Source organism: Pogoniulus pusillus, chromosome 25 (genome assembly GCF_015220805.1).
Source record: "Pogoniulus pusillus isolate bPogPus1 chromosome 25, bPogPus1.pri, whole genome shotgun sequence".
Lineage (NCBI taxonomy): Eukaryota > Metazoa > Chordata > Aves > Piciformes > Lybiidae > Pogoniulus > Pogoniulus pusillus.
Genome location: NC_087288.1, coordinates 8656886 through 8726585, shown reverse-complemented (window position 1 = coordinate 8726585; position 69700 = coordinate 8656886). Strand labels below are relative to the sequence as shown.

Sequence of the window (69700 nt, the reverse complement as noted above, 5' to 3'; positions counted from 1 at the left end):
CATGGAATTGCCTGGGCTGGACTGCAAACTCGGGCTGAGGTACCTTTCCATAGCTTGACCTAATAGCAGGTCTTGCTGTAGTGAGAGCTAGTCAACAGACTGGAATGCCTGCTTGGCAGGAGCTGCTTGTCTAAAATATCCCTGGGTATCAGACCGACTTGGCAAAGGGCTTGGTTGGTTGTGAAGGATCAAGCCCCTCGCTCAGCATTCATGGGGGCTTAATGGGAGGTAGGGGGCTTAAAGGAGGGCTTGTGCCACTCGCCAGACTGAGAGGGCTCTTGTATGCTGGGTGGCAGACACTGAAGTGATCTGCCTAGAGGAGGGAGCTCTTTAGATGTCTCTTGGGTTTTTTTATTAACCTATGAGTTGGTTTTCCTGACCGCGGGGCCAGTTTGAGAGGGTTAGCAGCCTTCTGTAAGATAGAGTGAGGCAGAGACAATCTAAACAAGCCTTGAAATGTCACTGGAGATACCTATCTGAAGGCATGGGCTGCATTCATTCTGAAAGTTCTGGAAAATGTGATTGGCTCTTCATCTCTACATGGGCTGGTAAGGGGGTCTTAGAAACTAGCTTGAGTCTTAATCTTTTAGTCTCAGTATCCCTTCAGTTTTCTAGCTTATAGCTAGTCAAAGGGTGAGTTGTGCATCTTAGCCTACTAGATCCATGTTTTCTTACTCTTCCAGGAGACTTGTTGATGAGATTTAACAAGGTGCTGAGTGCATGCAGGTGACTCACATCTGCTTTGTGCATTGACTCTGGGTGGCAGACCCCGATGCAGGGCTCTTCCTGTGCAGATGTTACACAACCTGCACAGAGGCAGTTGTTCTAAGTGTGCATTCAGATGAGGTGTGCTGTTGTATAGTTGTGTGTTTTCATCCAAAAAAAAGTGCTACAAGGCAGTAAATGTGCACTGAATCATGAAATCAGCTGAACTTTGGGGCAAGGTTGAGGCCTCCAGCAGGTCCTAGAGCTGAGTAAAGGAAAAAAGGGATGGATGCACTGCTGCTTTTTGGGTCAGGATTCTGCATCTGGTTAGTGCAAGATGTTTGGTTTATGGCCTGTGTGGAAATAACCGTGCTGTGTTGCAGTGGAAAGCATGTGGCCTCTTTCCCCTCCTGCAGAGATGGTGTAGAGCAATGAGAACAGTGGTTAGACCTGAAGCAGTCCCAGCTAGCCTGCATGAGATGTCTTTATGGGTCACCATATGAAAAGTCTTAACCCAGGCAGGTCTCTTTATATACCCAAATTTTCCAGGGACAAGCAGACTTTAGGTGTCCTGCTGGTGCTAACTGTTGCTTCAGGGAGGGTTTTCCCCCAAGTGTTAATGACCTTGATAAGTGTTCTTGGGCGAAGTGGGGAACAGGCCTGTTTGGTTTTGAGTGTCTCATCTGAACCTGAAGGTGTGAGTCATAAATGCTGACGACTCATATCTATGCAGGGCTTTTGCATCTTGGATATCTTCTCTGTAGTGATCTAGTCATAGATGACTTCTTTCAAGAGCAAGGAACTGCCTGCCCGTGCTTCACCTTGATGTAAGCCAAACTAGTGGCAACAAGGGCTGAGATGCTGAAATGGAAGGTCCTCATGGGGCACTAGTGGTGTGTAGGCTGTGCATGAGGTCTGCCTCTAAATCAGGTTAATGAAAAGAGAATTGAGGTGCAGGGTCCAGCATTCCTCCTCTGGCTACTGGGCAGAGAATGTTGCAGTGTAAGTCAAGATAAGCTGAAATCATCCTTAAAGGTTTTCTAACCAAGTTAGACCAGCAAGGGCAAGTCTGATGCGACTCACACCATGAACTCTTTCTTCTACCTCAGACTACCACTTGGTGCTTCCTCTTACTGATGGTATGTGGGAAATTGCATGCTAGTCTGAGGGCTGTAGTGCAGTAACTTAGAAGCAGACAGGGCTAATAGAGCATGACTGCTCCTACACTGAGGCACACTGTTCTAAGCTTCAGCATCTTCCTCTACTCATCCACAGAGCTGAGCAGTCATGATGTGAGTGTAGCAGTCCTGGCAAAAAGTGGAGCCAGAACTGGGAGAGGCAAGCTTTTAGTTTATCTTGTTCTACTAGCAGAACTCAGTTTTATTTTACTGCAGAGATGACCTAAAGTGAGGTTCAGGCTGATCCCTTCTGGCTGTGTAGAGCTGGGACTGCCTGCTAGTGGGTCTGTGGGATGCTAGCTGTTAGCTTGGGGGCTGTCTCTGCCTCCGTATGTGGACACAAAGCTGTCTGAACAGGTTAAGGTACAGCAGCACTGCTGGAATTGCAAAGCACATCAGTATTTGCTGCAGACAGCTGTCCTATCAACAGTACTGCTTTAAAATACTTTTGGCTTTACTTAGTTTACTTCCAAGGAAGTAAATAAACTCATGCCCTGAGTATAAACTTCAGCAACCCAATTCCTCTGTCCTCTGGAGTTCACTGAACTTCAGGGCTCCCATCTACTGTGCTGGTCTTGGAGGGAACTCGGCTTGTCAGCTTTCTGCTGCTGCTGCCTCTACCTCCTTGCCCCTCTGCTCGTGTTCTGGAGCGTCTGTGTAGCTATCAGCTGAAGGGGTGCACTTCCCCGTTGAAGCTTTCTGGCCTTTGGTGGGCAAGACATCACTGCCCTTTAAGAAATGATGTGAGAGCTCAGACTGCAGAAGTTGTGCTGGTGATGACAGAGTTGCCTGTGTTGGCTGAGTAATTCATGCAGTTTCACTGGGAAATGTGCTTCCTCAGCATAGAGGTGCCCTTTCTCAGTTAAGCACGAGTGAGCTACTCTGCTAATTTCAAGCCCTTTCTACGTAAAGCAGCTTTTGCCTCCTGTATTTATGACATAAAGCTACTCTGAGTCTCCTGAGGATGGCTCAGCCAACAGATTTTAAAAGGCTTGAGCAGAACTGGAGGGTGAAATTCAGGCATGAATCTCAAAACAGGGTGGCATAGACAAAACAGAAGATGCAGCTGAAGGGATGATGTCATGCTGGGTCTTGTGCCTGCAGTGAAGAGCTATTTCTGGATCTTTAATAGATGTCCCATAATTCCCATGGGACTTACTAAACAAAAAACTCATTTAAATGCAGCTGATGGCTCAAGATACCCCTGCTACAAACAGATGTGCCTTTGGAGGGCTTTGTGTGCTTCCTGCCTGGCAATCTTCAGTGAGCCAGTCCTTTTCCACTGCTGATGTACCGTTTGCTGCTTTCCAGACCCTAGATATACCTGTTCTCATCAGCACTCTGCCAGCTTGTCCTCTGGTGCCATCTCACAGCAGCACAAATGGTGCTACTGAAATGAAGGCTGAATAAATCATTTCATGGAGCTCTTGTCCAAACAGTCCCTTGACCTGAATCCTGCCTTGCTTCTTGGAAGTGGAGTGGGGCCTGAGCACAACCGAAAACACTTTGATGCCTGAAGTGCTTATTCTGAGCAAACACAGTGTCCTGAGTAGAGCATTCTACTTGGCTGCAGCTTACTGACCCTGGAGGACCTTGGGCTACCTTTTAGGAGATTGGCTTGTGGAGGCTGGGCTTGCCTCATGCCATCAGCTGGAGTTTGGTTGTCATGGGGAGCTTGAGCTCTTTAAGTCATGATCGCATCATGCTGGGATCTGTCTAGGTTAATCACAGCCACAGCTAGCTGTGAATCATGTCAGGCTGACTGAGTCTGGCTTAACAGGCTTAATGCTCCCTCCAGTGTCTGTCACAATCATAGAATGGCTTCAGTTTGAAAGGACCTTAAAGACCCCTGCCATGGGCAGAGAAACCTTCTGCTAGACCAAGTTGTCAAAGCCTCATCCAGCCTGGTCTACAGTGCTTCCAGGGATGGGGTGTCCACAGCTTCTCTGGCCAACCTGTTCCAGTGTCCCACCACTCTCATAGTAAAGAGCTTCTTCCTAATGTCCATTCTGAATCTCCCCTGCTCTAGTTTCAAACTGTTGTCCCTTGTCCTATCACCATATGCAGTAGCTTAGGTTGTTTGTCCTGTTGGAACTTGCTTTGATGAATGCAGCACCTTCATTGTGGCACCATCTGAAGCACCAAGGAGCTGTGGTGCTTGGCGCTGAGTGGTTTGAGCTGCATCTGCTGCAGGACTAATATGCTACTGACCCAGGGGCTGATGGCAAAGGATGGAAACTGAGCTTCCTCTGTAGTTGTCTTGTTTGCTTGTGAGGTGCTTCATGTCTGTAACGCTTTCTTTTGTGCAAGGAAAGTCCTGTGTTAGACCTGTTGCTTGCTAATGCAGATCGTGAGACTGAAAAATGGTGGGAAGCAAGTGTAGGGTAAGCTGTTCACACAGCACATCTGCTGTATGGTCAATGGGCAAGATTAGTGTGCTGAGCTAATGTGTATTCCAGGGTTTGGGACCTCAAATAGAGGCAGAAGCAGGATATGGGATAAACAGAGCCCAAACTAATCATGCTTGCAGCTATGCTGTGCACAAATGACCTTCCACTGAAACAAACTGAAGGTAGTTGCTGACTGGAACATCTCAGTACATGTTTTTCCTCCCTACCTGATGCCTTCTTACTCTGATGGAAAATTGTTATGGTGTATGAAGTTTCCCTGTCACCATCCCCCCAAGACAGGGCAATCTGCCTGTGGGGAGTTGTTGTCATTCAGAAACCCAAGTCACAGGCTGCTGTGTGCCATACTAGCTAAAGCTGGGTTCCAAGTCATGCCTGCTGTGAGTAAATGTGTTAGCACTGCTGCTTGGAGCTGGGCAACTTCTCCAGAGAAGACACCAAGAGAGGGTTGAAGTATTCCTGAATTGAGCTTCCCATGCTTTGCAGTGGCACTAAAGTATTACTTAAAAGACCTAAATGCTGGTCTGGGAGTTGGAATGATGGCTTGATCCCAGTGGTGTGGAAGGATGAATGATCTGTGTAAATCAGGGGTGGAGCTTTCACCTGGAGGGGTGTGCCTCTCGCAGCAGACTTCCCAGCCTTGTCTGGTATTAGCGCAGTGAAGCAAAACTCTCCACCAAACCACTAACTTAATTTGGAAAGCTCTCATTGCCTTGGTCTCCCTGTCATACAGCTGAAATAGTTTTCAGCCCCATGGGAAGAGGGGAGAAACATTTCAACTATGGGTTTTGGTATGGAGTGCAGATGTGGAAGTTGTTTTGAGTTTCCAAGTGTCACTTGGATTACGGTAGTGCTGAGCTAATCCTCCTAATGGTCTGACATTTCTCTTGCTTTTGGTGTTGCACTCTCTCTGAATGCTGAGAGGGGCATGAGCCTCCCCAGGGCAATGAAAACTTTCCATTCTTGTTGCCAGGGCTTCCTTCAAGGATGGCAGCACTAGATCATCTAAACCAGAAGCAAATAGCATCTTTCTAAAACCATTTCAAGCTTTCGTTTCAAATTCTGCTTTTCACTACCCTTTCCAGCTGCAAAGCAAGAGCTTGGTTGGCTTGTTTGTGACCTGGATCAGCTCTCAAAAGATCATCTGGAGTGGTCTCTGAAAGCCACTCTCGCTGTGAGAAGCTGAGTTGAGTAGTATGAGGAGTGATAGGGTCTTGGATGTCTCTATGGGCCAGGAGCTAGGGCTCTGTGGAACCAGTTGCAGCCCCTCATGCTGCATCATGCAGGTGATGGGGAAGAGGCCACCTTTGCATTGCTACCAAATTTGCTTTTAAGTAGCTTTCAAAAGGAGTTGGTGGATGTCACTTGTCCCCCATCAAATGAGCAGATTAGCCAGAAATAGGCATCTGTTTCAGCTATGTGCAAGGTGGGTCCCTCTGGTGAACAGGAGGGACAAACCAGCTCGAAGCTGCTGGATTCTTTGAGTGGAATGCAAAGTCTTCTCACATGCCTGAGCTGGGTGATGTGAACAGAAGGGCTTGCAAGCAGATTTTTGCTATGCAAAGGCCTCTGGGCTGAGAAGCTGTTTTTCTAATGGGGACCTTGCAAGGTTTTAGAGTTTGGGTTGTTTTTTTCTTCCCATTGTCTAAGTCTGGATTGGGACCAGACTTAGACAATATATGGGTCCAGCAAATGCAGTGTGGCACTACTGGTGTGGGACAGCAGAAAGCTGGTGTTTGCCTATCTTTCTCCCATAAAGAGTCTGACAGTGCAGCTGATTTGGCAGTGAGGAGGCCAGTTGGGGTAGCTTCCACCTGGCTTCCCTAGATGTGCAAGCAGCCTCAGTCTGAATCTCTCTTTAACTCGGGTGCTTGTGCTCTGCCTGCTGTGTCACCCTGCTTGTCACATGTGAAGGAAATCTGCCTTTGTGTATTTTTTCCATTGACTGTCCACACCCCTTTGAAAGTGCAGTTGCAACATCTTGCTTCATGCTGCCTCAACGATTAAAAAGCATGACTTAGTGGAAAAAATCCTGACCTTCTTGGGTTTGGCCTGTCCTGCAGCTGTTTGGAGATAAGATTGTGCTGGGGTGGATTTTTTTTTCATTATTATTAAAAAAAAAAAAGCTGCACACCACATTGCAGGGAGATTTGTTTGTAAGGAAATGACTACTGCTTAGTTTCTGGAAAAAAAAGTTGGCAAGCTCTTTTCAAAGAAATGGCTCCAATTTGACCTAATGTGCTCCAAATGATAGCAGCCAAAGGTTAGTTTAATTATTATACTGCTATTTTTCTTGCACAGGAGGCTATTTTCATGGCATTATCAGCTTATGTAACCTCCTGAACCACACTTCTTTTTTTTTCCATTGCAACCTTCTAAACTATGTAAAGTCAAGGGTAATTTTTTTTTCCTATCAATGTGTTCAGATAAAGAGTTGATGCTTAAGAGCCACCAACTCTACTTCCAGTAATGCACAACGTGTCTGAAACTACCATTGGTAGGCCAAGCAGAAGCCACAAAAGGTCTCAAGAAGCAGTTGCTGTCTCACTTGTGCAGGGAGTGACTAATAGCAAATAGCTCCTACTGCAGCGACTGCATTCATGGATGTGGCCAGAGACCTCACTTGCTCTTGTGTATCTGGAAAGCCTATGGATGATGAGCACCCCAGTGTGAGCTGGAGTTCCTTCACCACTGTTTCCAAGACCAGATGGATGAGTGCAAACAGCCTCTATGTTGTTTACCTTCAGTTACTTTGCTTGGCTTAGCATTAAGCAGCAACCAGTGACTTTCTCAGGTTGGTAACCTGGTTGCCACAAAGCCTTGGATGAGAGGGAGCAATGTCATCAAATCACAGAATGCTTTGGGATGGAAGGGATCTCTAAAGCTCACCTGGTCTGGGCAGGGACATCTGCAACTAAATCAGGTTGCTCAAAGCCCAGTCCAACCTCTGATATTGGATGTTTCCAGTGATGGGGCTTCTACCACCTCCCTGGGCAACCTGTTCCCAGTGCTTCATCATGACCACTGTGAAATACTTCTTCCTTATACCTAGCTTAATCTCCCCTCTTAGTTCAAAACCATCACCCTTTGTCCTGTCACAACAGGCCCTGCTAAGAAGACTGTCCTCATCTCTCTTACAGGCCCCATTGCAAGGAGCTAATGCTGTAGTTAGGAGTTATTTGGCTGAAAAACAAAGTTGGAAAGATATGCCACTTTAGCATTTGGGCCAGGGCTTCCCAGGGTAGTGGGTACCTGCATGATTGGCATGAGGAGAGCGATGCTCTTGAGCAACCTGCTGTAGTGGAAGGTCTCCCTACCCATGGCAGGGAGGTTGGAACGAGATGATCCTTAAATGTCTCTTCCAACTCAAGCCATTCTGCAGTTGATGCTCAGGGCTCCTGGATAGAGAACATGCTTTTGTAACTGGAACCACAAGTATCAAAGCAGATCAGATCTTGCTGTCAAACTGAGGCACCCATGAGCAGTGTGCCTCTCTGAGGCTGCCAGTGCTGTGCCCTGCAAGGATGCTCTCAGGGCTCACTTGAGTGCAGCTGGTCCTCTAAAAGCAGTGCCTGGCTCTTCACCCCTTCCCAGCCTTGAGGAGGAATATGCACTTTGTTATCATCTTTGTGGTGTTTAAATTGCAACTGTGATGTGAAATGGGGCACTCTGATAAAAGTGTTTGAAATGAACAAGTGGTAACTGGTTAATCTTCTAGTTGTCAACCAGGGGACCTGATGTGGCAACTGATTCTTGTCACCCAGCAGTTCTTGTCTGCAGGAGATGAGGTTTGATGCTGTTCCCCTGGTAGGTAACAGCAACTTGTTCACATGTCAGTTGAGTTGGGCAAAGCTGCTGCTAACACTGCACTGGCAGCTGATTCTGCAGCAATGTCTTTGCCTCAGCTCCCAGCAGGAGTGAAGTGTGCATCCCAGTGGCCCTGGCCCTGCTGTGGTGTGTGAGCTTGTGCATCCAGCAAGGCAAGCTATGAGTGGGAGGGAAGGGGTGAGGAGCTGCTCTTTGTACCTTTAGGGGGCTGGGGATAAGGGCTCCTCCTATTCCTTGTGCAAGGGATAAGGTGTGTAGTTGCTGGCTATGCCATAGGTACCTCCAGCCCAAAGAAATAGTCCAGTCTCCATCTCTTCCATGAAATGAGTGTTCTCCTGCTGAGCCTTGCTGGTATTGTACAGTAGCTGTAGCATGCAGAACACTGCCAAGATTATCTCTGAAGTGCAGCTGAACTTCTCTTCCAGTCTGATGCTGTGGCCCCTTGCTGCAAGGATCTGGAGTGCTCTAGCATCTGCGTTGCCATGTGCCTCCTCTCCTTTCTAGCAGTAGAGCAGGGAGCACAAGCCTGATTTTGTGTGCAGCTTCACCAGCAGCAGGAAAGGAGATCTCAGCTTCTCTGCTTGAGAGACGCTCGCAAGTTTGCATGCTGAGCTCAATGCAAAGGTGGTGGTGAGGAGTTTGGATGAACATCCAAAAGGGCAGATGCCTGTTTGCTGAATGATGTCCAAGCAAATGTGTGCTTTGGAAGCCTCCTGGGTAGGCTGTTCAGTCCCAGTACCCAGATGTCAGAGAAGCTTATTTATGAGTTCAAGAGTCTTCCCATCACTCAGTGGTTTACTTTGTGCCCAGGTTAGTTTGCCTTAAAGTTTTGAGTGCTGGGTGTTTAGGCTGCTAGATGCCCCTCTCACAGGCTGTTTCTTGGCTCTTTCAGATCTTCCCTGATCCCTCAGACTTTGACCGTTACTGTAAGCTGAAGGACCGCCTGCCCTCCATCGTGGTGGAGCCGACGGAGGGCGACGTGGAGAGCGGTGAGCTGAGATGGCCACCCGAAGAGTTCCTCGTGCAAGAGGAAGAGGAGGAGGAGGAAGAGGAAAACTGTGAAGACGCAAAGAAGGACAACAAGGAGCAATAAATGGCATCTGAGGAAAGGCAAGGGACTTCACCCTTCTGAAGGCAGAGCCACACTTCTTTTGAGAGTCTTTTTAAACAAAAAAAGACAAGTTCAGTTTTGCACCTGCGAGATCTTAGTTTTTTTGTACTCTCTGCATTGAGAACTGAAGCCCTCGGTGTCAGCAGACCTCCTGAGGAAGGAAGTACCGCAGAGAAATGTTTGCTGTTCTCAAGATCATTATCTGTATTTTTCCGAGGCGGAGGCAGCAGTGAAATTCCAAGCACATGGCAGAGGGTGACCACGCGAGGACTGCTGGAAGGGGGAGCTCGGGGAGGGGAAGGAAAGTCGGAGGCGGCAAGCATTCGGCTGGGAGCTGCCTCCAGCTGCAAGCATGAGAACAGAGCTCTATCGGCTCAGATTTGCCTTTCTTACAGCTTCCATTTCATGTTGGGATGTGGAAAGGTGTCCGTAGCAAAGCATGGCTAAATGCTCTACTGAGCAGGGTCCTGTAGCTCTCCCCAGTTCAGCACCTCCTAGGGTGACGTGAGTGTCCGTAGGAGTAGTTGGGTTTCTCGCTCTTGCTGTTGAGCCTTGTTTTTCAGCCACTTTTCCCAAAGCTGTTTCCTTCCCCTCTTTTTGCCTTTAGACCCTTCAATGCTGAACAGCTGTATTTGCAGGATAACGTTAGGCTGCTGCTTGTCATCTCTGCTGTCAGGCCCTAGTTTATCTTGCAGGTGGCTAGCGTGAGGCAATGCGCATCAGATGTACAGACGCTTCTGCCTGCAGCAAGAGCTTGTGCAGGTTTGAACACCTGGGATTTTTCTCTCCTATTTGCCAAGGCTGCTGTGGTTGGCCTTGTCTTATGCAGCACCCAAACCCAGAGGGTGGAGGTTACACCTCTTACCTTGGTGTACTTGAGGATGTAGGGTTTTGTGTTTTCAGCTTGCTGGCCAAGGAGCTTTAGAGGACTGGGGTGTGGGATATCTCCGCCAGCTTTGCGCTGTGGGGCCTCCTCAGTGTGTGACAGGCTGGTAGGGGTGTGCATGGTGCAGAGTGCTGCCAGACAATGATGAAATACCAGATCTAGTGTGGATCAGCAGTGGGAAAGGGGTGTTTGCAGGAGGGGGAGGATTAGCCAGGTGTCCCGAGACAAGGTGTGTTTCTGCTTCACAGCAAGAAGAAATATTCATGGGTGTTTTCACAAAGTGCGGACAGGCTTGCGAAGCCTGCGGTTGTCTTCTCCACCATGTCCTGCTTCAAGGAGCTGTCACCTGTCTCTGTTTGGGGGAGGCCAGTCTGCTGCCAGACAGGGCAACCTGCTGCTTTCCTGGAAGTGACGATCTCGCAACTTTGGGGACCAGCTTGGGAGCCAGTTGATCTTGGGATAGGATGAGAACAGTTACCACCTAAAACCAAATCTGGGATCATGGAAGAGAAAGAGAAATGTCAAGGCCTTAACCACACTTTCATAATAATCCCAATGCCACACTCCCCCCATTTGCTTAGAACTGGTTCCATTTTTAAAATCAACTCAGACATGTGTGTATTTGTATTTTTAATACCTCATGAGTAGCTAAACGCTGGTGGGGGTTGGGAACTGCTTTCAACATGTTGGCAGGGTTGTTTTAGTCTTGTCTTGCTTTTGTTCAAAACATAAGGGCAATAATTTAGCGGCTCTGCATTTACTGTTTCAGACAAGGCAGAGTTTGGCGAGGAGTTAGCACAAGGCAGAAGTTCAGTGTTCCTCCGCCGTGGCCGGTCTCTAGCCTGGCAGTGCAGACCTGGTTATCCACTCTCCCTGCCCATCTTGGTGGACAGTTGATCACCCAACGGTCTCCATGTGGTGATACCATCTTTTGTAGCGATGGATTCAGCTGTTGTTCCTGTACCACTTGTTCTAGTCTTTTGCTGTCTTACTGGAATGAGCTTGTACACCTGCATACCAGCCACTCATCTTTACTTCTAAGTGTTACTCTATGGGTCTCTGTCTGTATCACCAAGTCAAAGCTCTATATCAAAGATATTACCGTGTGGGCAGCAACGAGATGGCAACCCTTGGACTTCAGACCTGCTGTCTGCCCTAGAGACTTGCCTATTTCTGTCTGCATCCTTTTCTTCATTTTTTTTTCCTGGAAGTGTTGTGTATATTTCTTATTTGTTGTTGAACGTATCTAAAGAACAAAGCACTCCAGTAAAAACTCCTCTTGTTGTAGGATATACATTCTCTATTTCTGTAATTCTGTTTTGAGCCTCAGGGAGAAGCTAGCATTTTTTTCAAACTACATTTTTGTCACTGTGACAGTTGTAAATAAAGTTTGAAAATGCTTTCCAAACGCACTGGCTGCTTTTTTAGTCTACTGCTAAAGCAGTTTGGCAGTGCCCTTGGAGTGGGGGGCTCAAAACTTGAACCCTGGATTCAAGATGTGGTCTCACCAATGCTGAATACTGGGCCACAATTACTTCCTTACTATTGCTGGTGCAGACCAGGATGCTGTTTGCTCTCTTGACCACCTGAGCACTTTGCTGGCTTGTGTCCAGTTGTGCCAGGGATGGTTTAGGTTGGATAGCAGGAAAAAATCTTTTGACTGAGAAGTTGGTCAGGAATTGGAACAGGCTGCCCAAGGAGATGGTGGAGTTTCCATCCTTGAAGGTGTTCAAGAAATGTGTGGATGTGGCACTTTGGGACATGGTTTAGTGGCCATGGTGTTGTTGGGTTGATGGTTAGACTGGGTGATCTTAGAGGTCTTTGCCATCAAACAATTCTATGGCTCTGGGATGGTGAGTCTTGCCCTGCTGTATGTTGTTAGTCTCAGCAAAGCTACCTGGGGTTATCTGCTTTGGCTGTTTTGGCTCTAGAGGTAAATTCTTTGTGAACAGCTGATCATGCTTTGCCACACACTGATGGCTGTGTGCTGCCAGGGGAAGACCTGGAGCATGTGAGCAATCTGTGGTTCTAAACCTGCTTGGTATGAAGGGAGTGTCCTCAGTATAAGATTCTGGTCACACCAGGATTCAATAATTCATGTTGTGTGCCTAAGGTGATTAAATTTTCCACTAAAAGCAGGTGCTGAGGAGCCAATACCCTGGAACAGACCTATCCTTCAGGTACATGCAGAGAAGTTCCTGTGCTTTGGCAAGAAGCAGAGTCTAATCTTACCTAGGCAAACAAGCAGGGCTGCGGCTGGAGCGTTATGTTTACATGAGCCTGGCCTGAATACACCAACTAATGACCCTCAGATTTAATGCTTGAACTGAGGCCATGCTCAACGTGACCCCCACAGTTCAAAGATGAATTATGTCCTGTGCAGCCTTTGTGGATGTTTTATGCCATAGAAACACAAATTGAAGCTTGAACCTCCTCTTCCTCAATCAGCCTCTAGCTAAGGTGCCTTGTTTTCTTTCCCTCTTTTGCCATGGTGTTACTTGTAGAAGCTGCTGTAGGATTTCTAGGATGAAGTGCTGGTCTGAAATTGATGAAGATGTTTAGTCCTGCCACAGAATGGCTCTCACTGAAGTAGAGCACTGGTTAGGGAAGCTCTAAATGAGTTGAACTTGTCTGTTACTTCCACATGCTTCTCACAAACAGGGTTCTACACTTTGGCCACAACAACCCCAAGCAGCACTACAGGCTGGGGACAGAGTGGCTGGAGAGCAGCCAGGAGGAAAGGGACCTGGGGGTACTGATAGATAGTAAGCTGAAGATGAGCAAGCAGTGTGCCCAGGTGGCCAAGAGAGCCAATGGCATCCTGGCCTGCATCAGGAACAGTGTGGCCAGTAGGACAAGGGAGGTTATTCTTCCCCTGTACTCAGCACTGGTCAGACCACACCTTGAGTACTGTGTCCAGTTCTGGGCCCCTCAATTCAAGAGAGATGTTGAGGTGCTGGAACATGTCCAGAGAAGGGCAACAAAGCTGGTGAGGGGCCTGGAGCACAAATCCTATGAGGATAGGTTGAGGGAGCTGGGCCTGTTTAGCCTGGAGAAGAGGAGGCTCAGGGATGATCTTATTGCTGTCTACAACTACCTGAAAGGGCATTGTAGCCAGGTGGGGGGTGGCCTCTTCTCCCAGGCAACCAGCAATAGAACAAGGGGACACAGTCTCAAGTTGTGTTGGGTAGGTCTAGGCTGGATGTTAGGAAGAAGTTCTTCACAGAGAGAGTGATTTCCCATTGGAATGGGCTGCCCAGGGAGGTGGTGGAGGCACCGTCCCTGGGGGTCTTCAAGAAAAGACTGGATGAGGCACTCAGTGCCATGGTCTAGTTGATTGGATAGGGCTGGGTGATAGGTTGGACTGGATGATCTTGGAGGTCTCTTTCAACCTGGTTGATTCTGTGATAGGATGAGAAGCAATGGATTGAAGCTCGAAGAGGGCAGATTTAGACTGGAGATTAGGAAGAGATTCTTAGCAATGTGGGTGGTGAGCCACTGGAAGAGGTTGCCCAGGGAGGTCATGGAGGTGTTCAAGGCCAGATTGGATGAGGTCTTGAGCAGCCTGCTTTGGTGAAAGGAGTCCCTGCCAAAGGCAGAGGGGTTGAAACTAGATGATCTTTGAGGTCCCTTCCAACCCAAACTGCTCTATGAAATCTGTGACTCTATGAAAAGAATCACAGAGTAGAATCAGATAACTGTTCAGGTTGAGAAAGCTCTTTAAGATCATCCAGTCCAACCATTCTCTAGCTCTGCCAAGTCTGGTGCTAAACTATGCTTGTTGGCACCACATCCCTGCATCTTTGAAACACCTCCAGGGATGGGGATTCAGCCACCTCCCTGGGCAGTCCACTTCAGTCTTTGAGAACCCTTTCAGTACAGAAGTTTCTTCTAATCTCCAATCTAATTCTCCCCTGGAGGACAGCAGTGGCTTGTGGGCCAAGTGAGCAGAGCCTGAAGAGGTGAACCCCTGCTCATCACAACAGGCAGCTCCCAACTGAGGCATAACAAAGTCAAAGACAATGTTTTGAGAGCCCTGAGGGGTGGGAAGCCAGAGTGAGGAGGGAAGCCACAAAGGAAACATGCACTGAGCCCTTGTTCGCTAGCAGAGCTGTAACCACGCAGGGTTACCGTGGCAGCGACCATCAGCTTCATCTGATAAAAATAAGCAAGGAAGTCAAGTGTGCGAGAGGCAGAGCATGTCAGAAGCCAAGCATGAAAATGTCACAGCAGCTTTGCTTCTGTTTGCAATGTTTCCTCCTTTATTCTGTGCTCAGCCAGCTCAGAGGCCCAGGTCTTTCCTGCTCCAGCAGTCCCAGAGGCTGTCCTGCCACTTAAGCACCTCTCTCCCACACATCTTTCTGACCCAGGTGCCTTGGTGGCCGCAGCCTGCCTTGCTGGGAGCCACACCACAGCCCACAGTTCTGCCACAAGCTGCAGAGGAGGAGTAGCAGCCAGCTGGAAGCAGCTCCCCAGCGCTGCTGGGCTCATATCATGGGAGTCAATACCAGGGCAAACACAGGAATCAAATCCCAGGGTGGTCACTGCCACACAACAGCCTGCTCCTGTTGTGCTCCATACTGGGAGAAGCTCAGGTGGGGCAAGGAGATAGAATCATAGAATGCATCAGGTTGGAAGGGTCCCTTGAAGGTCTGGCCCAGCCCCCCTGCAATGGGCAAGGACATCTCCAACTAGATTAGGTCGCTCAGGGCCCCATCAGATTTGACCTTAAATGTCTGCAGATGGTCTGGGACTGCAGCTCTCTCCAGCTGTGCCCAGGTATGGGAGAAGTGCAGCTGTAGCACAGGGGTTTTAAACCCTTCCCTACGGGTTCTCTGCAGGAGCATGAGCCAGGTAGGTTGCAATCAGCTCACCAAATATTTGTCAAGCACAAGCCTTCCTGAGCGGCGCCTGGCGACTCTTTGCCACTGTGGTTGTTGCCAGTGCTGTAGTTGTCAAATTTGCTTGGGATGCTGCCTGTGAGGGTGAGGACCAAGCCCTGCTTCAAGGAGAGCTGCAGTGGGATTTCCCCCACTTCAAATGGTGCCTGTTTGGTGGCCACAGTTGCAATAGGCCTGCCATCTGTAGGGCAGAGATGAGCTGGCTGAAGTGGAGTGGTTGGGCAAGCTGCAGAGGTGGAGCTGCTCGCCATGCACCTTCAGCAGAGTCCCAGCCTGGAGAGGACTGGAAGTGGCCTCTAGAGATAATCTAGTCCAACCCCCCTGCTAAAGCAGGGTCATCTAGATAGTGTGTCCTGGTGGGTTTTGAAAGTCTCCAGAGAAGAAGACTCAACAACCTCTCTTGTTCACCTGGTCCAGTGCTCTGCCACCCTCACAGAGAAGAAGGAAGCCCTTTCTGGTGTGGTGAGAGGGCTGTGCATGCATGAGCATGTGGGACTCACCTCTTAGCCCCACTACGCTCCTGTGCTCTGGCACCCACAGCTCACTGTGCCCTCTGCACATCCCTTCCATTGCCACATCCTGACTGTGACTTGGTGGCTTTCACAGCCAGTGCTCCAGTCAGGATACACAGAGATACCCACAGGCAAAGGAATCATAATTGTTCAGGGCAAACATGGCCTTGCCAACAGCTGTGATTTTATCAGGAGCCTCATCATTTCCAGAGTGTCCTCAAAAGCCCAGGTGCTGGAGCCAGCCCATTGGCAGGGACTTTCAGCTCCCTTTTAAATGAAAGAAACATTTCCATCCTTTTTTTTTGTTTGTTTGTTTGGGTTTTTTTTAGTTTTATTTTGGGTTTCTTTCTTTTTTTTTTTCCTCCCCAGGTCAAACCCTGAGAAAATGCAGTATGCTGAAGGGTCACAAATGCAAGGGAAAGAGAACCCAAGTCAAATTAAAGCTGAGCAGAAAACCAACACAAAGATGTGTGGAACGGTTTAGGTTGGAAGGGACCTCCAAGATCATCTAGTTCCAACCCCCACTGCCTGGCCAGGGCACCTCCCACTAGACCAAAAGATGCTCACTCAGTGGGTTCTTTGGAGAAACCTCAATGTCAGAACCAAACCTGTTCCCTCTCTGGATTCCTGATTTGCAGTCACTTGTGCTTGGCCATCCCAGCTTCCTGCCCTTGGCTTGCAAAGGCTCAGGCAGACTCTGGTAGATCCAATGAGAAGCTTGGCACGAGCCATGGACGGGCACTTGCAGCCCAGAAAGCCAATGGCAGCCTGGGCTGCATCAAAGGCAGCATGGCCAGCAGATGCAGAGAGGGATTTCTACCCCTCTGCTCTGCCGAGACCTCATCTGGAGTACTTTGTCCAGCTCTGAGACTCCTGACACAGGGACATGGAGCTGCTGGAATGGGTCCAGAGGAGGGCCACCAAGATGCTCCCAGGAGGACAGGCTAAGGGAGTTGGGATTGTTCAGCCTGGAGAAGGGAAGGATGTGGGGAGATCTAGTAGCAGCCTTCCCGTGCCTGAAGGGAGCTGCAAGAAAGCTGGAGAATAACCTTGTTATAGGGGCTTGGAGTGATAGGACAAGGAGCAAGGGTTTTAAACTAGGGGAGGGTAGGTTCAGATTGGACACTCTGAGCTCTCTGCTGTGAGGGTTGTAGAACACTGGCACGGGTGGGCCAGGGAGGCGGCAGAAGCCCCATCCTTGGGGACATTCAAGGTCAGGCTTGGTGCGGCTCTGGGCAAGCTGCTGTGCTTGGGGATTTCCCTGCTGACGGCAGGGAGGTTGGGCTGGGTGAGTTTGAAAGAGCCCCTCCAGCCCAGCGCATCTGTGATTCTGCCACTCGCCATCAGCGATTTCAGTACCTTTATCTGCCCACAAAACACAGACATTCAGCTGCAGAGGAGGCTCCTGGTATGGTTTTGAGGAAGTGTGGTCAGAAGAAACCTCCAGAGCCACTGCCGTCGGGAGAGATGTTTTATTTGGCTGGCTTTCGCTCTGGGAGCCATCACAAATCCCCTGGGATGCCGTCTCCCAGCCTGCTAATAAGCTACTCCTGCTGATAGGCTTCCATCCGAGTGAAACCCGGGTGTCGAGCTGTCCTGCAGCCCGGTGTGCCCCAAGCCCCTCTCCCCGCGGGGTGTGCGTGGGGGAGGCAGAGGCGGGGGCAGCCTGTTCCGCCCCGCGCTGCGGGCCTGAGGGGGCAGCAGGGGCCCTGCGGCACGGCGGGGCCGGGCGGGGCGCGCTGGGGGCCGCCTGGGCATCGGCTGCGCTCTTCCCGCCCGGGCGGCGCTAACTCGGCTCTGTGTCTAGGGAGAGCATGAAAACCGGGGTCTGCCCCGCCTCACAGCTCTCCCCCGCCTGCCCAGTTCCTGCAGAGAGCGTCCGCTGGCGCTCCGAAGGACAAGCTGCTGAGCACAGGGCCGCCCCTGCTGCGGGCTGCTGCCCACCTTGAGCAGGGCCTCTGGGCAGCTCCATGCGCCTGAACCAGCCCCGGGCCTGCGGGAGAGCAGCGCACAGGCGCCCGCAGCGCCCTGCCCCTCGGCCGGCATGACGCACCTGTGAGTAAACGCCCGGGCAATGCCCTGTTGCGTCGCTTAGCCTTTCCCAACTCCTGGCTTCCACAGCAGTCAAAATGATCGGTGGCATCCTTGTGTCGTAAATAACAGCCATAAACTGCCGTTCATGCAAGTTAAGGCTTTAACAGAGTTGCAGGAATCATGCAGTGTACAGGCCTGGGTGCGTGGGGAGGCTCTGCGCTGCCCTGTCACACACCCTTTGTTTTCAGTCTCTTTTTATACCCTACTCTATTACACATTCATTACTGATTCTAAGACAAGGTTGGGTTTTGCTTATCAGTTCCAAGAATGGGAGGTGTCTCTTCCACGCATGTCTCTTTTTACTCGGTGGTCCCTCTGGTGGTCTTCAGGGATGAAGTAGGGGATTTTTCCCGCCTGAACATGAGCCAGCAGTGTGCCCAGGTGGCCAAGAGAGCCAGTGGCATCCTGGCCTGCATCAGCAATGGTGTGGGCAGCAGGAGCAGGGAGGTCATTCTGCCCCTGTACTCTGCACTGGTTAGACCACACCTTGAAGTACTGTGTTCAGTTCTGGGCCCCCCAGTTTAGGAGGGACATTGAGATGCTTGAGCGTGTCCAGAGAAAGGCGACGAGGCTGGGGAGAGGCCTTGAGCACAGCCCTACAAGGAGAGGCTGAGGGAGCTGGGATTGTTTAGCCTGGAGAAGAGGAGGCTCAGGGGTGACCTTATTGCTGTCTACAACTACCTGAGGGGTGGTTGTGGCCAGGGGAGGTTACTCTCTTCTCTCAGGTGGCCAGCTCCAGAACGAGAGGACACAGCCTCAGGCTGCGCCAGGGGAAATTTAGGCTGGAGGTGAGGAGAAAGTTCTTCCCTGAGAGAGTCATTGGACACTGGAATGGGCTGCCCGGGGAGGTGGTGGAGTTGCCGTCCCTGGGGCACTTCAAGGCAAGGTTGGACGTGGCACTTGGTGCCATGGTCTGGCCTTGAGCTCTGTGGTAAAGGGTTGGACTTGATGATCTGTGAGGTCTCTTCCAACCCTAATGATACTGTGATACTGTGATACTGTGATCTTCTTCAAGTGTCCGCTCCTTGAACTCCAAACTAGTCCTCGGTTTGCTCATGCGCAAAGGCTGTCTCTTCCACCTGCCTCACTCCTCCACCAAGCTTTCTAGCTTCTAATTATTGATTGCTGTTATCTTAAGCCAAGTGTATGCTTCTGTGATGGTTGTGCAAGGAGGAGTGAGTGCAGCTCCATTCAACCCCCCCCCTTCCTCCCTGTCTGTGGCCTCTTGCCACGAATTGATCGGATCAAATATGTATTTCTCACCCTTGTAAGGTCTCCTCAAGCTGAATCTGCTAATGAAAACTGAATTCATTTCTGTGTGTAGTTCTGGGGGCAGGTGTGGGGAAAGCCAAATGGTTCTGTTTTGATCTGTATTCCTGACCTGGCTGCATGAATTCCCTGCTTCGGCCGCAGGAATTCCCTGCCTCCGCAGCAGCGCTAGCCTGAGACAGGTGTCCAGGCTCCCCTTGTGCAGAAGGAGGCCAGCACCTCCGGAAGATGACTCCTTGGAACAGCCTGTCAGGAAAGAGAGGCTCCACAAGACTCTGAAAGCGTCCTGGAGGCTGAACACCCATGAGCTAGCAAACTGCCGTTCGCCTCCGTCTGGGTGCAGGCGCAGCAGTGTGTGGCCATATGCAGGTAGTAGAATGCGTTGTGAGCAGAGATGAAAGCCGCTGTAAAAGCAGGGCGGGAGAAGCGTTGTTAGCGAGGATGGCATTTTCACTTTGCATCTCTGAGTGCCTGCCTAGCTGTAACTAGTGAGGGAAGTGAGAAAATGATGCCTCTGAAGTTTTATTTTATGTCTTGCTTACTGTGATCAGAGGGCTGGAACAACTCTTCCTATGAGGGCAGGCTGAGAGAGTGGGAGCTGTTCAGGCTGGAAAGCAGAAGGCTCTGAGGAGACTTTAGAGCAGCCTTTCAGTACCTGAATGGGACCTCCAGGAAAGCTGGGGAGAGACTTTTGGTGCTGTGGTTATAGGATGAGGGGCAATGGTTTTAAACTACAGCAGAGTAGGTTTAGTTTGGGTATTGGGAAGAAGTTCTGTACCATGAGGGTGGTAAAACAATGAGTGGACTGCCCACAGAAGCTGTGGATGCCTCATCCCTGGAAATGTTAAAGACCAGGCTGGGTGAGACTGAACAACCTGATCTAATGGGAGGTGTCCCTGCCCATGGCAGGGGAGTTGGAACTAAATAATCTCTAAGATCCCTTCCAACCCAAGCCATTCTGTTATTTACCGTGCTATAGAAGGACTCAGTCTGGTGCTAATTCAATGTTCAAGTGCTTCAAATGAAGATGTGTGGATGAGTTTGCAGACTTAGGACCTTTTCCTCACTTGGCTGCCTGGACAAAAGCAAGCCTTGGGCAGTGACTGCCAAAGCAGTGACCAAAAGGCAGTGGAGGGCTGGCTGGGGGAGGGTTTACCTACACCGGAGCTGATAACAAGCTGAGTTTGCTAATTACTGCTTTTAAAGTCCAAAGGCACCGGAAAAAATGAGTCAAGTTCCACTCTGCACACTGAGGAGAAGAAGAAAGTGTGGTGGAATGTCTGAGCCACTGCTCTGAGTGCTCCTAATTACACAGAGATAGCGATTTTATGTGCTGGGTGCTGTGTTACACATGTGGAGGGATGCTTGGGGAAGCCTGGTGCCTGTCATTGTCTGTGGTGTTGAGGCTGGGGCAGATGACCCAGTGGGCTGCAGTTAGAGGGTTTGTCGTTATCACTATTGTTGATTCTTGGGGTTGTTTTTTCTTTCTTTTGTTGGTGATTTTCTTTGTTTTACAGCAAAGTCTGAAAGGGTAGGTAATGGTTTTCTTTTGCAGTTGCAGGTTATGTGATCTCCCGTTACAGTGTGTCCTTAGCATGTAAACATGGGCCATAACGCCATGCAATGCTCCAGGCTTGGGGAAGAGCTGCTCAGTGGAGAAGGACCTGGGGGTGTTGATTGATGGCAGGCAATGAACCAGTGTGTGCTCAGTTGGCCAAGGAGGCCAACAGTATCCTGGTTTGCACCAGGAACAGCGTGGCCAGCAGGTCTAGGGATGTGATTGTCCACTTCTGATTAGCACTGCTGAGGCCATGCCTCAACTACTGGGTTCAGTTTTTGGCCTCTTACTACAAGAAGGACCTTGAGGTGCTGGAGTGAGTCCAGAGAAGAGCAGCTAATCTGGTGAAGGGCCTTGAACACAAGACTTGTGAGGAACCACTGAGAGAACTGGAGTTGCTTAGTCTTCAGAAGAGGAGGCTGAGGGAGATATCATTGCCATCTACAGCTACCTGAAAGGAGGTTTGACCCAGGTGGGGTTTGGTCTCTTCTCATATACCACAAGTGACAGGACAAGAGGGAACAACCTCAGTTTGTGCCAAGGGAGGTTTAGGTTGGCTATTGGGAATATTTTTTCCTGCAAGAGTGGTCAGGCATTGGAGTAGGCTGCTCAGGGAGGTGGTGGAGTCACCGTCCCTGGAGGTCTTTAAAAGATGCATGGATGTGGTGCTGGAAGACAGGGTTTAGTGGTAGTGACTTAGCTGTAGTGGTGGGATGGTGAGCAGCTGGATGTGATGATCTCAAAGGTCTCTTCCAACCTCAGCAGTTCTATGGTTTCATGGTTCCAAGACCAAATTAAGGTGATTGCACAAGTCAGAGCGTGGCTGGCCCCTGCTGATGGTGAGCTCCTGGGAAGGGGCGACAGACCAAGGGAGGTCTGACTGGCACCTTGGTGCATCTGGGTAGTGCACGCTAAAGATAGGGCCACCTCTGCAAGGTCCTGGTCCATAGCTGCCAGCTCTGAGTAGATATTTCAGGTGCTGCAAGGCACCTCAGAATGCAGTAGTTACCTAGGCACAGGTTCCCATATACCTCCACGGGGTTCCTAGGCAGTCGCAGGGCAAGAAGCAAGCGGGCTCTGTTGTGAGCCAAGTTTCCTAGGAGGCACGTGGAACCGTCTGCACTGTGAGGTGTAAAGATGCCCTTTCACCAAGTGACCTCCCGGGATGCTGGTCCCGAGGCTGCGGGCAGAGTTCACCAGCAAAGGCAGTACCAACCCCCATAATTAGGCAGGCTGATAGTACTTTTCCTGGATTACCTTTGCACCCTTGTGAATGAGCTTTCCCTGCAAAGCACGAGAGCAATTAAGGAGCTGAGGCCTCATTAAAGAAAAAAACAATCACACAGCAGGGCTTGTGACAGGCAGCTGCTGTCTCCAGCACAATCACCTCCTAAGTGTCAGACTCTGGAAAAATCCAGCGTGGAAAGAGTTAGGAGCTCAGTTGCATAATTCCTTTAATAACCTGTTTTGTCATAAGCCATGTCATAAACAGGCAGGAGCAGGGGGAGGAGGATGAGGATGGAAGGCTTGTCATCACCTCTGCAGGCTGAGGAGGCTGTAGGTTATTTGCTGGATGGTGATCAATGTCGATATCTATTTTTTCCCCTTGAAGTGGTTATGTTTCATCTGTGGTTTGGCCTCTTCATGCTTGTGTTCAAAACGTGCCTGTTTGCCTGTTCCTTTTCTTTCACCCCCCTGAGATGGGAGTGAGGCATGGGGCAGTTCCCACACACTCCAAGGGTGTTTCTGTCACAGAAATCACCTGCTTGGAGAAGACCTTAAGATCATTGGGTCCAACCCTAACCTTAACATCTCCCTGCACACAACTGTTAGACCATGACCCTAAGCTCCTCATCCAAACATCTTTGACACATCTCTAGGGATGGTGAGTCCACCACTTCCCTGGGCAGAGGATATACAGCCCCCCTGGAGTGAGGGGAGGTATCCGTCTGGTAAAAAAGGGCACTTTGTTAGTTTAGGACTCCATGTTTGTATCCTCTACAGGCTGGATGTTAGGAGGAAGTTGTTGGCAGAGAGAGTGATTGGCATTGGAATGGGCTGCCCAGGGAGGTGGTGGAGTCGCCATCCCTGGAGGTGTTCAAGAAAAGCCTGGCTGAGGCACTTAGTGCCATGGTCTGGTTGATTGGATAGGACTGGGTGCTAGGTTGGACTGGATGATCTTGGAAGTCTCTTCCAACCTGATTGATTCTAAGGTACCCCACCCTCCTGCTTCCCTGCTGCCAAGTTGCCCTCAGCCCACAGGCAGACATGCTAAGAGAGGCCAATGCTGAACTGCAAAAGGGTTTGGATTTGTTTTAACACAACCTGTGGCAAAAAAATCCATTGGATGGACTGGCTTTCTGCTGTCCTGGGTCCCCAGCAGACACAGCACTGGGGGACACTGTGGCTCCCCAGCTCTTGGAGAAGAGTGGCTGATGACCAGAGCTGGTAATTACTGCAGGGAGCTGAAGGGACAGGCAATTAGTCACTTGTGCTGTGGCCGAGCCCTGTTGAAAGTGTTTGTTAAACTGGTGTCCCAGGGTGCTTGGTTTAGACCCCCTGGGCCTGGCTTTCCTCTGCAGCAGGGTATTATTTTCAGAACATTTGTATTTTCCATCCTGTGGTGGAGATGGTAGATGCTCATTAGTGTCACTGTCACCCCGAGAGGAAGAGCTGCACTCAGGCATGGCTGTCAGCAGGAGGGCTGGCGGTGCCTTGCCTCAGCTCCTGCTTTCCAACCAAGTCCCAGGAGAGCAAGGGTCAGGAGGAGGGCAGCTTCACCCGGTGGCAGCTACACGTGCAGGGACATGCCCATGCACATAGGAGTACCTCAGCCTCTGGTGTTTGCACACACCTGTGTGTGTGAATGGGTACACGAGGAAGTTCAGTCAGGCCCCTGTGAGCCATGGCATGTGAGCACCTGCCCGGAGGGTCCCTGGGTCTTCCTTCTGCTCCCCATGCTGTGCTAGAGCAAAGCAAGCCTGGTTTCTCTTGAGGAAAAACATCTCACCAGTTTGAATTCCATAAGGAATGAGCTGAACTGTAGGAGCTGATAGGCAGCTAAGCATTAAACCCAATCTATATTAAACCAATGAAGAGCTTTCTGGAAATGGCACCCGAGGGCCATTCGGCAGGTCAGTGGCACGATACAAGCAAGGAGGGAGGGAAGGGGGCCCCTCTCCCAGCTCTTCCCTACTCTTTCCCTTTTGGGAAGCCATTGTTTTTCTATTTTCCATCCAAACACTTTTCTCAGCTGCTCCCCAAGCTCTGAGCTTTTTACTCTTCGCTCTGAGGGGGTCAAGGATGGGCCTGAACTGTCAGCCTGATGCAAAGCAGTGCTGAGGACTCGGAAGGAGGCACAGCTGCTTCTGCTTCTGGAGGGATAAGACGCTCCTGGAGGTGGCTGCTGGCTGCTCTTTTGGGGAATTAATTTACAAGCCAGGGTGTAGAGCATTAAGGAGCAGCTGTGAGAGGCGGATGAGGGTGCAGGAAGGGACGAAGACTTCATTTTAAATGAGCAATTGAAGCTTGGGGCTGTGCTTGTGGGAGGGAAATAGGAGGAGGGGGATGAATCTAATTCTTTGAACGCCGTCCCACCTCTGTCCTTGTGCCTCTGTCCTACACTCCTGACTAAGAGTCTCTTCACTACAAAGCAGAAGGGAAGAAGAAAACCAAAACAGAATAAGAAGAGATGGGGGAAATTCTCGAGATTCTTTCCGATGGAAAAAATGTCTCCACTTATCACTGCGTGTCAACAGCAGCAGACACCTGCGTTTAAACACCCAGTGACAAAAGGTAACACAAAGCCTCTGCTGCCACCTCCCCACACGCACTTGGACACCTCTCCAGCAGCCTGCGGAGGGGTGGTGGCCAGCGTCTAAAAGCCATGTGAAGGCAAGTGTAGAGGTGGCAAAGCTGGCAGCATCGGGCGGCCAGGAAATGCCTGCAGCCTGGCTGCTGTGTTACGGTGCCTGCCTTACACTGTCACCTACTTACTCCTCCTGCCCAGAGCCACACCGTGGTGGGGATTGGAAGGGACCTCCAGAGATCGTCCCGCCCAACCCCCCCACCAGAGCAGGGTCACCTAGAGCAGGTTGCACAGGATGTCATCCAGGTGGCCTTGGAATGACTCCAGAGATGGAGACTCCACCACCACCCTGGGCAGCCTGTTCCAGTGCTCCACCACCCTCACAATAAAGAAGTTCCTCCTCATGTTTAAATAGAACTTCCTATGTTCAAGCTGAGCCCATTACAACTTCTCCTGCCACTGAGCACCACTGAAGAAAAAGTCTCATCCTCCCAGCAACCACCTGTGAAATACTGATGAGCATCAATAAGAGCCCCTCTCAGATTTCTCTCCTCTGGGCCAAAAAGCCCTTGGTGTCTCAGCCTTTCTTCATAAGAGAGATCTTCTAGTCCCCTTATCATCTTCACAGCCATTTGCTGTGTCCTCTCTAGCAGTTTCCTCTCCTTTTTGAACTGGGGAGCCCAGAACTGGGTGCAGTAATCCAGACGAGGCCTCACCAGGGCAGAGTAGAGGGGCAGGAGAACCTCATTTGACCTGCTGGATACACTCCTCATGCTGCACAGCAGGATGCTGCTGACCTCCCCATCCTTCCTCAGATTCTTGCTTCATCATGTGCAGGGGTAAACTGTGGCACTCACTATTCTCCCAGCTGGCCAGCCTGCGTGGGCAGGTCAGGAAGGAGGGTGAAGGACATGGCATGGTGTGTTGGGCAAGTGCTGGGGAACCTTGCATGAGCTTCCCTCAGTTTGGGGCTACGTGGAGTCTGTGCTCTGACAATGGCAGTGGTGCCACGGCATGGCCCTTTACTGTGGCACACTTAAGCCATGTGCTGCCTGTCTTCACCTGCTAGAGATTCCAGGCACTTCATGTAGTTGCTGCACGGGGATTTCTTGGTCAACCCATCAAAGCCCCTGCTCTTCCCATTGCTCCACCCATCACTGTCTTTGTTAAGCTGTACCCACGAAGCAGACTTTCTCCCATTCTCTCCAACGCTTCCTTCTCTTAAGCTCTTGCCCATGAAAAATACCAGAGTTTTTGGGAAGAGAACCTCCAAACCTTACAGAAGCCTTGTGTTTTCCAGATCCTGTGCAATGCTAAGGTGTTGGTAGGAAGCCACTGCCACCTGACAGCCTGGTCAGGGGAGCACCTACTTCCCATCCTTGGGTCCTCACCCATTTCCTGTGTGATCACGAGCAAGCTGTTCATCTTCTACATTAATTGCTTAATTAATGCTTCATTTCAGCTTGAGTTCTATGTGTGAGGAACATAATAATAATAATCATCATCATCCTATTCATAGAGGATGCAGAAATACCCTGCATGTGGACACATAGAGATGGTCAAAGATTAGTGGACACCTATCACAGAAAGGCTTGGGTTGTAAGGGACCTTTGAAGGTCATCTCGTCCAACTCTCTTGCAATGGATATATATCACCAGACCTCACATCCATCATGTCTGCTTCATTATTCCTGTTGCTTCACTAGTGGTAATAATTCTGAGATGTTTTCTGTACAGTTTTTAACTGTTTAGAACAACAGTTTAAAGTTTAAACAAAAAATCCCTCTCTTGCAGTCCTTACCATGCTGGGAAGATGCATCTTGGTTAAGGTCCATGCCTCCCACAGCAGTAGGGAAACCTTGGCTTACATCTGCCTCCAAGGCTTTCTTGGTCCTGGATGGTGCTTGTTACCTGCAGGGCTTGGATTTGCTGTGTAGTCCTTCTCAGAGCCTCATAGAGCAATGCAGATGGTTCATAGTGGGATGTATCAATTTGGTGGGTTGAAGGGTCTAGAGAGCAAGTCTTTATGAGGAGTGGCTGAGGAAACTGGAGTCATTTAGTCTGGAGAAGAGGCTGGGGGGAGACTTCTTTGCTCTCTACAACTCCTTGAAAGGAGGCTGTAATGAGATGGGTGTTGGTCTCTTCTCCCTAGCACCAGGTAATAGGATGAGAGGAAATGACCTGAAATTGTGCCAGGGGAGGTATAGGTTGGAGATTAGGAAAAATTCCATTCCTGTGAAGAGTGGTCAGGTGCTGGAGCAGGCTGCCTGGGGAGGTGGTGATGTTACCATCCCTGGAGGGGTTAAAAAAATCATAGCATTTCTGGGTGTGTTTTAATGACCATGGTGGTGTTAGGTCAGTGGCTGGACTCAATGGTCTCAGAGGTCTCTTCCAGCCAAAACAATTCTATATGAAATGTTCTCTAAAAGGAGAAATTCTTTCCCAGCACAGTTTCACTGTTGAAAATGGAAGGTCTTTGGTCCAGCCTCACAATGGATGGAGGAGGAGTCCCATTTTTGGCAGCAGAGTTGAAAGCAGTGGTAGTTTTAGCTGTATCATTTAGAGAAGTGGTTGTTTCTTTCTTTTTCTGTTCTCTTCTCATATTATCCAACATTTTTCCCAAAATCAATCCACTAAGCAGCATCCTGTGAGCACTGCATAATTCAGCATCATTTGGTGCCTGTAATGCTGTAATTACTCTTCAAGGCTCATTTGCTTCAAGGTCTTCAGGCTGTAAAGTTCTGGGAGTGTGGTTAGTTGACTTTCAGGAATGTCTGCTCCCTGGCAGGGGCTGGAGAAGGAAGGAACCCAAAACAAATGCATGCAAATTCAGTGACATAGCAGGAACTTGAGAGGTATTTCAACATAGAGATACCCACAGGCAAAGGAATCATAATTGTTCAGGGCAAACATGGCCTTGCCAACAACTGTGATTTTATCAGGAGCCTCATCATTTCCAGAGTGTCCTCAAAAGCCTAGGTGCTGGAGCCAGCCCATTGGCAGGGAGTTTCAGCTCCCTTCTAAATGAAAGGAACATTTCCATCCTTTTTTTGTTGTTTGTTTGTTTTTTTTAGTTTTATTTTGGTTTTCTTTCTTTTTTTTTTCCTCCCCAGGTCAAACCCTGAGAAAATGCAGTGTGCTGAAGGGTCACAAATGCAAGGGAAAGAGAACCCAAGTCAAATTAAAGCTGAGCAGAAAACCAACACAAAGATGTATGGAACGGTTTAGGCTGGAAGGGACCTCCAAGATCATCTAGTTCCAACCCCCACTGCCTGGCCAGGGCACCTCCCACTAGACCAAAAGATGCTCACTCAGTGGGTTCTTTGCAGAAACCTCAGTGTCAGAACCAAACCTGTTCCCTCTCTGGATGCCTGATTTGCAGTCACTTGTGCTTGGCCATCCCAGCTTCCTGCCCTTGGCTTGCAAAGGCTCAGGCAGACATCCAATATGTGTCAGGAGGAGATGTTGAGGCTTCACCCTTGTCCCTTTTCTTTCTTTTCTCCTGATTTTTACCTGTGACTTGTAGTTCTCCAGCTCCCAGGGGCATTGTCAGTCATAAAAGTGTGCTTGCCGTGGCACAATGCTTGTTGCTTTGCTCCTGGTCATGTCAACCTGCTTAGGTATTCATAGAACCACAGGCTCATAGAATTGGTTATGTTGGAAAAGACCTCTAAGATCAGCAAGTCCAACCATCAACCTGACACCATCATGGTCATTAAACCATGTCCCTGAGTGCCATGTCCAGGCATTTATTGAATACCTTCAGGGATGGTGACTCCACCATCACCCCTGGCAGCCTGTGCCAATGCCTGACCACTCTTGTAGGAAAGAAATATTTCTTTGTGTCCAGCCTAAAGCTCCCTTGGTGCAATTTCTCATTCTGTCACCTGACACTAGGGAGAATAGACCAACCCTCACCCCACTCCAAACTCTTTTGGGCAATTGTAGAAAGCAGTGAGATCTCCCCTCAGCCTCCTCCTCTCCAGACTAACCAGTACCAGTTCTATTCCCTGCTGTTGGGCACAGCAAGCCCTTGCAGTGTAGGTGATGGTGGCATCCACACACAGAATCACAGACACAGAATGTCAGTGGCTGGAAGGGACCAGAGGGGGAGACTCCACAACCCCCCTGGGCAGCCTGTTCCAGTGTTCTGTCACCCTCACAGGGAAAAAAAATCCTCCTTCTGTTTAAATGAAACCTTCTATGCTTCAGTTTCCACCCATTACCCTTTGTCCTGTCATTGAGCATTACCAAGCAGAGCCTGGCTCCATCCTCCTGGCACTCACTCTTTACATATTCATAGACACTGATGAGGTCCAGCATGGCTCACTGTCCTCTGTCTTCTCTACCTCTCCATGTAGTGGCTTAGACCAACTGGCACTGCTCTGCTCCCTGTTTCCATCCGAGTTCACATCTACAGGGACATATTGGTGCATGTGCTGCCTGTGTTCCCTGGCCTCAGCTGGCACCTGGCTTCCCACTCAACTTATCCCATCATGGCATTGTCACAGCTGTTCTTCATAAGGCTTGTGTTCAAGGCCTTCCACCAGTTGCTCCTCTCTGGACTTGCTCCAGCACCTCAATGTCCTTCCTGTAGTCAGGGGCCCAAAACTGAACACAATACTTGAGGTGTGGCCTCACCAGTGCCAAGTCAAGGGGGAAAATCACATCCCTGGCCACACTATTCCAGATCCAGGCCAGGATTCCACTGGCCTTCTCAGTCACCTGAGCACACTGCTGGCTATATTCAGCTGGCCATCAACCAGCACCACCATGTGCTTCTTCGCTGAGCAGCTCTCCAGCCACTCTTCCCCAAGCCGGCAACACTGCATGGGGTTGTTGTGATGCAAATCCCAGAGCTCCACGCTGGATTTTGCTCTTTGTGCATGTGGAAGTATGAAGCGTTTCAGTTCCACAGGTCACTGACAGAGCCGCAGCAGTTGCAACGCGGGGAGCTGTTGAACGTGAAAACCAAGTTCTGCAGTCTGAGCCCTGTTCTGCACTGCCGGCAGCTCTTGGAGCACCGAGTGCCGTGTGGGAAGGACTCCGGTGCACTTCATGCAGCTTCGAGCTGTGATTCCCTTTTGGTGTTCATCTTTCAGTGGAGTCTCTCTTTCTGCCTCACTGCCTGCGCTATTTTGCCCAAGGTTTGGATTTGCAGCGCTGCCAGAATGTCCTGTTGAAATCAAAGAGTGAAAACAGTTCTGCTTCCAAAAGGATGCGCGTTGCTGCTGACGAGGGTGAGCTCTTTCTTTCCGCACACTAACCTCTCCTTCCCGCCTCCCCCCCAAGCCTCTGTTCTGGCTCTAGGCAGATATTATCCTCAGCCTAAGGAAAACAGCAACAAATCAGGAAAGCAGAGCTTCCTGCAGAAAGCTCAGTGTTTGTCTGAGTGCTCGTTCCAGGAATAAACCAGCTGCTATCCTTGCACACAGGCAGTTGTCTTGGAATTTAAAGAGGAAATGAAATAGGGAAAGGAAACAGCAGCCCCCCTGCCCCCAAAAATAATGAAAAGATGAAAACATCATGCAGAAACCCATGCCAAGAGTGTAGAGAAGCAGAAGCTCTCACTCGACTATGTGCTTGCTCACCGGCTCAGCAAATAGTGCAGGTGAATTTCTGGGTCCTCTGAAGTTGGTTGCCAACATTTAGAAGCAAGATCTTCCTCAGGCCAAGCTGTGCATGCCTGCCTTGTTTTGCCTGAAATGCTTTGTCTGCTTTTGTGCTGTTCATGGCACAGACTGAGTCCCAGTCACTGGGAAAATAAAACAGTGTCTGAGGTGCAGCCAGCACTAAGTCACGGTGGTCTCACAAGGACAAATGCAGAGAGGTTTCAAAATGCAGGGGAAAAAGCAGGCACTGAGACATTTTCCACTTGAGATGCTGGAAGGTGTCCAGAGGAGGTCGACAAAGCTGGTGAGAGGCCTGGAGCACAAACCCTATGAGGAGAGGCTGAGGGTGTGCAGCCTGGAGAAGAGGAGACTCAGGGGTGAACTCATTGCTGTCTACAGCTACCTGAAAGGAGATTGTAGCTGTGTGGGGGCTGATCTCTTCTGCCAGGCAACCAGCAACAGAACAAGGGGACACAGTCTCCAGTTGTGCCAGGGGAGGTCTAGGCTGGATGTTAGGAGGAAGTTCTTGCCAGAAAGAGTGACTGGCATTGGAATGGGCTGCCCAGGGAGGTGGTGGAGTTGCCATCCCTGGAGGTGTTGAAGAAAAGCCTGGATGAGGCACTTAGTGCCATGGTCTAGATGACTGGATAAAGCTGGGTGCTAGATTGGACTGGATGATCTTGGAAGGCTCTTCCAACCTGGTTGATTCTATTCTATCAAGAGTCCTGAAACAGGGAGTTCTACTTATGTGGGAATGTGCACAGTCCTCAATACTTTATTGTCTTTATTAGGTTGATTCTCCTGCAGCCCTGGGAAACTGCAGGTCTCTTCTGGCACAGGTGAAGAGCATAGTCAAGGAGATTTATTGACAGCCTTAGCCTGTTTGGGCTTGCCTATAAAAGGCTTTTGTCATGAGCTGTGACTTAGTACTGCTGCAAGACCTTTTCTTGGTGCTCCTTCCTCCCACCAAGAGCACCGTGGCTTATTTGGTAGGGATGCTGTGCAATGCTGAAGAGCAACATCCTGTGGTAACTCCCCAAATGGCTTTTCTTCATGTTGTGTCTCTTGCTGAGAGCTTGTGTGTGCAGAAGTTGCTCCTAACTTCCCTTTGCTGTGTCTGTTCTACCTTCCAATCCACTAATTGCCTCTTCTCCCCAAACTCCCTCTGTGAAATTCCTGGTTTCTTCCCTCTTCTGATCTCTGGTTTGGTGTGCACTAGCACTGGGGTGTGTGACCTGGGTATGGCAGGCTGCAGGGTCTGTTGTCTGATCCTGGGACACTTCTGGCCCTGATGGCATGCTCTCTTTCTGCAGGAGCCTCCTGCGAACTGGCACAGCTTTAGTTGGTGCCATTGGAAAACACAGTGGCTCTGGGGAAGGGATTGCTCAGGACCAGCTGAGAAGCTGCCATCTCCTGAAATGCTTTAATGCTCTTGTCCTTTGGTTTACCATGACTTTGGAATGCATTTACTTCTTAGGAAGAAATTCTTTACCATGAGCATGGTCAGACACTGGAATTGGCTGCCCAGAGAAGTTGTGGACAGCACATCAGAGGTGTTTAATGTGAGGATGAATGAGGCTCTGAGCAATGTGGTCTAGAGGGAGGTGTTCCTGCTGGTGGTAGGAGGGTTTGAGCTAGATGATCCTTAAGGTCTCTTCCAACCCAAACCATTCTACAATTCTAGACTGCCAGAGGAAAAAAAACCAAACAACATTCCCCTGTCCTTTTAGCCCTTTCCACATCCAGAAGATGCCTGGGCAGGGAGAAGCTGTGCTCCCAGCTGCCTGACTGTCCCTCTCTGCACTGCTCCCACGGCAGGAGGTGGGAAATTGCCACCCTCCCTGTGCCTTTTGCCTTGCCCCCTGCAAAGTGCTACTACTGGCAGGTGGCCAGGGCTAGGGCAGCCTGCTGGGTGGGTTTGCTCTCTCTCTTCCTCTCTCCCAGCAGCCCTCCTGGCTGCAAGGGAACAATGGGATGACGTGACCAGAGCCCTGTAAATACTCATTCCCCTTTCAGGCTGTCCCACTAAACAAACAGGAAGCACAAACAGCCCCAGAATAGAAAATCAGCAGTTTTCTGGTGGGTGCATTCATAATTGTGTTGTAAAACAAGTGTCAGGATTGGAAATCCGTGAGAATTAACAGCTCAAGGGCAGGGGGGAAAAGGAGATCTCACTAGTGGGAATGTCATAGGCAGCAAAAAGCTGAATTCCCTAAAGTGGAGAAACTTTCTGCTTCTGTTCCTTTAAAGAAAACCACAACATCTACTAACAGATTTTCTGCAGGGGCATGTGAAACACAGTCTTTGTGCCCAGTCACCTTTGCCAAATGCTTTGGCCACTCAGTGTATTCTGAGAAGGTACAAAATCATTCAGTAGCTTCAGGTCTGTTGAAAAGCCTCAATTTCTAGGCCTTTTAAGGCAGGAACTTGGATTTTCTGTACTGTTTCTGAGTGAAGAATTAAAGCAAGCCTGCTTCATGGGATTTATCTAAAGAGGTTCCTGATGCCCTGTTGGCCTTCAGCAGCGTGGAGGTGTGAGCTGCACCTTTGGTTACATAGAGGTTTTGTTTTCAGCTGCAGAGAGCTGGTAGATGGTCCATGCCTGGAGCCATTCCAGCTCAGGCTGGATAGAGCTCTGAGCGGCCTGCTCTAGCTGCAGATGTCTCTGCTGAGCACAGAGGGGTTGGACTAAATGGCCTTTAAAGGTCCCTCCCAGCCCCATCTCTGATCAGTTCTGGCTCCAGTCCTCAGCAGAGGCTGCTTCCAGATAATACCAACCACCAGACCCTTCCTCACACAGCTGAGCCACTCTGCCCCTTGTGTTTTCTGTGGCCTGTGCTCATGAGGTCATCTCTGGCCTGGGACTGGCAGATGTTTTTTGGGAGATGCCTTGTCCTGGGAGAGCTGGGGCTGGCAAGTGATGTTCCATAGAGGGATGGAGCTGCATTGGCAGGGTGGCAGGAGCCCTGAGAGACTGAACCAAGCAGTGACACTTGTTTTAAGGGCACATCATGGAGGGGCAGGCAGCACATTGACCTGCCAATAATTTGCCCTCTCAAAACTCATTTTCTATTTCACACTGAACAACACATGTTTAGCACATGAACTTGCTGCCGGGCTGTTGTTCCCTCTGCAGCATGTTTACTGGGACATCTGTTGAAATCAATAGACCATTAGGAAGTCTTTTGTAAGGAGTCAGGCGTTGATGCAAGTCAGGGTGTGCCCTGGGTGTGGAGGCTTCGGATGTCTCAGCTGGATTGCAGGACCTCTGCTAAAGCAAAGCTTTCATGTCTGCTGCCTCTAAACTGTCCTGAGGGTTTGGAGTGACCCCCTTGCTCCTTTTGTTCATTCTTCATATGTAGGTGTCAGTGGGGAGACTGCATTCGCATGAGGCCTCAGTGACCTGATGCTGCATTCTGGCTGTCAGGACAGCAGTTGGTACTGAGCCCATGCTGGTCAGTGTTGTCGAGACAGCCCTGTTGTGAGGGCAGAAGGGTGGTGGTGCAGCATGGTGGCACCATACATGGTTTTGACATGACACAACCTTTTCAGAAAAAAATCTTTTGCCCTCCAAGTTTTGAAGGGCTTTGAGGATGAGTCTCTGGTAGAGTGAGCTGGTTGGGGCGGGTGCTGTGTCCTCCTCTTTGTGCAGGAGCAAAGTCCCTTACTCTGGAAGAGAGGTTACCTGCAGCACTGGCCTCTGGTATAAAGGGAGACCTTACTGCTCCCTACAACTGTCTAAAGGGAGGTTGTAGCCAGGTGGGGGTTGGTCTCCTCTGCCAGTGACAGAACAAGAGGACACAGCCTCAGGCTGTGCCAGGGCAGGTTTCAGCTGGACATTAGGAAGAAGTTCTTCACAGAGAGAGTGATTGACATTGGAATGGGCTGCCCAGGGAGGTGGTGGAGGCACCGTCCCTTGAGGTGTCTAAAAGGAGACTGGATGAGGCACTTAGTGCCATGGTTTAGTTGAATTAGAAGGTGTTAGGTTGGACTCTATGATCTCAAAGATCTTTTTCAATCTGGTTAATTCTGTGATTCTGTGCTGTAGCCAGAGGTAAATCTTTGGTGTGGACTTCAGCAGAAAGTGTTTGAGCTGGGAAGGGGTTCATGGGAGACAAAGACATCCCAGCCTGTGCTAGTGAGTTCCCTTTCTGGGTAAGGAGGGATGCAGTGGTGGACACAGATTGGCTTCTTAGCTCAGGGACCCATCAAACTGCAAAGTTTCCCAGCCATGAACAGCAGAGCTCTGGGTGTAGAAATGGACAATGGAGTTGTAGGCATGTCCTCTCCTGTCAGCCTGGCTACCTAACAGTATGGGAGGTCTTGCCTTTACCCATTTGGAGTCTTTCCATCAGTATCTATGTTGCTTTAGGCCTTATTAGGTTAGAATTCATATGGCTAGGGATGGGCAAAGGTGTTTCTACTTTTGCTACTGACAGGTTTCAGTGCAGTTTTATCTGCTGTATCCTGGAGTTAGGTCTGAGCAGCTAAATGGAAGTAAAAACAGGCAAATCCAGAAGGAGGACAACTAAGTCTGGTATGTGCCAGCCTGGCTTCTTGGATGGCTGCAGGCAGCCCTTTAAAAACACAGTTCTAGGAGCTTGCTTTGAAACGGGGACACCCTGACCTGTGCTGGTTACAGAGGACACAGCTTTGTTTCACTTCCCTGAGCAGCTTCTGTGTCCCCCTTACCAGAGGGAGATGAAGCAAGTAACAAGGGAGAATTTCCCAGTCTTCAAGTGTTGTTTGTTTTCCTGCTTACCAGATCAGCTCTTAGCCCACTGCCTTGAGGGTGCAGGGAAGACAGCACTCGTCATTTCAGATGTCATGTTTAACCTCACACATGAGGGAAGATGGGAGCATGCATTTAGCACTGGCACAGGGCAAGAAGCTGAGAATAAGTAGTGGTATCACTTGGAAGCTTCAGGTACAGCCACAGGAAGCAGCAGTGATGTGTTCTTGGATGTGGTGCTTAGGAATATGGTTTAGAGTGAACCTTGTAGAGTAGGATCATAGGTTGTAAAGGGTGAGTGCCAGGAGGATGGTGCCCAATGACAGGACAAGGGGCAACGGGTGAAAGATGAGGCGTAGGAAGTTTCTTTTAAACATGAGGAGGATTTTTTGCCCTGTGATAGTGAGACAGAACACTGGAACAGGCTGCCCAGGGGGGTTGTGGAATCTCCCTCTCTAGAGATGTTCAAAACCCACCTGGACACGTTCCTGTGTGATCTGGTATAGGAGATCCTGCTCTGGCAGGGGGGTTTGACTGGATGAGCTTTCAAGGTCCCTTCCAGCCCCTGACATTCTGCAGTTCTGTGACTTAGTGATCCTGAGAGTCTTTCCCAACCTGAATGTTTTTGTGATTTCTACTGAGGAGAGGCTGGGGGTGTGCAGCCTGCTGAAGAGGAGGCTCAGGGCAGACCTCATTGCTGCCTACAACTACCTGAAGGGAGGTTGTAGCCAGGTGGGGTTGGTCTCTTCTGCCAGGCAACCAGCAACAGAACAAGGGGACACAGTCTCAAGTTGTGCCAGGGGAAGTATAGGCTGGATGTTAGGAGGAAGTTCTTCACAGAGAGAGTGATTTGCCATTGGAATGGGCTGCCCAGGGAGGTGGTGGAGTTGCCATCCCTGGAGGTGTTGAAGAAAAGCTCCACATCCCTGGGCAGCCTGTTCCAATGCCTGAGAACCCTTTCTGTGAAGAATTTTTTCCTGATAGCCAACCTGAACCTCTCCTAGCACAACTTAAGGCTGTTTCCTCTGGTCCTGTCACTTGTTGCATATGAGAAGAGACAAATTCCCTCCTGGTTCCAACCTCCTTTCAGGCAGCTATAGAGGATGATGAGGTCTCACCTCAGCCTCCTGTTCTGAATGCTAAAAGAATGGAAGTGCATTCACATGGTCAAGTCAAGCCCTGCTAGTCATTGATGTGAGCCTGGACAGTTCTCCAAGGTGATAATCAAGTCCCTCCTGGTCCTTTCCTGGGAAAAGGATGACTTCATGTGTTGATGGGATGCACTCCATACTATTGTTCTGGAGTTGTTATGGCTACCTTACCCAAATGGTCCTGGGGCAAGTCCTGGAAAAAATTATCCCCAAGATGTGTCCCCAAGCTAGGAGAGCTTCCTAGCTGAGGGACCAGCTGTGTTGAAGTTCAGAAAAGGAGCAGTATAAAAACGGTTTGCTCTTCAGGAGGGCACTGGTGGGGATGCTGAGAAGGTGACATATGCTTTTGGTGACTTTGCAAGTGTCAGCACTGATAAGGTGTGAACCTCCCCAGGGGAGGTTGCAGTCGATTGGAGGTGGCAAAAATGCTAAAAGGGTGATGCAAAGTGTGACAGCGTCAGTGGCTGCAAGGAAAGGAGAGAAATAATTGGCTTGACCTCAGGGTAGGTGTCAGACAGGCTCGTGGTGGAACACCTGCTGGTTTCTAGAGACACTGGAACAGAATGCTCAAAAGAACCATTGATGGAACATCTACAGCAGGGAGCTTTGTAGCCTTCAGAGGATGGGAGAGCTGTTAACTGTATGCTTCACGGGTGAGACTGGCCTAAGCTGACCTTTGCAAGAAGACTGATGAAAGTATAAAGGAAAGAGGTTCAGGAAGAAGACAAGTTTGATCTAGGGAGCTGATATGGAAAGAGAGAGAGTGGTAAATATCCAGCTTGGAAAATCTATCCCTGTGCAGACCTTGTGAGGATGCAGTGCTTTACTCTTCCTAAGGATGCAACCCTTGCAGGTTTGCAGCCCTCAATACAGGAAGGACATGGATCTAGTGGAGTTGAGTCCAGGGGAAGGCCGAAAAAATGATCAGGGGGTTGGAACAGCTCTGCTATGAGGACAGGCTGAGGGTGCTGGGGCTGTTCAGCCTGGAGAAGAGAGGGATCTGGGGAGACCTAACAAGGACCTTTCAGTACCTGAAGGTAGTCTATGAGAAGGCTGCAGAGAGACTGTTTCCAAAGGCCAGGACAAGGGGTAATGACTTCAAACTAGAGAAGAGCAAATTTATATTGGATGTTAGGAGCAAATTCCTTACCATGAGGGTGGTGGAACACTGGAACAGGTTGCCCAGGGAGATGGTTGGGGCCCCTTCCCTGGAGATATTCAATATGAGGCTTGACAGGGCACTGGGCGACCTGATCTAGTTGAGGATGTCCCTGCTGACTGCAGAGTGAATTTGAGTAGATGACCTTTGGAAATCCCTTCCAACTCAACCCATTCTATGATTCTGTGCTAGGCATGTTGGCAAAGCAGTGATGAGGAACTTCAAGCACTGCCTCAGAAACTGGCAGCCAGGTGGAGATGTGCCTCAGTTCTAGCTAAACCTGCCTGCTTTTAGCTTAGGTCACTTCAGCACAGTGTAAAATCAAGCTGGTGGTGCTTGGCTCAGGAGTGGAGGTAATGTGTCACAGGGAAGCTTTCTGAACTGGGAAGAGAAGAGAAAGTACAAAGCCCATGCAAAACTCTTTGTCTGGAAAAAAGAACACTGAGAGGGGATTCACAGCACCATCAGTGGTGTCAGCCTGCAGGGTGTGTGGGTTAAAGGATTGAAGGGATGCCGCCAGGGTGGGAATGGTAACTGCTGAGCAGATCACCCTGGCACAGCTGCAATCTAGCTGAGGAGCCTGGAAGCACCTAGAGGTGGTGGAGGACGAAGGGAGTTTGCTGACAAGTGACTTTGTGTGCGTTGGTGACTGGCAGTGCCACACAGCATAAAGGAGGGAGGAAAGGGATGGGACCCCCTACCTGCTGTGTGGGTGCAGGAGGGATGAGACTCCCAAGTTGCTGTGTGGGTGCAGGCAGCAGTTTCACCTCTTGCTCTGGGGTTGGGGGAGCTGCTGTCATGGACCAAAATCTCTCTGTCAGGGGTCAGAGAGAGTTAGGGCTGTTTTCTTTACTGTAACACGCCAGCTCTCCAGAGCTCCTCGGTGCTTTCCGAGCCTCTGCATCACACTATTGCAGTGACCTTTCTGGAGTTGCTCTGGGCTCAGGATCAGCACAGTCTTCCTCTATCTACATTTAAGATAGGATTACTTTCTACTTTCCACCTCAAGAGGCAAATTGGTGTCCACAGAGCAGGATTTAAGCCGTTAAGACATTCCTATTAATGAGTCTCCTTATCAGCAAACTCTCTGGAAGTGGAAAAGGCAGAGAGGTAAGATGTGAAACCTCTCATCTCTGGGATGGACTCTGCCCGAGTTGTGGTTTGGTGGTTTGTTTTTTTCTCAGTTTATTCTGTTTTGAGGTAAGTGAGCACAATGATGTCCCGTTGAGCTGGGGGAGAGCAAGGTTAGCAAACAAAGCCCTGTGAAAAGGGAGAGCCAGAAATAGAAAGGCTGTGAATATAGAAGCCCCCAGGCAGTGTCTTCCTCTGCCTGGAAGAAGCTTTCCTTGTTACAAAAGCCACCCTCTGACTGGCTCTCTGATGGCCCGAAGCCCAAGCAAAGCCTCAGACAGGCATTCCCCCTCCTCTCCCCTCCCCGTGCGTAGTAAAGATGTATTCATAAAGAAGCAGCAGGAAGGGAGCAGGAGGGAAATAAAGGGAAGCTGTTAGCAGACCTTCTTTCTTCTGACGTTAACCCTTTAACAGCGCTTTGAGCATCCTCCAGCCCTAAACATCTGTTAATCTGTTTATGCACAAGGGTAACACAGGGAGATGGGAACTGACTCCTGGAGGTTTTGGTGGGTTTCTCCATCACCACCCCAACCTTTCTTACCCGTCCTGGCATCCAACAGCATGGTTCCCAGCAGGTGTATCCCTGCAGAGATAGGTCTTCTGGCAAGGAAGGCTGTTCCAAGGAGACTGAAAACTCTTGAGTTTTATGCTAAATGAGAAACTTGCCCACATGGTTGAACTTTTCATTCTGGCCCAGGAGCCTTCGTTGAACCTGATCCTTTCAGTGGGAAAACAGTGGAAACTGCACAGTGCCCAACTGGGACACTATTTCACCAAAGAGCTACTCTGCTTGTGGTTGATGCTTACAAGTAGACATGCTGGGACCAAAGAGAATGCTCATGGGACGTAACTTTGGCTGGCTGAAAGGAGGCAAGTTGCTGGAAAGATGGAATCACAGAATCTTTTTGACTAGAAAAGACCTTTAGGAGCACAGGTCCAACCTGTTCTGTGATTGGGCATCACTGAGCAGAGCCTGGTACCATCCTCTTTGCTCTCACCCTTTACATCTTTATAAACATCAGTGAGACCAATGTAATATCATAATAAAGAAGGAAAACCAGGGAGTAAGGAGAAGGAGTGGCCCTAAAGATATTTCCATGACTGGATGACAATTATTGGCCAGAATTACCTGCTAAGAGAGGTGAAAAAGAGACACCTCTGGCCACCAATTGGGCTGGTGAGGGATTCCTATGGGACAGAGCAAGGTGGTAGGTTAGGGCTGTGCTCAGACTTGGCACTGCAGTGCCTGCAGTAGTTTCATCTGTAACATTTTCCTGCAATCTCTTCCCTGGTCAGGTCAGCACATCTGGAGAAACCCCTGCCTCTCTGCAGCCTGGTCCTCTGCTGTTGTGGAAGCAAAACCTCTTGGCTGGCAGCATAACCTCAGGCTGCAAGGAAGCCATCCAAAGGGAAGCTGTTGTGTGCAGGTAGGAGGGAATTTATCTTTCAGAGAGGAGAGTTAATCTAGCTGTAAGAGACATGGAATAAATATAGATTCTTGGAAGAATTATTTTCTTCATTTAGCTTTTGGAGGTGCTCAGCCCTTTGTGCTGAAGTCAGTTTACAACATGTAAGTGTTGGTGTAAGATTGGATGTTAGGAAGAAGTTCTTCACCATGAGAGTGATGAGACACTGGAACAGGTTGCCCAGGGAGGTGGTGAAAGCCCCATCTCTGGAGGTCTTTAAGGCCAGGCTGGGTGGGACTCTGAGCAACCTGATCCAGTGTGGGGTGTCCCTGATTGTGGTACAGGGGTTGGAGCTAGATGGTCCTTGACATAACAGCCCTGACAATTCAATAAGTAAAAGAAACCCACATGCTCTAGTTTTCTGCATTGCACCTTGCTAGAACCCCCCCCAACAAGGTGGAAAATTGATTTCCCTCTTGCTCAGAAAGTGTTTGGAATACTTTTGAGTCAAACTTTTCATTGTCCTTGGAAGGGTGATTCGAGTGGAGCTGCTCATTGTGTACTGGGGTTTAACTCCTCCACCTTTTGAAAGGTCTGTGTCACAGCACAGAGATGGTTGACACAGAAATGAATGCTGCTGTAATTCACCTACCAGCCAGCTCACTCTGTTTTGCTCCTCAGCTAAGGTGTCACCTCAGTTACTAGAAATCCTCTTTAATTCTTCTTAGCTCTTAGTTGCTGTTTCAACTATCAGCTGATGCTGCACAAGAAGGAAATGCAGAGACCAACATTCATCACTTGAAGTGACTTGGGACCCTCATTCCAGGTATGTTTACACACCTCTGCAGTGTGACTGAAGCCATTATCAGAATGGTAATCAGAAAATCTCAGAAACCCAGCAAGTTATTCCAGTCCTTCTCCATAGCTCTCAGAAAAGGACACCAGATGGGAATGGAATTTATCACAGGATGTTAGGGGTTGGAAGGGACTTCTGGAGATCTTTGAGTCCAGCCCAGCTGCCAGAGCAGGATCGTGTAATCTATTGCAGCATCTTGTGTTGTTCTGGCCTGGGTACAAAACATCTGAGGACAGTTAGTATTTGAGGGCTACTTTGTAAGGAATTGTGTGCTGAGACTTGGTCTTTTGATTCAGTTTTAGTGAAGATTGGGCACTTAGTGCCATGGTCTAGTTGATTGGATAGGGCTGGGTGATTGGTTGGACTGGATGACCTTGGAGGTCTCTTCCAACCTGCTTGATTCTATGATTCTATGTTGCTGCCTGAAAAGATGTTGGGGAGAACTCTAGCCTCCTCTCTTCAGTCAGAGATAGAGAACTGATTGGGGTTGCTTGTGTTCAGAACTAGAAGTAATATCACTTCTATGCCTCATTGGAGGTGGGGGAGGCAGGCACTATAGTTCTGTCAGTCTACAGCCTTTCCACTTTCACTGTGGTGGATCTGCGCTCTCCACACCTGTTTGATCCCAGATGGCAACTGGACAGCTCTTGAGAGACACTGCCTGCTGGCCCTGAGTGATAAGCATACCTTTTGTTAAAGACTGCTCAGCAGCACTAAGAAATGCAAAGTGGGTGTCACTGGCAGGCTAAAATGTGTCACTTGCATATGCATATGCTGGCACTGCCACAAGAGATCTCTAGAGGGGCCAGCAGAAGGGATTGAGCTGCCTGGGGAAGCATTAGGACAAATGTAGGTTTTGCATTTTCTACCAGAAGTGACACCAAGGCAAATATGAGTGATGAGGCATTGAGCAGAGTCTGCCAACCTGCCAGACCCTCCTACCTCCCCAGCACTCCCTTGAGACCCGGCTATGACTGCAGGCAGTGACTGAAGAGAAAGAACTCACTTAATGAACGGGAGACAAGCAAGGTGCTGAGATACAGCTGTCATCTTAGCTGGTGGCCAAACATGGATAAAAGATGGTGAAATAAAACTATTGGCCCTGGCTGAAGCCACAAAGAGGATCAGTTTCTCCTCCCTAGTATCAAGTGGATGGAACAAGAGGAAATAGCCTGAAGTTGCACGAGGGGAGGTTTGGGTTGGATATTAGGAATAATTTCTTTTCTGCAAGAGTGGTCAGGCACTGGAGCAGGCTGCCTGGGGAGGTGCTGGGGTCACCACCCCTGGAGGTGTTTAAAAACCACGTAGACATGACACTTTGGGCCATGGTGGTGTTGGGTTGATGGTTGGACTTTTTCTTACCAACGAAAGTGATTCTGTGATTCTGATCCTGGGGCAGCCTAGGAAAGCCAGCAGTGTTTGACTGGGTAGTGCTCTATGTGATCATCAGTTGGCTGCCTTGCTGGAAACTTTCCTTTTGCTTGGAGGACCTTCTCTGTCTCCCTTGGCTTTCCTCTCCATGTTGTAGTAATTCTAGCTGGGTGAAACAGAACTTGTTTTGCTTTTAACAGCAGAGGGAATCCACCAAACACTTTTAAAGCTGGGATGCATTCTGCTTGTTCTGTCACTATGAGTAGGTGGCTGTGAGACATTTGGAGGCTGCCTGGAGATGCTGAAGGGAATAAACAAGGATAGAAAGTCCCTACCTAGACAGGGATATGAGCAGAGACATGAACTACAGTTGTAGGATGAGCAAGTACAGAGAAATCTTTGTGATACTCCAAGAAGTTTAAAGCTTTGGCTTCAGTCATTGTTGAAGCCTCTTGTGCCTGTTTGTAGGGGAAGGGAGCCCTAGGAAAGGGGGCTGAATGTCTGGAATCAGAATGTCCAGCAGGATTAGGGAGTGCTCACATCCCACAGAAGCCAGCTCCTAAAGCTTGAGGAAATGATCTCCAGTGCCCTGGCTGCTGGAGAAGGCAACCCACTGCAGCAGAATTTACTACAGAGCTCAGGACTGGCAAGAAAAATGCAGCATTTTATTTTGCTTCTCTTTCCTTTTTCAAATCAGTTCCTTGCTCTTCAAGCCACCAGACTGAAGTTCCAGTCTAGCTTGAACCCACAAAACCACACTGACTTCAGTGTGTAGGTTGAATTTAGCCTTTGGCCCTAAACCCCATGGCAGCCAAGACACTTCAGTTCTGGTTTGGCCAGCCTGTATGAACATACACTCTCAATGCAGCCCAGCTAGGGAGAAGTTGCTGCAGCCTTGCTTTTTGGCCCTGCAGGTTTTGCTGATTTGCCTGCTGCTCACTTTGGCTTAACTCCATTCTAGCAAAGGCATCTGCACAGCAGCAGTGTGGGTGTCAGCCAAGCTCCCAGTGCTGTAGCCATCAAGACATCGTAGCTGAGAGCAAGAGTTCAGGGCTTCAGAGACCTTAGCACAGCCTGTTTCACCCAGGGACTTTTTTTACAGAGAAACCTGGTGCTTTTTTTGCTTGTCTGCTGATGTCTCCTTTGTCACCAAGTTGATGCATGGAGAGCTTGGTCCCTGCAGTGTGCAGAGTGACCAGAGAAGCTCATTGCCAGAGCCATCTCTCAGTTTCCAGCAGGGTGTGTTGAAGCAGCCCAGCCAGAAGCAGGGCACTGGAAGCCACAGGTCAGAGACTGTGCTAGCCTTGACAAGGGCCACAGCCACTAAGCTCTGCTGGTGCTTTGAAACCAGCTCTTGTACCTGTCATGGCTGCTTGTCCCAGGACATTCTTTTCCTTCCGTGTCCCAGAGGACAGAGAAGCACAGTGACTGTAGCCCCTCTGGAACATTTCCCACCTGGTGCTTCCAAAAGCTGTGTTCCTATTCCCAGTTCTCAGTGTGGCAGGCAGTGTTGAGAAAGGCCTGCACACAGTTACCTGTCTGAATCCAGAGTTCCATCTGGAAAAGAGGTTTGGGGATAGCACAGTTTATAACTGATGGAACTGAGATGTCTTTGGTCTGATTTTCTTTTTCAAAGATGCTGAACATATCTGAGGGCATTTATAGCATTGGGCAAGAAGGCATCCTGGCTTGCATCAGGGATAGTGTGGTCAGCAAGTCTAGGGATCTGGTTGTCTACCTCGACTTGGCACTGGTGAGGCCAATCCTTGAGTACTGGGTTCAGTTTTAGGTCCCTCATCACTGGAAGGACCTTGAGGTGCTGGAGCATGTCCAGAAAATTGCAACTAAACTGTGGAAGGGTCTGGAGAACAGGTCTGGTGAGGAATGGCTGTAACTAGGGTGGTTTAGTCTGCAGAAGTGGAGGCTGAGGAAGGACCTCATTTCTCTCTACAACTCCTTCAAAGAATGTTGGACCCAGGTGACATGCCACAAAGTAGTGGGACAAGAGGAAATAGAAACAGAATCAACCAGGTTGGAAGAGACCTCCAAGATCATCCAGTCCCACCTAGCACCCAGCCCTAGACAATCAACTAGACCATGGCACTAAGTGCCTCAGCCAGGCTTTTCTTGAACACCCCAGGGATGGCAACTCCACCACCTCCCTGGGCAGCCCATTCCAATGCCAATCACTCTCTCTGCCAACAACTTCCTCCTAACATCCAGCCTAGACCTCCCCTGGCCTCAAACTGTGGAGGTTTGGGTTGGATATTTGGAACAATTTCTTCACAGGAAGGGTTCACAAGCATTGGAATAGGCTGCTCAGAGAGGAGGTGGAGTCACCATCCCTGGAGGTATTTAAAAGGTGTGTGGCTGTGGTGCAAGAGATGTGGTTTAGAGGGTCTTATCAATAGTGGGATTGCAAGCTCTAGCCAAGCAGTTGGCCTTTACCTCATAGGTCCTTTCCAGTCTCAACAGCTCTATGATTTGCTGCTCTCAAGATCAGAACAGGAATGTATGTTGGTCTAGGAGCCAGGACACCACATGTCCTAGATCCAGGAACCCATCCTGGAAAATGTCCTGTGTTATTTCGAAGCATGCAACTAGAGGTGAAAGGGAAGGCAACCGTGTTCAGTCCTGTCCTCTGTTGTGCTTTCTAAGCCTTTGGAAGACTGTGCAAAGCCCTGAGAACAAGGCAGTTGGAGACCTCTGGGTCACCAGTCTTCAAAATACTCTCCATGCTGGTATGGGACCTTCAACAGTCATTCATTTTTGGGTGACTGACTGAAGAAAATACTATGTACTGCAAGACACCCAAGGCTGGGGTCCTCAATTCAAGAGATGTTGAGGCACTGGAATGTGTCCAGAGAAGGGCAACAAAGCTGATGAGGAGCCTGAAGCACAGCCCTGTGAGGAGAGGCTGAAGGAGCTGGGGGTGTGCAGCCTGGGGAAGAGTAGGCTCAGGAGTGACCTCACGGCTGTTTACAGCTACCTGAAGGGAGGCTGTAGCCAGGTGGGGGTTGATCTCTTCTGCCAGGCAACCAGCAACAGAACAAGGGGACACAGTCTCAAGTTATGCCAGGGAAGGTCTAGGCTGGATGTTAGGAGGAAGCTCTTCACAGAGAGAGTGATGTGCTTTGGAATGCCAGTCCACCACACAGGGAGGTGGTGGAGTTCCATCCCCGGAGGTGTTGAAGAAAAGCCTGGATGAGGCACTGCACTTAGTGCCATGGTCTGGTTGATTGGACAGGGCTGGGTGCTAGGTTGGACTGGATGATCTTGGAGGTCTCTCCCAGTCTGGTTGATTCTATGAAAAAAGATATTAGCTGACAGATTGTGATGGAGAAATAGGTCCTATTGGGAAGTTGGGTTGGACTCCTGACACAAGCTTTCACTGTGACCACAGCCAAATTACTTTCAGGCCCTGATGAGTGGATTAACAAAATTCTGACTTCAACAGGATGGGAATTCAGCTAAATAGGTAAAAAAAAAAAAAAATCAGTGCATACTTGGTGATTCCTCATAGGAGGTGACATCTGTTGTTGGACTTGAGGTCTGTACGAGCTTGTGTCTCTGGTGCTGGCTAGCAGTGAAAGGCTGGGGATAAGCACATCAAGAACACAGCACATGCAGGGCAATCACTTTAGTTTTCCTAATGTGCTTGATATCATCTTAGCAAATTCAGCATCTGAGTCTTTCTGTTCTCTCTGTCCCTTCTTGGTTATCTTTTTGGTCCTGGTGAACATTATTTGACACAAAGCAAGACCAACAAAACATTTCAAGCCTCCTTGCCTCTACCTGCCTTCCAGCATGGTAAGCAGCATTATCACAAGCTTGAGTGAAGAGCTCTCCTTAGGCTTTGATTCAGATGCTTTCAGAAGCTCCCCAGAGTTGCTGGGAATATTTAAAGCAGTCCACAGGAGGGTTTTTTTTAGCTCTGCATTGACATTCCTGTGTTATCAACCTCCAGAGTTGGTTGCTTGCGTAGGAAGGAGAGCTGTGAACAGTCCAGGCATGTGATGTTCCGCTCAACCCTGTGTCTTATCAGCACACATGAGGCTGCTGTGTCTGTGGAGAACTTTTCCATTCCAATTAGCAACTCGTTTTGCTGCTATATCTGCTTTTCATTGTATATACACCCAGCCTGTTCCCCTCCCCAAGGTACTCAGCCAGAGGCAGGTGCAGCTACCTCCTTTTCTTTCATGGGTTCATAGAGCGGTTTGGGTTGGAAGAACGCTTCTAGGGAGGTGGAATCCAGACAGGTGCAGGGAGTTGAGTCATTATATATAGGACATGAAATTAACCAACAACTCCCAGGGCCAGATTTTCCCTCAAGCATTGCTTGTAGATACCCTGCAATGATGGCCACCTAGACAGCCTGACCTCTGAAAGAGTCCTTTGGTGGCACAAGGGTGGATTGTCCAGTGGATAAGGAATTGGTTGGATGATTGCATATGAATGGTAGTGGTCAATGGCTCAGTGTTCAGATAGAGACAAGTGGTGTCCCTCAAGGGTCTGTGCTGGGACCAGTGCTGTTCAGTATCTTCACCAGTGTTACAGACAGTGGGACTGAGGGCATCCTCAGCAAGTGTGCAGATGCTACCAATTTGAGTGGTGTGATTGATCAGACTGAAGGATGGGATGCCATGCAGAGGGACCTGGACAGGCTGGGGAGAATCTCATGAGGTTCAAGAAGACCAAGTGCAAGCAAGGTCCTGCACGTGGGTCAGGGCAACATCAATCCAGGCTGGGGGATGATGAGATTGAGATCAGCCCTGCAGAAAAGGACTTGAGGGTGCTGATGAATGAGAAGCTGCGCATGAGCCAGCAATGGGTACTTGCAGCCCAGAAGGCCAGTGGCATCAAATGCATTGTGGCCAGCAGATCAAAAGAGGTGGTGGTTCTGTTCTGCTCTAGTGAGACCTCAGCTGGATTGTTGTGCCCAGCTCTGGGGCCCCCAACACAAGAGAGATAGGGACCTGTGGGAGAGGGTCCAGAGGAGGGCCATGAAGATGATCAGAGGGCTGCAGCACCTCTGCTGTGAAGGCAGGCTGAAAGAATTGGGTCTGTTCAGCCCAGGAAAGAGAAGGTTCTGAGGGGACCTTAGAGCTGCACTTCAATATCTAAAGAGGTCCTACAGGAAGGCTGTGAGGAACTATTTAGTGATAGAACAAGGGACAGCGGTTTGAAACTGGAGCAGGGTAGATCTAGGTTGGACATCAGGAGGATGTTCTTCATAATGAGAGCACTGAAATACTGGAACAGCTTGCTCAGGGTTGTGGTTGAAGCCCCGTCCCTGGAGACATTCAAGATCAACCTTGATGTGTCCCTGAGCAGCCTGATCTCCTCAGAGGTATCCCTGCTGACTGCAGAGGGATTGGACAAGATGACCTTTGAGGGTCCCTTCCAATCTGATACAAACTGAATCTGTGACTGATGAAGAGAAGCAGGGCCATAAAATAACCAAATCAAACATCCAAACAACAACAACAAAAAAGTCCAGCAACTTTGGCATTGAAGTGATTAGATAAACTGACAGAAGTGCAGAAGATAATTTACAGATGCAGCCAGGCACATAGAGCAGGAAGAAAATTCTTTTCCAAAGATAGCCACTTTTTATTTATAGCTTGCTTTTCTTTTACTTCTGAGATGAAGCAGAGCATTTACATGAGGGGCAAGGAGCTCTGATGATGAATAATCGTTTCTTGTGCAGACTGAAGTCCTCATTAGACCTGGCAGCAGGGATAGATGTCTGAGCCTGGTGGAGCACCAGAATTAGCAAGCATCATTTAGCTGTCTGAAGTCTTTAACTAACAGTAGACAATCTCCTAGAAGTTCAGTGGGGTTTTCTCAAAGCATCTGAAGTATAACAGGCCTGATTTATTCTGGTCAAGTTTCACAGGAGAGAATCAAAGGCTTAGCTTGTGTCTGAGCTGCTCTCTTAATTTTGGCTCCTGCTCCCATCCCCTTGATCACCTCTTGGTGCTGCATAATGCTGGCACTGGGGGAGGCAGGGCTGTGCTGCCATCTGAATTCTCTAAAGGGTTGAGCTAAGGCACACTGAATTCTGATGTTTGGCTGTTTCCTGAAGGCCTTCCTGCAGACCTCTGAGGGTCTGTTTGGTTGCCCAGGGAGCTGACAGAGTCTCTGAGCCTGGAGATGTTCAAGAAACATGTGGACATAGCACTTTGGGACATGGTTTAATGGCCATGCTGGTGTTAGGTTGATGGTTACGATCAGGTTACCTGCCTGTTGAATGTGGGGCAGGCTGTGGATGTAGTCTACCTGGACTTCAGCAAAGCCTTTGACACCATCTGCTACATCAAGCTCCTGGCAAAGCTGGCAGCTCGTGGCTTGGACAGATTCATTATGAAATGGGTCAAGAACTTTCTGGAAGGCTGGGCCCAGAGAGTGGTGGTGAATGGTGCCATATTCAGTTGGCAGCTGTCACTAGTGGTGTGCCCCAAGGATCACTGCTGCCCTAGTCCTGTTCAACATCTTTATTGATGATCTGGACGAGGAGATTGAGTCCAGAGTCAGTAAGTTTGCAGATGACAGCAAGCTAGGAGCATGTGTGGATCTGCTGGAAGGTAGGAGAACCCTGCAGAGGGACCTAGACAGGCTGGATGGGTGCGCAGAGGCCAATGGGATGAGACAGAACAAGGCCAAGTGCAGGGTTCCACACTTTGGCCACAACAACCCCAAGCAGCACTACAGGCTGGGGACAGAGTGGCTGAGAGCAGCCAGGAAGAAAGGGACCTGGGGGTGCTGGTAGATAGCAGCTGAACATGAGCCAGCAGTGTGCCCAAGTGGCCAAGAGAGCCAATGGCATCCTGGCCTGGCTCGGGAACAGTGTGGCCAGCAGGACAAGGGAGGTTATTCTTCCTCTGTACTCAACACTGGTCAGACCACACCTTGAGTGCTGTGTCCAGTTCTGGGCTCCTCAATTAGAGAGATGTTGAGGTGCTGGAAGGTGTCCAGAGAAGGGCGACAAAGCTGGTAAGAGGCCTGGAGCACAGCCCTGTGAGGAGAGGCTGGGGGAGCTGGGGGTGTGCAGCCTGCAGAAGAGGAGGCTCAGGGCAGACCTCACTGCTGTCTACAGCTACCTGAAGGGAGATTGTAGGCAGGTGGGGGTTGGTCTCTTCTCCCAGACAACCAGCAACAGAACAAGGGGACACAGTCTCAAGTTGTGCCAGGGGAGGTACAGGCTGGATGTTAGGAGGAAGTTGTTGTCAGAGAGAGTGACTGGCATTGGAATGGGCTGCCCAGGGAGGTGGTGGAGTCACTGTCCTTGGAGGTGTTCAAGAAAAGCCTGGCTGAGGCACTTAGTGCCATGGTCTGGTTGATTGGACAGGGCTGGGTGCTAGGTTGTACTGGATGATCTTGGAGGTCTCTTCCAACCTGCTTGATTCTATGATTTGGCTCTGAGAGGTCTCTTCCAACCAGATCAGTTCTATGATTGATTGGTAGGTGCCACTACCAGGGAGAGGACCATGAGAGAAAGGGCACAGCTGTTTAATGAGCTTTAGAAACGTGTTCCTTAGCTTCATGTGCCTGTATTTTTAGTCTTGCAGAGTACAGAACTAAACTTTGAACAAAAATAGATGTCTACTTGCATAACATCCTTGCTTACAAAACTCCCACAGCTGAAGCTCTCTGGAGGCTTCAGGAGCTGAGGTCTGTCAGTCACTTGGAAGCCATGACTCAGGAGCACATCTCAGCAATGCAGAGTCAAGGTTTGCAGTGTTTACACAGCAAAAGGCATGTGGCTGCAAAGGTAAAGCAGCATCCTAGCACCACTGTCTCAAAGATGAGGCTGGCCACAGCAGAGAGGGGCACACAGGGCAGTACTACCACATTTCTTCCCACTTGCCTGTGACTGGGCAGGGCTAAGAAAGGATGGGAAAAGTTTTTTCATCCCTATGGGTTCCTGGTTCTTGTTTTGTTTAGGTCTTTGTGAATGGCAGTCACTCCAGACACCGAGCTCTCTGTTGACTTGCAGTGGGGGTTGTTGGTCATCTGATACAGCCCAGTGTTTGTGTCCCTGCAGCCCTGCCACTGCTCTAATTAGCAGTCCTAGTCAAGAAGCCATGGAGCTGGAAAGGTTTAGAGTCACAGCTCTCTCCTTGACCTTCTGCCTAGGACAGAGGCATACTCATGGTATGGGGTAGGCTACCTGGTCTCAGTCAGGGCTTGCTTTTTTCTGGTGACAAACAGGTGAGAGCTGTGTCAAGGGTGTTCATTCCTTCCACTTGTACTTTGAGCCTGAGTGGTTAGAAATTAGTAATGTGTCATCCTGTCTTCCTCCTGTTTTCTCTTGGCAGCCATGGATGAGCCTGGGCAAGTAGATCCTGGCTCGTTTGCCAAAAGCACCATTAGGTTGTGACAGCACACCTTGACCCATTCTGCTGAACATGCTTGTTTTTCTGGGACACCGAGGTGGAGAGAGTGTTGGTTCAAAATAAGCAACCTCCCCACCTTGAACCTGAGCTGTTCTTCCTGGGAAGCCAGTTTTCAACCACAGCCAGCCACCAGATGCAGGCTGCTATCAAACAGATCAAAGCTGGAAGCCCACTGGGGGGATGTGTTGAATTCTTTCCTTTTGTTATCAGACCTTCTCAAGTGGAACACCACCTTGGCCATCATCTGGTGTGAGGGATAATGTCTGTTTGAGGGGGAAGGAGGAACATCTGGTTGGGGGGGAACATGTGGGAAGCATGGGGTCAGCGAGAGACGTGCGGTGGTGGGTGTAGAAGTGCATGCTGAGGAACAAACATTTACTGGGAAGCTGCTGGATTCTGAGAAAGGGCTGTCCAGCAGGTCTCAAAATAGCTGCTGACAACAGGCAGCCCCACGCTGCTTCCATGCTCTGTGGAGGAGATGCACAAGCCTTGAAACGTAATTTGTTATGCAATTTATCCAAACAGCTGTCCTCTAGGGCCTTCAGAGCCCTAGTGAGAGGAGAGAGAGAAGGGAAAACTAGGGAGTAGCTTTCTTTAGTGAGATTTTTCTTCTGAGTGCCTCAGAGTGATTTTACTGGGAGTCTTCTTTGACCTCAGAATACAGTGGTGCATTTATAGAAGGGTTATTTTTATCTTAGCTATGTGGAGGGTGGTGCTTAAGCATCCATTTTGTTAGTGGCTGTGAAGAGCGTATCCTCCAGGTCCCTGTCTTTTCAACAGCATCAGCTTTGGGTGATGTGGTAGGTCAGGTCTCTTCTGTCTTTCTCAAAGCACACAGAATCACAGCAAGCAGACCTCACAAACCATCCAGTCCAACCCTTGAACCCCTCACTGAAGGGTCAACACTAAACTGCACCCCTGTGAGCCAGGTCCACAGCCTGCTTGCACATCTCCAGGGACGGTGCCTCCACCACTGCCCTGGACATTCCAATGTTTGAGAACCCTTTCAGTGAAGAGATATTTCTTAGCATCCAGCATGAGCCTCCCCTGGCTCAGTCTGAAGCCATTTTCTCTAGTTCTGTCTCCACCAAAGAGAAGAGGCTGCCCCTTCTTCACTCCAACCTTCCTTCAGGCAGTTGTAGAGAGCAATGAGGTCTCCCTTCAGCTTCCTCTTCTCCAGACTGAACAGCCCCAGCTCCCTCAGACCCTACTCATAGGCTCCAGGCCCTTCACCAGCTTCATTGCCCTGCTCAGGACACCTCAATGTCCTTCTTGTAGTGAGTGGCACAGAGCACACAAGGCATGGCCTCACCAGTGCTGAATATAGGACGATGATCACCTGCCTGCTCTTGCTGGCCACAGTGTTGGTAACAGAAGCCAGGATGCCTCTCATCACATGGAAGGACACATGCACAGTCTACAGTCATAAGTGATGGAGACAAAGCACTGTCTAGCAGATTGGGAACTACACTGTTTTTTCCACACTACTTTTCTTCTACTGTGAGGTGTGCTGCTTGCCCACAGACTCAATGCTCCGACACCAAAATGTGGGGAGCCCTTCCCTGTGTCTAGGTGTGCAGTCATGACAGGGTCTGTAGCTGCTTTGGAGGTGCCACCAGATGGTCTTTGTCTCTTGTATGGCAAGGAATATTGTGGGATTGCAGGCTGCAGCTGAGTGGTTGGACTTGATCTTCCTTTCATCAGCTGATAGAAGGAGAGAAAGTGTCCTAACGTTGTGCCAAAGGAGGTTTAGGTTGGAGATTAGGAAACATTTTTTTTCCTGCAAGAGTGGTCAGGCATTGGAACAGGCTGCCCAGGGAGGTGGTGGAGTCACCATCTCTGGAGGTGTTCCAGAAATGTGTGGGCGTGGTGCTTCGTGGCTTAATGGCTGTGGTGGTGTTAGCTTCAAGGTTGGATGTGATCTCAAAGGTCTCTCCCAACTGGAATAATTCTGTGATTCTATCTGAAAGGTCTGTTCCAACATCAGGAGTTCTGTGGTTTGTGATAAACTGTGCCTGCCTACTGCAGATTGACTTTTAAAGGTCCCTTGCAACCCAATGCATTCTGTGATCCAAGGACTGAACTGTACTGCATGTAGGCACCATGATTTGCTTCCCACCTGCTTTGGGCTGAGCCACCAGCCTGACACATCTCACATGGCATTGTCTTCCTCTAGCTAGAGTCTTCTTTTCTATTTATTTACTTCTGTTAATTTAAAGAAGTCCAAACACTTCTTTCTAAATAACAAGAGTAATACTTTTCCTCAGGTAAAATTCTGGCAGGCTTCTTCTGGAGTAAGTCTGATATTAATACTGCTGGGAATGATGAAATTAGCTGGGGATTATGAAATTAGCTGGGACCTGGCCTGTTTACCAGCCTAGTGCCTTTAGGTTATGTCACATCAAAGCCTGAGGTGGTGAGGAGGAAAAGATTTACATATGCTCATATGGATTTTGCAGAGAGTTTCTATGTGCTTTGAGCAAATCCAAGGCAGAGACTGAGTAAGGCTTTGGCAGCTGCCAGGTCTGTGTCCAAATACCTGAGTTGCAGGCAATATCAATAGGCAAAGATCAACCCAAATTCCTGTGGGATATTAATAGACTTGTCTTCAGAGCAGAGTCTGAGTGTGGCACAACAAAGAGGCCAAAAGAGGGGAGTAAAATGAAATCCTAAGTTCTCATTCAGTGAGCAACCAAGATCCTGACTAGGAACTGGATGTAGGAGGAGGAAATAGTCTGCAGTCGTGCAGCTGATTATGTGGTGCTACCTACACAGGGAGTTTCACAATGGGAGCTGTGTGTCAGTGTGGGCTGCTATGAGTAACGTGGCCAGCACACACCCCCAGAGACGTGTGCCACATGTCCTCTTCAGGGTGGCTTCTGCATTTTAGTGGCTATGGGAATTTGAACACAGGTAGGTGTTCAAAACACCACTCAGAAATGCCAGCCCCATCAGTAGGTGTGGTGGGAAGAGGGGATCTGAGTGGGTTTGTACCTCCATGGAGCTTAATACACATCCCTGGACACATGCTCCCTGGTCTTTGATCTTTGTGAATCAAAGCCTTTGATTCATGATTATGAATCATAGAGTCACCAGAGTTGGAAGGAACATCTGAAAGTCATAATTTTAGGGTAGTGGAACACTGGAGCAGGTTGCTTGGGGAGGTAGTTGAGGCCCCAAGCCTGGAGATATTCAAGATCAGGCTTGACAGGGCTCTGGGCAATGTGATCTAGTGGAGGATGTCCCTGCTGACTGCAGAGGAGGTTGGACTGGATGAGCTCTGGATATTTGTAAATGTTGATCAGATCCCCTCCCGGCCTTCACTTCTCCAGGCTGAACAGCCCCATGTCTCTCAGCCTTTTCTTGTAAGACTTCCAGTTTCTGGACATTCCCAGTCCCTTTTGAACGGTACACAATGCTCCAGATGTGGTCTCATCAGGGCAGAGTGAAGGGGGAGGAGAAGCTCCCTTGACCTGCTGGTTGCACTCTTCTTAATGCACTCCAGGATATCCTCAGTCTTTTTGGCCATAAGGGCACATGAAGACCCCTGTTTTGTCCAAGTCCCACTGCAGCTGCTTAAATCTGTTCTGCAAGCTCCCTTCATACCTCTTTGCTGGAGGAAACAGACCCCAGAGACCCAGGAAGGTCTTACTGAGAACCAGCTCCTGTAGCTCTTTCTCTGACACCGCCTTTTTCACACAATTCATTCTGTCCACAGCCTGGATAGAGTCCAGGATCCAGGAGGGTTTCCTTATTGATTTTAACAGGACCAAGATGTTACCTCTTATGTTGAACATCACCGCTGTAGCTGTGCAGCCTGACATCTCTGCCTGGAATAAAGTGAACTCATTTAACCCAAGGGCTTTTCCTCACTGATCCAGCACTCACTGAGTCTCAGGGCTACATTAAAGGGGAGCAGGGTTTCATGCAAAAGAAGTCACAGACAGATCTGATCCTTGGCACTTCACTGAACCATAGGGTCCTTTCAGCTGGAAAAGCCCTTTAAGATCACCCAGTCCAACCATGTCCTTCAGCACCACATCTCTGCTTACTGCAAACACCTCCAGGGTTGGGATCTCAACCAGCCCCCTAGGGGGGAGCCTGTCTTGAGATCCCTTTCAGTCAAGAAGTTTCTTCTAATGTCCAACCTAATCTCCTCTGGTTTCCTCTTGTTCTATCACTTGTTACCAGGGAGAAGAGATCAACCCCCACCGGGCTCCAAACTCCTTACTCCATTTCTCCAGGCTGAACAACCTCAGTTGCCTCAGCTGCTCCTCACCAACTCTGTTCTCCAGACCCTTCACCAGCTTCATTGACCTTCTCTGGATATGCTCCAGCACCTCAATGTCCTTCTTGTAGTGAGTGGCCCTAAACTGAACCCAGTACTCAATCCAAACAGACCTGGCATGGAGATGTAATTCCTTTTACCTTACTGAGTAAGACTTGAGTGCTTGCAGGAGGAGGTGGTGGGTTAGTCAGGGACCAGGCATGTGATGCACAACCAGCACCTTCTTTACTTAAAGCAACACATAACCGAATGAGCTGCTCTCAGCTGTGGAAAAGCAAATGCATGCTGAGTCCTGTTTGTGCCCACAGAGCCACGCACATGTTCCCAACCTTTTATAGCAACACTCCTGATTCTCTGGCTGTGCCTTCACTTTGGGCTTTTTTCATCTGTTGGGGATGAATCCCACCAGCTGGTCTAATCAGCTCCCAAACCTGAGTGGTCATGGGAAGCTGTGCAGTGGAAATAACTCATGAGAACTGAGATGAAAAAATACTCAGGACAGCCAAGCTATTAATAAGAGTGCTGCAGAGCCCTCTGTGAGCATGCTGTGTAAAGGAAACAGAGTCATAGTACTGTTTTGGTTGGAAAAGCCCTCTGAGATCACTGAATCCAACCATCAACCCAACACCACAGCCCTTGAACCATGTCACCAAGTGCCATGTCCACACCTTTCTTATACACTTCCAAGGGTAGTGACTCCCTGAGCAGCCTGTTCCAATGCCTGAGAACCCTTTCTGTGAAGAAATGGGTCTTAATCTCCAACCTAACCCTGCCCTGGCACAATTTCAGGCCATTTCCTCTCACCCTATCACCTGATACTAGGGAGAAGAGACCAACCCCACCTCACTCCAAAGGAGTTTCAGGAAGCTGTAGAGAGCAGTGAGATCTCTCATCAGCCTGCTCCTCCCAAAACTGTTTAATCTTAGTTCCCTCAGCTGTTCCTCATAAGACTTGTTCTCTAGGCCCTTCACCAGATTACCCAAACCATTTTTGCACTTCCAGCTCATGTTGAAGTTGCAATGTTTTGGCATCAGTTGTGTGCAAGAGGTGTTGTTGAAAACCTTCCCCAGGGAGATGGCTACAGTACAGCCTCCCTCCCACAGAAACACTTCTAGGCACCCACTGACACCTTTCCCATGGAAGCAGCAGGCTCACTGGTGATTCTGGTCAGGAATGGCTTTGGAAGATCTCAGCCTACCACACAGCTGTGTTTCTTCCACCCTTACCCATGAGCATGCATGTTTTTATCCAGTGCCAAGCTTCCTACTTCTCCCTGAAGTCCTCACAGCATCAGTTTCCAGGCTCGGTGCTGTGAACGCAGTAACAAGCCAAGCTGTCATGTTTTCCATTGCATATTTCACTCTGTATGCAATGGCTGTCATTGCCAGAGCTTTTATCTGCAGTCTTGCAGCCTGAGAAACGAGTGCATGAGGTACAGCTGTGGGGAGGGAACCCGTTCAAAGCCAGGCCTTCTCCACTGCAGTCTGAAAGATCAGCACGTGAGCAAATTGCTGCCTTCCCTACGGAAGAAAAGGCTGCTGTGGTGGGATCCACATCTTCCAGCCAGATCCCAGCCCCCCCTCCTCTTCTCTCAGTGTTATGCCAAATCAGCAAATGTTGAGAGAAACAGGATATGCCACAGCTGTAAAGCAGCGATGGCATCTTGTGTGTTGGGGGTTGGTTGTGTTGCTTGCTTGGTTTGGTTTTTTTTCCCTAGTGTGAAAGATTGGAGTTGTGCAACACTGAGATTGCATTGGCTAAGATAATAAATGGATCAGATGAATATAGCTGGGCAGATGCTGAGTGTGGCTATGGGGGTTTTAATTTCCCTCCTTCAAACTAAGATCTATAATAAGATGTTTCCTGGCTTATGTGTTTTTATAGTCTTGTTCTTTTTTTTCCTTGCTGGATGCTTCTGGCTGTGGCTGTACCAGCCAAGCCCTGCACAGTAGCTACAGTGAATATTGTTTTACAACTCTGAGAGTACAGTAGAGGCCATAAACTATCTGCAAGTCCACTCTGTCAGCAGGGGAGTGCATCAGCAGCCTCTCTGCAAACTGAAGAAGCATCAGAGGTGGCAGAGGAAAGGGTTTGTCTGCAGAAGAAAGGCATCTTTTTGCACTGCTGGATGGTGCTGTTGAAGAAAAGCAGAGTGTGCTCTCATTTCCTCTGCAGTCATCACACCTAGCAGGGGCTGCTCCTTGATCTTCTCCCTTGCCAATCCCAAATCTGCAGAATCACAGATTCACAGAATGCTTTGGGTTGGAAGGCACCCTTGAAGGTCATCCTGTCTGACACTTCTGCAGTAAGCCAGGACATCTCCAACTATATCACATTGATCAGGGCCCCATCAGGTTTAGATCTGAATGTTTCCAGGGATGGGGCCTCAACCAACACGAGAAGGACATGGAACTGTTGGAGCCAGAACAAGGGGACACAGTCTCAAGTTGTGCCAGGGGAGGTCTAGGCTGGATGTTAGGAGGAAGTTGTTGGCAGAGAGAGTGATTGGCATTGGAATGGGCTGCCCAGGGAGGTGGTGGAGTCACTGTCCCTGGAGGTGTTCAAGAAAAGCCTGGCTGAGTCACTTAGTGCCATGGTCTGGTTGATTGGCTAGGGCTGGGTGCTAGGTTGGACTGGATGAGCTTGGAGTTCTCTTCCAACCTGGTCCTGATTGATTCTGTAATTCTGTGATTAGAGAGAGAAGTGAAGGAAACAGCAAACAGATCCAGTGCTGAAAAGCAAAGAAAAGGAATTGTTTACATTTTGGCTTTTTATACCTCTTAGCAAACCAGTGAATGATGTGGACTTTATCATTATTATTCTTTTACAACCAATGGTCTAGTTTCTCTCATTAGAATATTCCAACATACCTTAAACTACTACAGCAAGCATTTCTACAGGGATACGATTCACTCCTGTGTCTTCAATACCAGCTTTTGTTCCTCTATCCACAGTGTGATCCCAGCTTTGATGAGCTGAGCCTCAAAAAGCCCTCTCTGCAGGGCAGTGTGTCTGGAATCAGCTTTACAAAGAGGGTCTGTTTCCCCCTTCCCTTTGTATCCATCCTGGCCATGCTCAGCTGCTGGGTGAGGAGAGCTGGGAGCAACTGCAGGGGCAGCTGTGCTGCCGAGGAGCACAGCTCTTCTGCTCAGTTTTGGCTGGGGCTACAGCCATGCCACTGTCCTCCAGGTTTGGGCTCAGCTGCCTGTTCATTAGGACTGACTGCAGACAGTGGCCATGGCTGAGGAAAGTGCTGCTGCTAGGAAGGTGGTTTGATGGTGGATGCTGAACAGGCTTGGCTTTTAGAAAAAGGTTTTGATAGGATGAGAGGAAATGGCCTCAAGTTCACCAGAGGAGGTTTAGGTTTAGAAGGTTTATAATTTCTCTACTTCAAGAGTGGTCAGGGATTGGAAGAGGCTGCCCAGGGAGGTGGTGGAGTCACCATCCCTGGAAGTGTTAAAGAAATGTGTAGACATGGCATTTTGGGACATGATTTAATGACCATGGTGGTGTTAGGTTGATGGTTGGACTAGATGATCTTAGAAGGCTTGTCCAACCTTAATGACCCTATTTAATGATTTTCTGTCAAAGCTCCCTGGCTGGCTAATATATGTGGTGATTTCATCACAGCTCTCAACCTGCTCAGCCTGCAGTGTGACTGAAGCTGCAACAAAAGCAAATTTAAATGATCCTGCAATTTATGGAGAAGTTGTCACTCTTTCTCAGACCTGCTGGGTAAAAGGGCTGCCTGGACTTGTGTTTTGCCTTTGCCTGCTCTCAGGAGCACATTCTGTCCCTGCTCAGCTGATGTATCTCAACCTCAGCATGGCATCTATCCTCATTTACTGTCATAGAATCATAGAATCAACCAGGTTGGAAGAGCCCTCCAAGCTCATCCAGTCCAACCAATCACCCATCCCTGTCCAATCAACTAGACCATGGCACTAAGTGCCTCAGCCAGGCTTTTCTTCAACACCTCCAGGGACAGTGACTCTACCACCTCCCTGGGCAGCCCATTCCAAGGGCAAATCACTCTCTCTGTGAAGAACTTCCTGTATATAGCAGGTGGAAGAGATGGGCTATCTTCATGGCAGGAGCAAATCCTGGGCTACAGGTGCACCCTCATCCTGCTACAAAAGTCTGGGGGTGTATTTTGTGGCCATAGCAGAGCCTCTGCTGGATTGTACCAACATAGCCTGGCTGTAGGGAGAGCACACCTCATCACCTCAGCAGGCCCCCTGGAAACAGGCTTGTGCTCATGAACATAACCATGGTGGTGGTGTTCACCTCCTCTGGCAGCTGCTGCTTCCCAGGCATCACCAACACACCCCTTCATCCTTTTGCAACAGCAAGGCAAGGCCCAAGGGTTGTAAGTGTCTCCAGGTCACACAGCGACTCACAGATGTCTGTCTGTCCATACAGTTCCTGTTGGGCCTCTGCCTCCTGCTACAGATGTGGTGCAAACTAGGAGTTAAGATTGCGTGACGCTTGCTGAAGAGCAGAGATACCTCTGTTTTGGGAGGGTGCCTAGGAAATTCTTCCTGATCCAATCAACCCACAGCTGGCTGCTTTCCTGCTGCGCTGGCTTGTCCTGCCTGCTCACCTCCCCTTTCTCTCCATTCCGGCTTTGCAGATGTGCAGGGACACCTCAGAGCGCCTGAGATCAAGGCAGTGTGATGAGGCAGTTGCGCCCACGGAAGCTCGTAGGCGCAGTGTCTTACATAAACAGCAATTAGCTCGGTGATTACTTCTGCTGCTGCCACAGGACCAGCCCCTCTCAGGATGTCAATCGTCGCGTTCCCTCGGGGCACGTTTTGGCTTCCCAGGAGGTTGCAAAGCGTTGGTCGCGCTCTGCGGAAGCAGGATGTAACACATCACCATCCAGAAACCCTTCTGGTGCTGGCACCCAGCAGCACCCAAAGGTGCTGGCAAGGATACAGTGCACGGTGGCTTAGGATCACAGAATCATTTTGGCTGGAAAAGACCTCTGAGATCATTGAGTCCAACCCTTGACCTCACACCACCACAGCCATTAAACCACGTCCTAAAGTGCCATGGCCACACATTTCTTGAACGCCTCCAGGGATGGTGACTCCACCACCTCCCTGAGCAGCCTGTTTCAATGCCTGAAAATCCTTTCCATGAAGAAACAGTCCTTAATCTCCAGCCTAACCCCCCTGGCACCATTTCAGGACATTTCCTCTTGTCCTAACACCTGATATTAGGGAGAAAATACCAACCCCACCTTCTTCCTCCTTTCAGGGAGCTGTAGAGAGCAGTGAGGTCTCCCCTCAGCCTCCTCCTCTCCAGACTAAACAACCTCAATTCCCTCAGCTGCTGCTCACCAGCCCTGGTCTCCAGACCCTTCCCCAGCTTTGTTGTCCTTCTCTGGACACACTCTGGCGCCTCAGTGTCCTCCTTGTAGCAAAGGTCCCAAAACTGAACCCAGTATTTGATGTGTGGCCTCACCAGTGCTGAGTAGAGGGCATGATCACTTCTCTGGTCCTGCTGGCCACACCATTGCTGATCCAGGCCAGGATGCTGTTGGCCTTCTTGGCCACCTGAGCACCTTAGTGGCCCATGTTCAAATGGTTGTCAACCAACACCCCCAGGTCCTTTTCTGCCGGGCGCCTTTCTAGCCATTCTGCCTTGCATGCCTGAAGGAAGATAGAAGTTTCCCCTGTCCTTGGAACAAGTGTAGGTGGTAGCAACATCCTTCCTCTCAAGCTGTAACAGGAGAAGGAGTTAATCCACCAGCGACACTAAGTGCTGAAGTGTCTCATCTGGCAGCTGGTGCCAGGTGGCAAGAAGCTTTGGGCAGAGGGATCTTATGTAAGACGGAGTGGTGACCCAGGGAGGTGTAATTAGCTGTGCTGGCACAGCACAGGAAGCAGCGTGTTTGTGCGGATTGTTTCCCGTTCCTAGCAGCACCTGCTCCCTTCTTGTAACCAGAGCTCTCAAATGGCCACTAATTAGCCCTTCCTGGGAAGCCCAGCTCTCTGCAGGCACTGGCCTCACCTCTCAGTCAGCATCCCTTCTGCAGCCAGGCACCTTCATCACTGCCTCAGCAAAAGCTGATAGGAGCAGGGAATTATTTTGCTGCCTAATGCTAATTAAAGGGGAAGACAGAGCTTACTGGACCTGGACTTCCTTGCTCAGGTGTGATGAGTTTCCTTCTCTGCATCCTTGAATGAAAATGGTGGTTTGCACCTGGATGATTTCTGAGGGCTTGTGGGTGAGAGCCATGTGGTGCTGCTCCCCTAGGGTTTGAGCCCAGTGCCTCAGGGAAGCTAGCCCAGCAGTGGCACAGATCTAGCCCTGACTACCATGGCAGCTTGAGTCCAAAGGGACTCTGTAGCATCCATGCTGGAGCCTTCTTCAAGGAACTACTGGAGAGTCCAGCAGAGGACTACAAAGATGGTGTGGGGACTAGAGCTTCTCTCTTATGAGGAAGGGCTGAGAGACCTGGGGCTCTGTAGCCTGGAGAAGAGAAAGTTGAGAGGATATCTTATCGATATCTAAAAGGTGGAGTTCAAGAGGTTGGGACCAGACTCTTTTCAGCAGTGCCCAGTGACAGGACAAGGGACAATGGGCATATATTGGAGCACAGGAGGTTCCACCTCAACATGAGGAGAAACTTCTTTGCTGTGAGGGTGCTGGAGCCCTGGAGCAGGCTGCCCAGAGAGCTTTTGGAGTTTTCTTCTCTGGAGACTTTCAAAATCCACTGGGATGCATTCCTGTGCAAGCTCCTCTAGACGAGTCTTCTTTAGCAGAGGAGTTGGACTGCATGATCTCTGGAGGTCCTTTCCAACCCCTACCATTCTTTGACTCTTCTGCAGGAGCCTGTGCAGTGGGCAGGCCTCCCTTTGTTTTTAGCAAGTGTAACTCTGTGTAAGGCTCTGAGGACAGCTGGGTTGGAAGTTTGGGAGTCAATGGTGTTAATGGATGCTACTGTTTGGCCAGTCCCTTCCTAATGCAGGAGAGGGTGATGAAGTTAATGAAGGATGCTGGGAGGCAGGGGAGTGGTGGTATGATTTTGCAGACACAGAGCATGTGTGATTGGGCAGGGCAGTCCTCCCAGCCCTTCAACCCTGCTGCCAACCACCACTTTACAGGGAAGAAACCTTCTGATTTCTTTTCCTGCAGGGAGTGAAAGAAACCTGGTTTATCTTCCTGCAGGGAGTGATGAGGTGTAGCCATCTAACTTGCCTCCTTGTGAGAAGCAGGGATGACACTTCCTATCCCATGACACATTCCTGGAGGTGTTTCTGCTTTCTTTCCACACCTTTATCCATGAAATCATTCCTTTTTCATAGCTGCAGTTTGGTGGCCTCTCCAGCACTCAGTCTTTAGGAAAGGATGGATTTTGGGGAAAGGATGCATATAGAACTGGCTGCCTTACAGTCTGCCATGTGCTGACCACAGAGAAAAAGGTGAGAAGGCACAGCCAGTCCTACCTTCCCCATATTTGAATCCATGTAACCACTCTTTATCCCTCATGCACCAAGTCTGTTAGCTTGGTTTTTGGCTAAAACGTGGCTTCCAGGCAGTTATCCAAGCTGGATTTGATCATCTTAAAGAGGGAGACTCTGTTCTTCCCTTTGGTCTTTGACTCTCAAGCTTGCATTGTTAATTCATTTCTGACTTTCTTTGTCCATCTTCTGTCTCCAGCTTTTACTTTTAGATCTTCCTTTTTCTGAGAGAGCCCTTTAGTGTCTGGAGTTATGTGCTCATGCCCTGTAATTGCATCCACCATCTCCACAAGATGGATGGCTCTCCAGATGCCTCCTTATAGGCATCTTCTACAGCTCAGAAGCTGCTTTTATGGCCTGGCTCTGCCCTTTTCTCACTTTCACCATGCCTTTTGCAGCCATGGACGCTGCTGCTCTGGTTTAGCTCCAGGTTAAGAAGTCTTATGAATGTAGGTGTAAGAGTCTTGTTACTACTTTGTGCTACAGCATCGCTTGCCCTCCAGCTGCAGTCTCTCCACCTGGAATACTGTGCCCAGCTTTGAAGCCCACAACACAAAAGGGACATGGATCTGTTGGAGAGGGTCCAGAGCAGGGCCTTAAAGATGATCAGAGCACCTCCCCTGTGGGGACAGGCTGAAGCAGTTGTGGCTGTTCAGCCTGGAGAAAAGAAGGCTTCAGGGAAATCTTATAGCATCATTCCAGTGTCTGAAGAGGGCTACAGGAAATCTGGGAAGAGAGTTTTTACAAGAGCTTGTAGTGATAAGATGAGGGGCAATGGCTTTAAACTAAAGCAGGGCAGGTTTAGATTGGACACCAGGAAGAAATTGTTTCAAGTGAGGGTGGTGAGACATTGAAACAGGTTGCCCAGAGAGTCTGTGGATACAATCTCCCTGGAGGTGTTCAAGTCCAGGATGGACGAGGCCTCAAGCAACCTGGTCTAGGGGTAGGTGTCCCTGCTCATGGCAGGGGAGTTGGAACTAGGTGGTCTTTAAGGTCCCTTCCAACCAAACCATTCTATGACCTGTGGATTTCCCTGTATCTCCTTCCATGCTCTCCCCTCCTACCTGTGTCACACTGAACTCTTGAACAGTAGAAGGCACAAAAAAGGCATCATTTCACAACTCACTTAAGGAAACCATATGTTTTTTTCCCTTTGCCCAACCTATGTGGACCTCTCTGCCACACATGAAAAGTGAAGGCAAAATGTCCACAAACAGCAAAGGCTGGGGGGTGGGGGAAGTGTGTGTGTGTATGTTAAAGAGCTTTCTGAGAGCTCTAAGTCCTTGAACCCTCTGGCAGTCATGGGGGGGCTTCAGAGAAGTTCTGCCTTGAGAAGGTTGTTCAGGGGGGTTGTGCAGTGACAGATCTGGCAGTGCTAATTGCCAGGCCAAGGTAGGGAAGGAAAAGGACCCCCAGCAAGGCTCAGTGTCTGTGCTTGTTGTGTCCCTCGGAGAGAGCTGTGTGACCTTCCAGAGAACAGAAATCTCTCTTCCCCAAGTGCCCCAGTTTTTGTTCACACATCATTTAGCAAGCCTTAGAACGTTTTACACTCTCATTCCTGTAACTCAGCACTGAGCTATTATTTAATGAAATGATCCCCAGCAGGGACTTAGGAGAGCTAATTGTAGATAAAAGCTTTGGCAGTGGGGCAGTGAGAAGCATCCCCAAATGCTTTAAATACTGGGTTTTGCTTCTCTTCTTCTGTTCTTACTGGGTTAATTATTCTCAGCCTCAATTCTGTCCTGCAGATATCCTTCAGCAATGATATTGATGGAATCTCTGGTGTCAGTGCAAACCATAGAATCATAGAATCAACCAGGTTGGAAGAAACCTGTAAGATCATCCAGTCCAACCTAGCACCCAGCCCTATCCAGTCAACTAGACCATGGCACTAAGTGCCTCATCCAGGCTTTTCTTCAACACCTCCAGGTATGGCAACTCCGCCACCTCCCTGGGCAGCCCATTCCAATGCCAATCACTCTCTCTGCCAACAACTTCCTCCTAACATCCAGCCTAGACCTCCCCTGGCACAACTTGAGACTGTGTCCCCTTGTTCTGCTGCTGGTTGCCTGGCAGAAGAGACCAACCCCACCTGGCTACAGCCTCCCTTCAGGTAGTTGTAGAGAGCAATGAGGTCACCCCTGAGCCTCCTTTTCTGCAGGATGCACACCCCCAGCTCCCTCAGCCTCTCCTCATGGGGTTTGTGTTCCAGGCCATTCACCAGTCTTGTCACCCTTCTCTGAACACGTTCCAGCACCTCAACATCTCTCTTGAATTGAGGAGCCCAGAACTGGACACAGTATGAGAACTGGGCCCAGAGAAGTAGAACTTCAATTTTCACTATGACCATGCTGCCAGCTAGGCAATGGTAAATGCATCAAAAAACAGGTGAAGGAGACTTCTAATCAGGGAGAAATTTGAGGAAGTCCCAGTGGGTCTGGGACTTTGGATACATTTCCAGGCACTCCTGCTTGATCTCTTCCTATGGATGTCTGTCCATATCCACAGCAGCAGGAGGCAGGGCTATGGGTCAGGCAGGGCTGGAGGGAACCCCCCTGTGATAAAAGAACATAATCTTGTTTGTTGTTTCTTTCCTGATTGTGGTTTTTTTTGCTCACCACAAAAATTGGAGAATAAATAGCATCCACTGGGGTTTGATGAGCAATTGAATGCTTTGCAAAAGTGGGATGAAGTGGGTTGTTGGTTTTTTTTTATGCTTATGATTGTTGTTATTGTTATTGATGTTTGTTGTTGAGGACAGACTGAAAGAGTTTGGGCTGTTCAGTCTGCAGAAGAGGAGGCTGCGAGGTGACCTTCTTGTGGCCTTTCAGTATCTGAAGGGGGCCTACAAAAAAGCTGGGGAGGGACTTTTCATGGTATTAGGGAATGACAGGACCAGGGGGAATGGAGCAAAGCTGGAGGCTCAGGGATGGGTAGGTTCAGACTGGATGTGAGGAGGAAGTTGTTGAGCATGAGAGTGGTGAGAGCCTGGAATGGGTTGCCCAGGGAGGTGGTTGAGGCCACATCCCTGGAGGTGTTTAAGGCCAGGCTGGCTGAGGCTGTGGGCAGCCTCATCTAGGGTAGGATGTCCCTGCCCATGGCAGGGGGGTTGGAACTAGATGATTGTTGTGGTCCCTTCCAACCCTGACTGATTCTGTGATTCTATATTAATTGTTATTGCTATTGCTGTTATTGTTATGGGCATTATAATAATAATAATTATTAACTAAACAATAACAATTCTGTTATTATTATCATCCTCCTAATATTTATTTTAATCTAATGAATTAGCCAGTTACATCTGACATCTCAGCAAAGCTGCAAGCACTAACAGCAGAGCAGCAGATCCCAGGGAAGTCTGGTGTGTTGACCCAGCCTGCAAACTGTCACATGGAGATGGAGAACAGATCTTAGAAGGAGCAGATGAGGGAAGTGGGATTGTTTAGCCTGAAGAAAAAGAGGCTGAGGGGAGACCTTTTCACTATCTCAAACACCCTGAAAGGAGACTGGAGTGAGGTGGGTGTTGGTCTCTTTAGTAACAAGTGATAGGATGAGAAGAAATGGGCTCAAGTTGCACCAGGGGATGTTTGGATTTGGTAGCAGAACCAGCTTCTTCAATGAAAGGGTTATTGAACACTGGAGCAGGCTCTCTAGGGAGGTGGTTGGATCCCCATCCTTGCAGTTGTTTCCAAGAGGCAGAGATGTGGTGCTGAGGGACGTGGTTTAGCACCTGAGTTGTTTTAGGCAGAGAATGATTGTAGGCTGGATCTTAGGAGGAAGTTCTTCCCAGAGAGAGTGATTTGCAATTGGAATGGGCTGCCCAGGGAGGTGGTGGGGTTGCTGTCCCTGGAGGTGTTCAAGCAAAGCCTGGCTGAGACACTTAGTGCCATAGTCTAGTTGACTGACTAGGGCTGGGTGATAGGTTGGACTGGGTGATCTTGGAGGTCTCTTCCAACCTGCTTGATTCTATGATTCTATGCCTCAGTGATCTTAAAGGTCTCTCCCAACCAAAATGATTCTGTGATTCTATGAAGTCAGTTGTCCTATCTTTATGGGGAATGAAATGGAGCAATTTTTATCTTCTAGGACCTGGAGGATAAAGAAACCAAAGGAGCATCTGAGTGCTGTTGGTGGTATGAAGTCCCAGAGGACGTAGGAGTTGTTCCCTGTCCCAAGGAGTCTTTAATATGCCAATCACCACCAAATGAAGACACTTTCCAGTACAAGCTGATGAGTGGTTGCTTTTCCTGCTGCTGCTGAAGTCACTGGAAAAATCTGATCCAGGATGTCCGTCAGAGCCTAATTCCTCTTTCTGCAAGCCCCCATATGCTCATGCCCAGTGCTTAAGAAAAGGTAAGCTCCACTCAGTGAGAAAATGTGCTTAAGAGCTTTATTTGTGTTCATACATGCTCTGCTGGGTCCTGTGCCATGCATGTGTCAAGCACTCTGTAGTCTCCTCTTTTGTCACTGCAATTACAGAATGGTCTGAGTTGGAAGGGACCTCTAAAGGTGAGTGCCAGAAGGCTGGAGCCAGGCTCTGCTCAGTGATCCCTGATGGACAGGACAAGGGGCAATGGGTAGAAGCTGTGGCATAGGAAGTTTCATTTAAACATGAGGAGGAATTTTTTCACTGTGAGGGTGACAGAGCACGGGAACAGGCTTCCCAGGGGAGCTGTGGAGTTTCCCTCTATGGAGATATTCAAGACTTGCCTGGATGTGTTCCTGTGTGATCTGGTCTAGGTGCTCCTGCTCTGGCAGGAGGGTTAGGCTGGATGAGCTTTTGAGGTGCTTTCCATCCCCTCACTTCTGTGATTCTGTAAAGGTCATCTAGTCCAACCCCCTCTGCAGGGACATCTTCTATGAAATCAGGCTACCCAGAGCCCCATGGAGCCTCACCTTGAATATTTCACAAAATCACAGAAAACATTCAGGTTGGAAAAGACCTTCAGGATCACCAGGTCCAACCAATATCGCTACTCTACAAAGTTCACCCTAAACCATATCCCCAAATGCTGTGTCCAAGTGACCTGTAAACCCATCCAGGGCTGGTGACTCAACCACCTCCTTGGGTAGCCCACTGCAATGCCTGACCACTCTTGCTGGGAAACTTTTTTTCCTAATGTCCTACCTCCCTGGGCAGCCTGTGATCCACTCCTTGGAAATTTCTCTTTCAACACGAGGTGGGCTTTTTATTTTTGCAGAGGAAACCACCCTGTGCCTATCCACCCACTAACAATGCCAGGAGTTCGGGTGACGCTCTGCCGCCTTCTGCTCCGAGGAAAGAAAGGGAGGGGAACCTGCTGGCATTGGAGCAGGTACAAAGCTTTCAGATGTCTGGCTCAGATGGAGTTGCAGAAAGTACTTCCCTTTGTGTTGCAGGGCCTGGCAGCCCAGGGAGATAATGAAGAATAAGGCAAACCAAGTGACAATGGAAAATGCTGAGCTCCCTGGGTAATTAAAGGTTGTGTAAGACGGTCGTATGGCTCACAAGGATTGTTAATACAGTCACGTTTGCATTACATAAAGGGTAATTAACATGCAGGCTGCTCACCATTGATTACACCCCTAGCTAGGCTGCACAGGTGGCTCAGGAGGCAGCAGCTGCCAGGAGGAGGAGAGGCTGCAAGGGGGTGCAGGGTGCTCAAGACCGTGGGGCCACCACCGTGCTGTGGCTTTGGGCAACCACTGGACAAACAACAGGGTGGAAGGGACCTCTGGAGATCATTGTGTCCAACTCCACTGCCAAAGCAGCATCACCTAGGGCAGGCCATATAGGAACATATCCAGGTGGGGTTTGAAAGTCTCCAGAGAAGACTCCACAACCACCCTGGGCAGCCTACTCCAGAGCTCTTGGCACTCTTACAGGAAAGTTTTTCCTTATGTTGAGCTGGAACTTCCTGTGTTCCATTTTGTATCAACTGGCCTTTGTCCTATCGTTGGGCACCGTTGAAAAGACACTGGCACCTTCTTGACAACCAGCCTTTGGATATTTGTAGACATTGACCAGATCTTCTCTCTTGTCCAGACTCAACAACCCCAGGTCTCTCACTCTTTCCTCACCAGATTGCTGTTCCAGTGCCTTCATCATCCTCAGAGCCCTCCCCCAGGCTCTCTCCAATAGTTGTCTGACCCTGTTGAATTGGGAAGCCCAGAACTGGACACAGTACTCCAGATGAGGCCTCACCACAGCAGAGTCTTGCACTGCAGACTGTCTTCTCCTTGTTGACATGGACTGGAGGTTGCCTCCTCCTGCCAGCATGCCACAGCACCTGCAGCTTACAAGTAAGAGCTTTTGCTGTCTGGTGGGTGTGGGGAGTGGTGAGTTACAAGCAGCTCTTGATGGAAATTGAAGCTGGTGGTGGGTTACAGAAGTAACCTAAGGAAGCTGGGAGATGAGTGATGTCTAACCTGGAAAGAGGCCACTGGCTACAGCTACTGTGTGCCCAGGAGCCACACATAGCCCTACACAAACTGCACTGATTTTGCCAGCCCTGCTGCTTGTGGATAGGCAGCTGAGCCCTCTGGGTGCCACATCATGCTCTGAGGAGCACAGGTTTGCAGAAGTTAGTGAGGAACAGCTTCCAGAGCCAGGGAAAGGCAGACCCAGCCTGTAGATGCCAGCCAGCTGTGTCATGATCCCCAAAGCCTAGGTGCACTATTAACGAGGCATGAAAGCTGGGGCTGGGCTGCTTTCTGGTGGTCCCACCTCAAAAGTGAAGGGCAGCTTCACTCCTATGATGCTGCTCCTGAAAAATGTATGCCAAGAGGGATCTGTTGTTTGTGTGGAGTGTGTGGGGAGCATTTTCCTCTGGTTCCCACAGCATACAGAGGAGAGATGCCCAGACCTGGGAAAAGGAGTGTAAGCTCCCTGACGTCAGCTCTTGTGAGCCCTTGAACACCTGGTTTGCGTTTTCCATTGCATAAGGTACCTTTTGGCACTGAAGAGGGTTTCAAGTGGAACTGGGGAGGCTTGGTCTCCACAGGATGCTTTGCTTCTGGGAGCTGTGTGCTGTCTGCTCCTGGCAGGGTTTGCAAAGGCAACGCCTCAAAGCCACGTCCCAGGCTATTTGGATGCTGCAAGCACACCGCGTTTCTGTGCTCCTGAGGATTATTGCTCTGCATTCCTGATTATTTCTCTGTGTTCCTGATTGTTTCCCTGGGACTCCTGGCCTCAGTGTGAGGGTGCTTCTTGGGCAGCAGCAAAAGCAATGCCTCCGAGGGAGCTGGAGATAAGAGCACACGCAAGAATGAGCTGGACCTACTGTTTTCTCCATGGAAACACAATTGGCACTCAGCTGTTAGGCCCAGGAAATCCAATTACAGCTGCAGACAGAAATGTGGTTAAAACAGAGGGAAAAAAAGAGTGAGCCAAACTGGTGTAAATGAAAATACAGCCCTGTGTGCTTTAGAGTCCTTGGGCTTATTTATTTGGTCTTTTACAGCCCCAGCTACATAGAGCAGACCTTTTGTAGGGGTTGTGTGCGGAGTGATGTTTGCCCTGGAGCTGTGATGCACCAGCCCTGCCCTGCACTGCCGAACCCTGGCTGGCCCAAGCATCCTAGCACTGACCTTTACTAGGGCAGTCCAGTGATGGGGCTGGACATGCAGCCAACAGCCAACATCTGAACAGTGAATTATTGCTAGAAAGCCATTTCCATGCAATAGGCCTGAATAACCAAAAGTCAAGTGGATGGGGCCAAGCTCTTTTTGCTGGTCAGCACCAATAAAACAAGGAGCAATGGGTACAAATTTGAACATAGAAGGTTCCACCTCAACATGAGGACAAACTTCTTTACAGTGAGGGTGACAAAGCCCTGGAGCAGGCTGCCCAGAGCGGTTGTGCAGTCTTCTCTGGAGACTTTCAAA

At 49.5% G+C, this 69700-nt stretch overlaps 1 protein-coding gene and 1 long non-coding RNA gene across 8 annotated transcripts in view; both read left to right on the top strand.

The window, feature by feature from the left end:
• Positions 1 to 11524, top strand: part of LBH (LBH regulator of WNT signaling pathway) — a 12602-nt gene extending 1078 nt beyond the window's left edge. For both annotated transcript variants that reach the window (XM_064164344.1, XM_064164346.1), the window contains exon 3: positions 9012 to 11524. In XM_064164344.1, the coding sequence (XP_064020414.1) occupies positions 9012 to 9212 (201 nt within the window). In that variant the 3' untranslated portion in view covers positions 9213 to 11524. The remainder of the gene's footprint in view (positions 1 to 9011) is intronic.
• A 19288-nt stretch (positions 11525 to 30812) lies between these two features.
• LOC135186427 (uncharacterized) lies at positions 30813 to 67122 on the top strand. 6 transcript variants are annotated; one of them, XR_010306853.1, is made up of 5 exons: positions 30813 to 30897; positions 39339 to 39469; positions 40177 to 40274; positions 65921 to 66187; positions 67036 to 67122. It is a non-coding gene; the product is annotated as an uncharacterized LOC135186427 (long non-coding RNA). The 6 variants fall into 6 exon arrangements; XR_010306855.1 differs by lacking the exons at positions 65921 to 66187; positions 67036 to 67122 and adding an exon at positions 58996 to 59180; XR_010306854.1 differs by lacking the exons at positions 65921 to 66187; positions 67036 to 67122 and adding an exon at positions 58785 to 58986.
• Positions 67123 to 69700: the final 2578 nt, after the last annotated feature.